We start from the raw sequence: 70,321 nt of genomic DNA, 5'->3' as shown, positions 1-70,321 counted from the left end.
GGGTCTGAGCAGTACGGTCCCTTCCTATACCTGAGTTCCACCCAAAGGACTCGGTGTCTGACCCCTCCATTACATCTCCTCCGGGTGCTGCTGTCCCTGATTACCGGTGCAACTCCGCACCACACCCCCACCTCCTCCCCTAACTCTTCTAAACTCCGAGATCCGGGTGCATTCATCACCCAGACAGGCCCCTTTCTCAAGCATCGCAGCTCCGTGCTCTGAGCTCGTCACCTTCGTCCGTAATACCCCCAGCATTAAAATATGCACACTTCAAACCACCCAGTCCTTCATCCCTTTAATTTCCATTTTGCCCTTAGCTACTTCCCCCCAACATCTGCCTTCCTCGCACCCCTCTCTCTCTCAACCCTGCTCTCTCTCTCTCAACCCTGCTCTCCCTCTCTCTCAACCCCTGCTCTCCCTCTCTCTCAACCCCTGCTCTCCCTCTCTCTCAACCCCTGCTCTCCCTCTCTCTCAACCCCTGCTCTCTCTCTCTCAACCCCTGCTCTCTCTCTCTCTCTCAACCCCTGCTCTCTCTCTCTCTCTCTCAACCCCTGCTCTCTCTCTCTCAACCCCTGCTCTCTCTCTCTCTCTCAACCCCTGCTCTCTCTCTCTCTCTCTCAACCCCTGCTCTCTCTCTCCCTCTCTCAACCCCTGCTCTCTCTCTCTCTCTCTCAACCCCTGCTCTCTCTCTCTCTCTCTCACCCCTGCTCTCTCTCTCTCTCTCTCAACCCCTGCTCTCTCTCTCCCTCTCTCAACCCCTGCTCTCCCTCTCTCTCAACCCTGCTCTCTCTCTCTCTCTCTCAACCCCTGCTCTCTCTCTCTCTCTCTCAACCCCTGCTCTCTCTCTCTCTCTCTCAACCCCTGCTCTCTCTCTCTCTCAACCCCTGCTCTCTCTCTCTCTCTCTCAACCCCCTGCTCTCTCTCTCTCTCTCTCAACCCCTGCTCTCTCTCTCTCTCTCTCAACCCCTGCTCTCCATCTCTCTCTCAACCCCTGCTCTCTCTCTCTCTCTCTCAACCCCTGCTCTCTCTCTCTCTCTCTCAACCCCTGCTCTCCATCTCTCTCTCAACCCCTGCTCTCTCTCTCTCTCTCTCTCAACCCTGCTCTCTCTCTCTCTCAACCCCTGCTCTCCCTCTCTCTCAACCCCTGCTCTCTCTCTCTCTCAACCCCTGCTCTCTCTCTCTCTCTCAGCTTCTCTGTCTGAACCCCTCCCTCACCATCTCTCTGTCTCTCTCTCTCCATCTCTTCTTCTCAACCCCTCCTCTTGCCATCTCTCCACGCTGCCCACCTCTCTTGTGAGCCCCGGCCCGATCTAAATTATTTGTTGATGTACCTCTTTCTTTCCTCCCCGCAAAATAAAAGATGTCCCCTGTGTACCGAGTACCCATCTCCTTTTTTATTTCCTGCATGAAACTTGGCATTCGACGAGCCTTACATGGGGGTGTCCTCGGGATACGAGGGTAGGACACACACCGTGAACAGTGGGGAGTGTCGAGGGACAGAGGGACCTCGGTGTACGAGGGTAGGACACACACCGTGAACAGTGGGGAGTGTCGAGGGACAGGGTGACCTCGGGATACGAGGGTAGGACATGCACCGTGAACAGTGGGGAGTGTCGAGGGACAGGGTGACCTCGGGATACGAGGGTAGGACACGCACCGTGAACAGTGGGGAGTGTCGAGGGACAGGGGGACCTCGCTTTACAAGGGTAGGACACACACCGTGAATGGTGGGGAGTGTCGGGGGACAGGGGGACCTCGGGATACGAGGGTAGGACACGCACCGTGAACAGTGGGGAGTGTCGAGGGACAGGGGGACCTCTGTGTACGAGGGTAGGGGACACACCGTGAACAGTGGAGGGTGTCGAGGGACAGAGGGACCTCGCTTTACAAGGGTAGGACACGCACCGTGAACAGTGGGGAGTGTCGAGGGACAGAGGGACCTCGGTGTACGAGGGTAGGACACACACCGTAAACGGTGGGGAGTGTCGAGGACAGGGGGACCTCGGTGTACGAGGGGTCGGACACACACCATTAACGGTGGGGAGTGTCGAGGGACAGGGTGACCTCGGTGTACGAGGGTAGGACACGCACCGTGAACAGTGGGGAGTGTCGAGGGACAGGGGGACCTCGGTGTACGAGGGTAGGGGACACACCGTGAACAGTGGAGGGTGTCGAGGGACAGAGGGACCTCGCTTTACAAGGGTAGGACACGCACCGTGAACAGTGGGGAGTGTCGAGGGACAGAGGGACCTCGGTGTACGAGGGTAGGACACACACCGTAAACGGTGGGGAGTGTCGAGGGACAGGGGGACCTCGGTGTACGAGGGGTCGGACACACACCATTAACGGTGGGGAGTGTCGAGGGACAGGGTGACCTCGGTGTACGAGGGTAGGACACGCACCGTGAACAGTGGGGAGTGTCGAGGGACAGGGGGACCTCGGTGTACGAGGGTAGGGGACACACCGTGAACAGTGGAGGGTGTCGAGGGACAGAGGGACCTCGCTTTACAAGGGTAGGACACGCACCGTGAACAGTGGGGAGTGTCGAGGCACAGAGGGACCTCGGTGTACGAGGGTAGGGGACACACCGTAAATGATGGGGAGTGTCGAGGGACAGGGGGACCTCGGTGTACGAGGGTCGGACACACACCGTGAACGGTGGGGAGTGTCGAGGGACAGAGGGACCTCGGTGTAAGAGGGTAGGACACACACCGTGAATGGTGGGGAGTGTCGAGGGACAGGGGGACCTCGGTGTATGAAGGTAGGACACACACCGTGATCAGTGGGGAGTGTGGAGGGATGGGGACCTCGGTGTACGAGGGCAGGCACACTGCATGACTGGTGGGGTGTGTGGTAGGATAGAGGGACCCAGGGGTACAGGGACACAGTTCCCTGAAAGTGGAGTCACGTGTAGCCAGGGACCCTGGGGAGTGCTGTAGAACAGAGGGACCCAGGGGTACAGGGACACGGTTCCCTGAAAGTGGAGTCACGGGTAGATGGGGACCCCGGGGAGTGTTGTAGAACAGAGGGACCCAGGGGTACAGGGACACAGTTCCCTGAAAGTGGAGTCACGGGTAGACAGGGACCCTGGGGAGTGTTGTAGAACAGAGGGCCCAGGGGTACAGGGACACAGTTCCCTGAAAGTGGAGTCACGGGTAGACAGGGACCCTGGGGAGTGTTGTAGAACAGAGGGCCCAGGGGTACAGGGACACAGTTCCCTGAAAGTGGAGTCACGGGTAGACAGGGACCCTGGGGAGTGTTGTAGAACAGAGGGACCCAGGGGTACGGGGACACGGTTCCCTGAAAGTGGAGTCACAGGTAGACGGGGACCCCGGGGAGTGTTGTGGAACAGAGGGACCCAGGGGTACAGGGACACGGTTCCCTGAAAGTAGAGTCACAGGTAGACGGGGACCCCGGGGAGTGTTGTGGAACAGAGGGACCCAGGGGTACAGGGACACGGTTCCCTGAAAGTGGAGTCACGGGTAGACGGGGACCCCGGGGAGTGTTGTGGAACAGAGGGACCCAGGGATACAGGGACACGGTTCCCTGAAAGTGGAGTCACGGGTAGACGGGGACCCCGGGGAGTGTTGTGGAACAGAGGGACCCAGGGGTACAGGGACACGGTTCCCTGAAAGTGGAGTCACGGGTAGATGGGGACTCCGGGGAGTGTTGTGGAACAGAGGGACCCAGGGGTACAGGGACACGGTTCCCTGAAAGTGGAGTCACGGGTAGACCGGGACCCCGGGGAGTGTTGTGGAACAGAGGGACCCAGGGGTACAGGGACACGGTTCCCTGAAAGTGGAGTCACGGGTAGACGGGGACCCAGGGGAGTGTTGTGGAACAGAGGGACCCAGGGGTACAGGGACACAGTTCCCTGAAGGTGGAGTCACGGGTAGACGGGGACCCCGGGGAGTGTTGTGGAACAGAGGGACCCAGGGGTACAGGGACACATTCCCTGAAAGTGGAGTCACGGGTAGACGGGGACCCCGGGGAGTGTTGTGGAACAGAGGGACCCAGGGGTACAGGGACACATTCCCTGAAAGTGGAGTCACGGGTAGACGGGGACCCTGGGGAGTGTTGTGGAACAGAGAGACCCAGGGGTACAGGGACACGGTTCCCTGAAAGTGGAGTCACGGGTAGACCGGGACCCCGGGGAGTGTTGTGAAACAGAGGGACCTAGGGGTACAGGGACACGGTTCCCTGAAAGTGGAGTCACGGGTAGACAGGACGGTGAAGTGGGCGTTCGACACGCTGACCTTCGTCAGTCGGGACACTGAGTACGGGAGTCGGGGTGTCACGTCCCAGTTGTACGAGACGTCGGTGAGGCCGCGCTTGGAGTGCGGTGTTCGGTTTCAGTCGCCCTGCTGAGGGAAAGATGCCGCGGAGCTGGAAAGAGTGCGGAGGGAGATTTACGAGGTTGTTTCTAGGACTCAAGGGACTGAGTTACGGAGGGAGGTCGGGACTTTATTCCCTGGAGTGTAGGGGTGAGCTTGCAGAGGGGTATAAAACCATGGGGGGGCACAGATAGGGTGAACGTACACAGTCTTTTTCCACAGGGTCGGGGAATCGAGGACCAGAGGGCACAGGTTTAAGTTGATTGGGGGGGGGGGGAAGAGATTTAGTAGGGACTGGGGGGGCAAAGTTTTCACCCAGAATTCTCCACGATCGCCGCAAGGCTGAGTGCATACCCTCTTCTGATCTACTCGCTTAACACATACCTATTGCCTCTAGGCCGCGCGGTAGCTGAAACACTCCCTCGCTCCAACCCTTTGCAAGACCAAGGAGATGATTGTTGACTGCGGGGAGGAAATCGGAGGTGGAGAGGGTCAGGAGCTTTCAATCCCTCGGTGTCCCACACCGATTCCATATTCCAAAGTACGGACAGTAAGGCTGGGGAGGGCCGGGCTTGGGTAACCAAGGAAATCAAAGATAGCCTCAAATTAAAAGCTGGTGCGTTCAAAGTCGCAGAGAGCAGTGGGAGACCGGAGGATGGGGAAAACTTTAAGAAGCGACGGAGAACTAAACAAGAAATAAGAAAAGGGAAGTATGAAAATAAACTGGCACAAAATATAAAAACAGATAGCAAAAGTTTTTGTAATAGTTTAGAAGCGGAAGCGGGTGGTGACAGTAGGTCCCTTGAAAGATGAGGAGGAGAAATTGACATTGGGCGATAAGGAACTGGCCGAGGCATTGGACGACTATTCTGTGTCGGTCTTCACGGTGACGGAGGCGACCAGTATGCCAGAGAAGGATGTTATGGACGAAGTGGGAGCTGAGGAGCTCGATTAAAAACTCTTGTCGCTAAAGAGACAGTGATGGGCAAACTCAAGGGCCTGAAGGTAGGTAAGTCCCCTGGTCCTGATGGGATGCATCCCAGGGTGCTGAGGGAAATGGCGGAGGTTACAGCAGACATGCTGGTAATCGCTTACCAAAAGGTTCCAGACTCTAGACAGACAGACGTACTTTATTGACCCTGAGGGGAAATTGGGTTTCGTTACAGTCGCACCAACTATGAATAGGGTAGAAATATAGCAATGTAAAACTATAAATAATTAAATGATCATAGGTAAGTTATGCCAAGTGGAAATAAGTCCAGGACCAGCCGATTGGCTCAGGGTGTCTGACACTCCGAGGGAGGAGTTGTAATGTTTGATGGCCACAGGCAGGAATGACTTCCTGTGACGCTCTGTGTTACATCTCGGTGGAATGAGTCTCTGGCTGAATGTACTCCTGTGCCTAACCAGTACATTATGGAGTGGATGGGAGACATTGTCCAAGATGGCGTGCAACTTGGACAGCATCCTCTTTTCAGACACCACCGTCAGAGAGTCCAGTTCCACCCCCACAACATCACTGGCCTCACGAATGAGTTTGTTGATTCTGTGGGTGTCTGCTACCCTCAGCCTGCTGCCCCAGCACACAACAGCAAACATGATAGCACTGGCCACCACAGCATCGTAGAACATCCTCAGCATCGTCCGGCAGATGTTAAAGGACCTCAGTCTCCTCAGGAAATAGAGACGGCTCTGACCCTTCTTGTAGACAGCCTCAGTGTTCTTTGACCAGTCCAGTTTATTGTTCATTCGTATCCCCAGGTATTTGTAATCCTCCACCATGTCCACACTGACCCCTTGGATGGGAACAGGGGTCACCGGTGCCTTAGCCCTCCTCAGTCTTTTTCACATTAAGCTGCAGATGATTCTGCTCACACCATGTGACAAAGTTTCCCACCGTCTTCCTGTCCTCAGCCTCATCTCCCTTGCTGATGCATCCAACTATGGCAGAGTCATCAGAGAACTTCCGAAGATGGGAAGAGGTCCCGGCAGATTAGAAGACAGCAAATGTCATGCCACTTTAAAAAAAAAAATGATGTAGGCAAAAGATGGGCAACTAAAGGCCAGTTAGTTTAACATCTGCAGTCGGGAAAATGCCTGAAGCTGTCATTGAAAAAGAATTAGCGAAACGTTTAGAAAGAAGGGGTTCCATGGATTCAGAAAGGGCAGGTCCTGTTTGGCAAACTTACTGGAGTTCTTTGATGACATAATGAGTGCAGTGGAGAGAGGGGAGCAGGTGGATGTTGTATACTTGGATTTCCAGAAGGCATTCGATAAGGTGCCGCACAAGAGACTTATGATACGGATGCATGGAGTTGGAGGAAGTGTATTGGCATGGCTAGTGGATTGGTTAACCAATAGAAGGCCGGGAGTTGGTATAAATGGGTGTTTCTCCGGTTGGCAGTCAGTGGTGAGTGGGATGCCATCAGGGTTGGTGCTGGGCATGCAGCTGTTTACCATTTACATTGATGATCTGGAAGAGGGGACTGAGTGTAGCGCAGCAACATTTGCTGGTGACACTAGACTGAGTGGAGAAGCAAATTGCACCGAGGTTGTGGAGAGTCTGCAGAGGGATATAGATAGGTTAAAAGCGTGGGTCATGGTCTGGCAGATGGAATACAACGTTGGTAAATATGAGACCATCCAATCTGGAAGGGGAAATGGAAGAGCAGGTTATTATTTAAATTGTGAAAGATTGCAGCTTGCTGGTGTGCAGAGGGACTTGGGAGTGCTTGTGCGTGAATCGCAAAAAGTTGGCTTGCTGGTGCAGCAGGTTATTAAGAAGGCAAGTGGGTTGTCGGCCTTCATTGCTAGAGGGGCTGAATTCAAGAGCAGGGAGGTCACCCTGCAACTGTACAGGGTACTGGAGAGGCCGCACCCGGAGTACTGCGTGCTGTTCTGGTCTTACCTGAGGAAGGATATATTGGCTTTGGAGGTGGTGCAGAGGGGTCACCAGGCTGATTCCAGCGATGAAGGGGTTAACCTACGAGCAGCGATCGAGTCACCTGGGACTATACTCTCTGGAATTCAGAAGAATGAGAGGGAATCTTATAGAAACATACAACATTTTGAAAGAGAAAGATAAGATAGAAGTAGGAAATAAATAAAAACACAGAATGCTGGCAGAATTCAGCAGGCCAGGCAGCATCTGTGGGAGGAGGTAGTGACGACTTTTCGGTCCGAAACCCTCCATCAGGAGTGAAGTTACATGGGATGGTCGAGGGGGGGATAAGAAGTGGGGGAAGGGATAAAGTAGAGAGCTGGGAACTGATGGGCTAGGGGGAAGGTGGAGAATTATGAGAAATAAAAGAGAAAGAAAGGTAGGGGTGGGGGGAGATTGTAGTGAGGGGGGGGGGAAGAGAAACAGAACCGGACTGAAATTATAGATAGGGATGTGGTAGGGGGGGCAGGGGTATCAATGGAGGTCCGTGAGTTGAATGTACATGCCGGCAGGTAGCCTCCTACCTGACGGTCGAGGAGGCCATGGACAGACATGTCGGAGTGGGGGTGGTCTGTGGAATTGAAGTGTGTGGCCACAGGAAGATCCCGCCACTGCTGGAGGACTGAGCCGGTGTTTGGCGAAACGGTCTCCCAGTCTGCGGCGGGTCTCCCCAATGTATAAATGGCCGCATCGGGAGCACCGGAAACAGTATGTCACCCCAGTTGACTCGCAGGTGAAGTGGTGCCTCACCTGACAGGACTGTCTGGGGCCTGGGATGGTGGTGAGGGAAGAAGTGTGGGGGCAGGTGTAGCACTTCTTCTGTTTGCAGGGATGAGTGCCCGGAGGGAGGTCGGTGGGGAGGGATGGGGGGGATGAATGGGCAAGGGAGTCGCGTAGGGAGCGATCCCTGCAGAAAGCCGAGAGTTGGGGGGGAGGGGAAGATGTGGGATCACGTAGGAGGTGGCGGAAGATTATACGTTGGATATGCCTACATAGAAGTAGGAAAGTTGTTGCCATTGGTAAGTGAGACCAGAATGAGGGGACGTTACCTCAAGGTTCGGGGGAGAAGATTTCGGACGGAGATGAGGAGAAACCTTTTCCCAGAGGACATCGGTAGGATGCAGAACTGGGCTGAGAAGTGGCAGATGGAGTTCAACCCAGATAGGTATGGGTTATCTTATAATAATAATAACGGTGCATAGTTCCCTGAAGGTGGAATCTCGTGTGGATAGGGTGGTGAAGAAAGCTTTTGGTATGCTGGCCTTTATAAATCAGAGCATTGAGTATAGGAGTTGGGATGTAATGTTAAAATTGTATAAGGCATTGGTGAGGCCGAATTTGGAGTATTGTGTACAGTTCTGGTCACCGAATTATAGGAAAGATGTCAACAAAATAGAGAGAGTACAGAGGAGATTTACTAGAATCTTACCTGGGTTTCAGCACCTAAGTTACAGAGAAAGGTTGAACAAGTTAGGTCTTTATTCTTTGGAGCGTAGAAGGTTGGGGGGGGGCTTGATAGAGGTATTTAAAATTATGAGGGGGATAGATAGAGTTGACATGGATAGGCTTTTTCCATTGAGAGTCAAACAAGAGGACATGAGTTGAGAGTTGGGGGCAAAAGTTTAGAGGTAACACGAGGGGGAACTCCTTTACTCAGAGAGTGGTAGCTGTGTGGAACGAGCTTCCAGTAGAAGTGGTAGAGGCAGGTTCGGTATTGTCATTTAAAGTAAAATTGGACAGGTATATGGACAGGAAAGGAATGGAGGGTTATGGGCTGAGTGCGGGTAGGTGGGACTAGGTGAGAGTAAGCGTTCGGCACGGACTAGAAGGGCCGAGATGGCCTGTTTCCGTGCTGTAATTGTTATATGGTTATTTAGGACCCTGGTCAGACCACTCTTGGAGTCCTGTGCTCAGTTCTGGTCGCCTCACTACAGGAAGGATGTGGAAGCCATAGAAAGGGTGCAGAGGAGATTTACAAGGATGTTGCCTGGATTGGGGAGCATATCTTCTGAGAATAGGTTGAGTGAACTCGGCCTTTTCTCCTCGGAGCGACGGAGGACGAGAGGTGACCTGACAGAGGTGTACAGGATGATGAGAGGCATTGATCGTGTGGATAGTCAGAGGCTTTGTCCCCGGGGCTGAAATGGTTGCCACAGGTTTAAGGCGCTGGGGAGTAGGAAGAGAGGAGATGTCGGGGGTAAGTCTTTTACTCAGTAGTGAGTGTGTGGAATGGGCTACCGGTGATGGTGGTGGAGGCGGATACGATGGGGTCTTTTCAGAGAGTCTTAAATAGGTACGTGGAGCTCAGAAAAATAGAGGGTTGTGCGGTTGGGAAATTCTAGGCGGTTTCTAGAGTAGGATACATGATCGGCACAACATTGTGGGCCGAAGGGCCTGTGATGTGCTGCAGATCTCCACGTTCCCCATGAGCGTTTCAGAGGATCTGGGCCCAGCTTGCATCCTTCAAAGTTTGCACAGGTTCAGGAAAAACTTGGCCAAACCTCAACTTGTGCAGAGGGGGAGTCTCCTGACTGCTGGCATCTCAGCCTGGCATGGGAGTACCAATGCCCAGGGACGGAAAAGGCCTGCGGAATTGGTGGACGCCAGCCTGCCCCCTCACAGGAAAAGTCACCACAGAAGACACCGACAGGGAGCGCAGTCGCAGGAAAGCAGCATCCATCATCAGGGACCCCCACTGCACAGGCCATGCTCTCCTCTCGCTGCTGGGAAGGAGGTATAGGAGCCTCAGGACCCACACCACCAGGTTCAGGAACAGTTATAACCCCTCAACCATCGGGAAGGAGGTACAGGAGCCTCAGGACCCACACCACCAGGTTCAGGGACAGTTATCACCCCTCAACCATCAGGAAGGAGGTACAGGAGCCTCAGGACCCACACCACCAGGTTCAGAGACAGTTATCACCCCTCAACCATCAGGAAGGAGGTACAGGAGCCTGAGGGCCCACACCACCAAGTTCAGGGACAGTTATCACCCCTCAACCATCAGGAAGGAGGTACGGGAGCCTCAGGACCCACACCACCAGGTTCAGAGACAGTTATCACCCCCTCAACCATCAGGAAGGAGGTACGGGAGCCTCAGGACCCACACCACCAGGTTCAGAGACAGTTATCACCCCCTCAACCATCAGGAAGGAGGTACGGGAGCCTCAGGACCCACACCACCAGGTTCAGGGACAGTTATCACCCCTCAACCATCAGGAAGGAGGTACGGGAGCCTCAGGACTCACACCACCAGGTTCAGGAACAGTTATCACCCCTCAACCATCGGGAAGGAGGTACAGGAGCCTCGGGACCCACACCACCAGGTTCAGGGACAGTTATCACCCCTCAACCATCAGGAAGCAGGTACAGGAGCCTCGGGACCCACACCGCCAGGTTCAGGAACAGTTATCACCCCTCAACCATCAGGAAGGGGGTACAGGACCCACACCACCAGGTTCAGGGACAGTTATCACCCCTCAACCATCAGGAAGGAGGTACGGGAGCCTCAGGACCCACACCACCAGGTTCAGAGACAGTTATCACCCCCTCAACCATCAGGAAGGAGGTACGGGAGCCTCAGGACCCACACCACCAGGTTCAGGAACAGTTATCACCCCTCAACCATCAGGAAGGAGGTACGGGAGCCTCAGGACCCACACCACCAGGTTCAGGAACAGTTATCACCCCTCAACCATCGGGAAGGAGGTACAGGAGCCTCAGGACCCACACCACCAGGTTCAGGGACAGTTATCACCCCTCAACCATCAGGAAGCAGGTACAGGAGCCTCGGGACCCACACCGCCAGGTTCAGGAACAGTTATCAGCCCTCAACCATCAGGAAGGGGGTACAGGACCCACACCACCAGGTTCAGGGACAGTTATCACCCCTCAACCATCAGGAAGGAGGTACGGGAGCCTCAGGACCCACACCACCAGGTTCAGAGACAGTTATCACCCCCTCAACCATCAGGAAGGAGGTACGGGAGCCTCAGGACCCACACCACCAGGTTCAGGAACAGTTATCACCCCTCAACCATCAGGAAGGAGGTACGGGAGCCTCAGGACCCACACCACCAGGTTCAGGGACAGTTATCACCCCTCAACCATCAGGAAGGAGGTACGGGAGCCTCAGGACCCACACCACCAGGTTCAGAGACAGTTATCACCCCTCAACCATCAGGAAGGAGGTACAGGAGCCTCAGGACCCACACCACCAGGTTCAGGGACAGTTATCACCCTCTCAACCATCAGGAAGGAGGTACAGAGGCTCAGGACCCACACCACCAGGTTCAGGGACAGTTATCACCCCTCAACCATCAGCAAGGAGGTACAGGAGCCTCAGGACCCACACCACCAGGTTCAGGGACAGTTATCACCCTCTCAACCATCAGGAAGGAGGTACAGGAGCCTGAGGGCCCACACCACCAAGTTCAGGGACAGTTATCACCCCTCAACCATCAGGAAGGAGGTACGGGAGCCTCAGGACCCACACCACCAGTTTCAGAGACAGTTATCACCCCCTCAACCATCAGGAAGGAGGTACGGGAGCCTCAGGACCCACACCACCAGGTTCAGGGACAGTTATCACCCCTCAACCATCAGGAAGGAGGTACGGGAGCCTCAGGACCCACACCACCAGGTTCAGGGACAGTTATCACCCCTCAACCATCAGGAAGGAGGTACGGGAGCCTCAGGACCCACACCGCCAGGTTCAGGGACAGTTATCACCCCTCAACCATCAGGAAGGAGGTACGGGAGCCTCAGGACCCACACCGCCAGGTTCAGGGACAGTTATCACCCCCTCAACCATCAGGAAGGAGGTACAGGAGCCTCAGGACCCACACCATCAGGTTCAGGGACAGTTATCACCCCTCAACCATCAGGAAGGAGGTACAGGAGCCTGAGGGCCCACACCACCAAGTTCAGGGACAGTTATCACCCCTCAACCATCAGGAAGGAGGTACACGAGCCTCAGGACCCACACCACCAGGTTCAGAGACAGTTAATACCCCTCAACCATCAGGAAGGAGGTACAGGAGCCTCAGGACCCACACCACCAGGTTCAGGGACAGTTATCACCCTCTCAACCATCAGGAAGGAGGTACAGAGGCTCAGGACCCACACCACCAGGTTCAGGGACAGTTATCACCCCTCAACCATCAGGAAGCAGGTACAGGAGCCTCGGGACCCACACCACCAGGTTCAGGAACAGTTATCACCCCTCAACCATCAGGAAGGAGGTACAGGAGCCTCAGGACCCACACCACCAGGTTCAGGGACAGTTATCACCCTCTCAACCATCAGGAAGGAGGTACAGAGGCTCAGGACCCACACCACCAGGTTCAGGGACAGTTATCACCCCTCAACCATCAGGAAGCAGGTACAGGAGCCTCGGGACCCACACCACCAGGTTCAGGAACAGTTATCACCCCTCAACCATCAGGAAGCAGGTACAGGAGCCTCGGGACCCACACCGCCAGGTTCAGGAACAGTTATCACCCCTCAACCATCAGGAAGGAGGTACGGGAGCCTCAGGACCCACACCACCAGGTTCAGAGACAGTTATCACCCCCTCAACCATCAGGAAGGAGGTACGGGAGCCTCAGGACCCACACCACCAGGTTCAGGGACAGTTATCACCCCTCAACCATCAGGAAGGAGGTACAGGAGCCTCAGGACCCACACCACCAGGTTCAGGGACAGTTATCACCCCTCAACCATCAGGAAGGAGGTACAGGAGCCTCAGGACCCACACCGCCAGGTTCAGGGACAGTTATCACCCCTCAACCATCAGGAAGGAGGTACGGGAGCCTCAGGACCCACACCGCCAGGTTCAGGGACAGTTATCACCCCTCAACCATCGGGAAGGAGGTACGGGAGCCTCAGGACCCACACCGCCAGGTTCAGGGACAGTTATCACCCCCTCAACCATCAGGAAGGATGTACAGGAGCCTCAGGACCCACACCACCAGGTTCAGCGACAGTTATCACCCCTCAGCCATCAGGAAGGAGGGACAGGAGCCTCAGGACCCACACCGCCAGGTTCAGGAACAGTTATCACCCCTCAACCATCAGGAAGGAGGTACAGGAGCCTCAGGGACACGGATCTGAAAGGTTTAGAGGGATACTGGTGGCCCGTCTGTGGAAGGAGCTACCGGAGGAAGTGGTCGAGGCAGGTACATTAACGACACTCGGACAGGGACACGGATAGGAAAGGTTTAGGGGGATACGGGTGGTCCGTCTGTGGAAGGAGCTGCCGGAGGAAGTGGTCGAGGCAGGTACATTAACGACACTCGGACAGGGACACGGATAGGAAAGGTTTAGAGGGATACGGGTGGTCCGTCTGTGGAAGGAGCTGCCGGAGGAAGTGGTCGAGGCAGGGACATTAACGACACTCGGACAGGGTCACGGATAGGAAAGGTTTAGAGGGATACGGGTGGTCCGTCTGTGGAAGGAGCTGCCAGAGGAAGTATTCCATCGGCCACTTCCTTACCCATTCTTTTAATCTCTCTAAGCCTCTCTGCTTCCTGTCCCTCCGCCTCTCTCGGTGGCGTCGGCAGGCTTGGCCGCAGAGCTATCAATTCCACCATCCAAACCATTAACATATCCTTGCATATTCTGTGATGTGCCGGTGATTTGAATCTCAAAAAAGACTGGAGAACTGGTAAATGGCGGCGGGAGGTGGGGGTTCCTCAGCGAATTAAATGCACCCTCCCTCGCCCCCTCCAGGGACGGGACGGACCCCCGCAATTTGCAAAGCACGTTGCCAATTAACCTGCACCCTCTCCAGAATTATTTTAAAACTGCTGGAGGGCCTCTGCATTTCGGCAAGGTACGTGCTCGCACCCTTCCTGTCGTGTTCAAACAGCCGGAATTGCCTCTCTATTTTAGTGTGTGTGGTTTGTTTTGCAAAGGAATTAAATGAGCTGTGTTTTGCAAACAAACTGAAACGCGCCCTCCCGCACCCGCTCCAGCAAAGGACAGAGAGCTGGGAACCACGGAATCTTGCAGATTAGTTTAATCGCGCCCTCCCGCACCCACTCGGACGACGGGAGGACGGAGCTGAATTTCGCAAAAGAAATGGAACTCTCCCTCCCGCACGTCCCAGAGCCGGGACACGGGCCCGAGAACCGCTGACGTCCGCAAGATTAAATTTCACGCCTCCGCCCGCGCCGCCGCAGTCAGTCCGAGCGGCGACTCGGCGAGCGCGCCTGCGCAGTGGGTCTGACCCGCCTCCCGATCCCCCGCCCAGCAGGGGGCGGTGTCGGCGGAGGGAGTCTGCGCGGTCTCGGCGGACTTCCGGGTTCCTGGTGCGGGAGGTCCGGGGCCGCGGAGAGGGGTGAGGTGAGGGGAGGAGAGAGAAAACGAAGGAGGCGCATAGGGGGAGCAAAGAGAGAATGAGGGAGAAGAGACAGAAAAGTAGAGGGGAGGAGGGAGAAGAGAAGGGGAGGGGGGCGGGAGAATAGAGAGAATGAGAGAGACGGAGGAAGTAGAGAGAAAGGAGAGGGAGATGAGAGGAAGGGAGATGGGAAAATGTAGGCTGGGGAGGAGAGGGAGAGGGGAAAATAGTCTGGGGGAGGAGAGGGAGAGGGAGAGGGGAAAATAGTCTGGGGGAGGAGAAGGAGAGGGAGAGGGGAAAATAGTCTGGGGGAGGAGAAGGAGTGGGAGAGAGGAAAATAGTCTGGGGAAGGAGAAGGAGAGGGAGAGGGGAAAATAGTCTGGGGGAGGAGAAGGAGAGGGGAAAATAGTCTGGGGGAGGAGAAGGAGTGGGAGAGAGGAAAATAGTCTGGGGAAGGAGAAGGAGAGGGAGAGGGGAAAATAGTCTGGGGAAGGAGAGGGAGAGAGGAAAATAGTCTGGGGGAGGAGAAGGAGAGGGAGAGGGGAAAATAGTCTGGGGGAGGAGAAGGAGAGGGAGAGGGGAAAATAGTCTGGGGGAGGAGAAGGAGAGGGAGAGGGGAAAATAGTCTGGGGGAGGAGAAGGAGTGGGAGAGAGGAAAATAGTCTGGGGAAGGAGAAGGAGAGGGAGAGGGGAAAATAGTCTGGGGAAGGAGAGGGAGAGAGGAAAATAGTCTGGGGGAGGAGAAGGAGAGGGAGAGGGGAAAATAGTCTGGGGGAGGAGAAGGAGAGGGAGAGGGAGAGAGGAAAATAGCCTGGGGGAGGAGAAGGAGAGGGAGAGGGGAAAATAGTCTGGGGGAGGAGAGGGAGAGAGGAAAATAGCCTGGGGGAGGAGAAGGAGAGGGAGAGGGAGAGAGGAAAATAGTCTGGGGAAGGAGAGGGAGAGGGAGAGAGGAAAATAGTCTGGGGGAGGAGAAGGAGAGGGAGAGGGGAAAATAGTCTGGGGGAGGAGAAGGAGAGGGAGAGGGAGAGAGGAAAATAGCCTGGGGGAGGAGAAGGAGAGGGAGAGGGGAAAATAGTCTGGGGGAGGAGAGGGAGAGAGGAAAATAGCCTGGGGGAGGAGAAGGAGAGGGAGAGGGGAAAATAGTCTGGGGGAGGAGAATGAGAGGATAGAGGAAGGGAGAGGGGAAAAAGTAGGCTGGGGGGAGGAGGGTGGGTGGGGTGGAGTGAGAGGGAGAGGGATTGAGAAAACAGAGAGAGGGGAGCGAAGGACCGGGACAAGGGAAAGGGAATGAGAGGATGGGCTGATGGGAAAGGGTTAGGTGAGTGACAACGGGGGAGGGAGAGTCCAGGCGAGGGAGGGGTGCGGAGGGGAGAGGTAGGGTTTGGAGTGAAAGCTGACTCTCCGTCTCCACGCAGGTTCCGGGGATGAATTCCTTTGCTCGTTGGTGTTGGGGGACAGTGAGGCCCCTCTGGCCCCTGCTTAACACAGGATGCCCTGGCTCTGCCGGTGAGTTCCCTGTCCCTTCCCTCTACCCCCCCACCCCCTGTCCCTTCCTGTCTACCCCCAAACCCTCCACAATGGGATTATCGAGGAGGGACCAGGATTCTGGAGTGAGACACACACTGCGAATGGTGGGGAGTGTCGACAGAGACTAATCATTAACATCTCCCTCTCAGGGGCTCCTAGATACATCAGGACACACTCGATCCCGTCTCCGAAAGTCGTTGATCGCTGGAATGAGAAACGGGTTATGTTTGGCATGTACGACAACATTGGAATTCTTGGTAAGACCGGGAGCACCGTGCACAGTTCCCGTCTCCGTATCCCCCCGGGGTCAGACCCACACACAGGGAGCACCGTGCACAGTTCCCGTCTCCATATCCCCCCGGGTCAGACCCACACACACCGGGAGCACCGTGCACAGTTCCCGTCTCCGTATCCCCCCGGGTCAGACCCACACACACCGGGAGCACCGTGCACAGTTCCCATCTCCGTATCCCCCCGGGGTCAGACCCACACACACCGGGAGCACCGTGTACAGTTCCCGTCTCCGTATCCCCCCCGGGTCAGACCCACACACACCGGGAGCACCGTGCACAGTTCCCGTCTCCATATCCCCCCGGGGTCAGACCCACACACACCGGGAGCACCGTGCACAGTTCCCGTCTCCATATCCCCCCGGGGTCAGACCCACACACACCAGGAGCACCGTGCACAGTTCCCGTCTCCGTATCCCCCCGGGGTCAGACCCACACACAGGGAGCACCGTGCACAGTTCCCGTCTCCATATCCCCCCGGGTCAGACCCACACACACCGGGAGCACCGTGCACAGTTCCCGTCTCCGTATCCCCCCGGGTCAGACCCACACACACCGGGAGCACCGTGCACAGTTCCCATCTCCGTATCCCCCCGGGGTCAGACCCACACACAGGGAGCACCGTGCACAGTTCCCGTCTCCATATCCCCCCGGGTCAGACCCACACACAGGGAGCACCGTGCACAGTTCCCGTCTCCGTATCCCCCCGGGTCAGACCCACACACACCGGGAGCACCGTGCACAGTTCCCGTCTCCGTATCCCCCCTGGGTCAGACCCACACACACCGGGAGCACAGTGCACAGTTCACGTCTCCGTATCCCCCCCGGGTCAGACCCACACACACCGGGAGCACCGTGCACAGTTCCCGTCTCCATATCCCCCCGGGGTCAGACCCACACACACCGGGAGCACCGTGCACAGTTCCCGTCTCCATATCCCCCCGGGGTCAGACCCACACACACCGGGAGCACTGTGTACAGTTCCCGTCTCCGTATCCCCCCGGGGTCAGACCCACACACACCGGGAGCACTGTGTACAGTTCCCGTCTCCGTATCCCCCCGGGGTCAGACCCACACACACCGGGAGCATTGTGTACAGTTCCCGTCTCCGTATCCCCCCGGGTCAGACCCACACACACCGGGAGCACCGTGCACAGTTCCCGTCTCCGTATCCCCCCGGGTCAGACCCACACACACCGGGAGCACCGTGCACAGTTCCCGTCTCCGTATCCCCCTGGGTCAGACCCACACACACCGGGAGCAACGTGCACAGTTCCCGTCTCCGTATACCCCCGGGTCAGACCCACACACACCGGGAGCACCGTGCACAGTTCCCGTCTCCGTATCCCCCCGGGTTCAGACCCACACACACCGGGAGCACCGTGCACAGTTCCCGTCTCCATATCCCCCCGGGTCAGACCCACACACACCGGGAGCAACGTGCACAGTTCCCGTCTCCGTATACCCCCGGGTCAGACCCACACACACCGGGAGCACCGTGCACAGTTCCCGTCTCCGTCTCCCCCGGGTTCAGACCCACACACACCGGGAGCACCGTGCACAGTTCCCGTCTCCGTCTCCGCCGGGTTCAGACCCACACACACCGGGAGCACCGTGCACAGTTCCCGTCTCCGTATCCCCCCGGGTCAGACCCACACACACCGGGAGCACCGTGCACAGTTCCCGTCTCCGTATCCCCCCCGGGTCAGACCCACACACACCGGGAGCACCATGCACAGTTCCAGTCTCCGTATCCCCCCGGGTCAGACGCACACACACCGGGAGCACCGTGCACAGTTCCCGTCTCCGTATCCCCCCCCCGGGTCAAACCCACACACACCGGGAGCACCGTGCACAGTTCCTGTCTCCGTATCCCCCAGGGTCAGACCCACACACACCGGGAGCACCGTGCACAGTTCCCGTCTCCGTCTCCCCCGGGTTCAGACCCACACACACCGGGAGCACCGTGCACAGTTCCCGTCTCCGTATCCCCCCGGGTCAGACCCACACACACCGGGAGCACCGTGCACAGTTCCCGTCTCCGTATCCCCCCGGGTCAGACCCACACACACCGGGAGCACCGTGCACAGTTCCCGTCTCCATATCCCCCCCCCCCGGGTCAGACCCACACACACCGGGAGCACCGTGCACAGTTCCCGTCTCCGTATCCCCCCTGGGTCAGACCCACACACACCGGGAGCACCGTGCACAGTTCCCGCATCCGTATCCCCCCCGGGTCAGACCCACACAGACCGGGAGCACCATGCACAGTTCCCATCTCCGTATCCCCCCCGGGTCAGACCCACACACACCGGGAGCACCGTGCACAGTTCCCGTCTCCGTATCCCCCCCCCCCGCCCCCCGGGTCAGATGCACACACACCAGGAGCACCGTGCACAGTTCCCGTCTCTTTATCCCCCCTGGGTCAGACCCACACACACCGGGAGCACCGTGCACAGTTCCCGTCTCCGTATCCCCCCGGGTCAGACCCACACACACCGGGAGCACCGCGCACAGTTCCCGTCTCCGTATCCCCCCCTGGGTCAGACCCACACACATCGGGAACACCGTGCACAGTTCCCGTCTCCGTATCCCCCCCGGGTCAGACCCACACACACCAGGAGCACCGTGCACAGTTCTCGTCTCCGTATCCCCCCCTGGGTCATACCCACACACACCGGGAGCACCGTGCACAGTTCCCGTCTCCGTATCCCCCCTGGGTCAGACCCACACACACCAGGAGCACCGTGCACAGTTCTCGTCTCCGTATCCCCCCCGGGTCAGACCCACACACACCGGGAGCACCGTGCACAGTTCCCGTCTCCGTATCCCCCCCCCGGGTCAAACCCACACACACCGGGAGCACCGTGCACAGTTCCTGTCTCCGTATCCCCCAGGGTCAGACCCACACACACCGGGAGCACCGTGCACAGTTCCCGTCTCCGTCTCCCCCGGGTTCAGACCCACACACACCGGGAGCACCGTGCACAGTTCCCGTCTCCGTATCCCCCCGGGTCAGACCCACACACACCGGGAGCACCGTGCACAGTTCCCGTCTCCATATCCCCCCCCCCGGGTCAGACCCACACACACCGGGAGCACCGTGCACAGTTCCCGTCTCCGTATCCCCCCTGGGTCAGACCCACACACACCGGGAGCACCGTGCACAGTTCCCGCATCCGTATCCCCCCCGGGTCAGACCCACACAGACCGGGAGCACCGTGCACAGTTCCCTTCTCCGTATCCCCCCTGGGTCAGACCCACACACACCGGGAGCACCGTGCACAGTTCCCGTCTCCGTATCCCCCCCCCCCCGCCCCCCGGGTCAGATGCACACCCACCAGGAGCACCGTGCACAGTTCCCGTCTCTTTATCCCCCCTGGGTCAGACCCACACACACCGGGAGCACCGTGCACAGTTCCCGTCTCCGTATCCCCCCGGGTCAGACCCACACACACCGGGAGCACCGTGCACAGTTCCAGTCTCCGTATCCCCCCGGGTCAGACCCACACACACCGGGAGCACCGTGCACAGTTCCCGTCTCCGTATCCCCCCGGGTCAGACCCACACACACCGGGAGCACCGCGCACAGTTCCCGTCTCCGTATCCCCCCCTGGGTCAGACCCACACACATCGGGAACACCGTGCACAGTTCCCGTCTCCGTATCCCCCCCGGGTCAGACCCACACACACCAGGAGCACCGTGCACAGTTCTCGTCTCCTTATCCCCCCCTGGGTCATACCCACACACACCGGGAGCACCGTGCACAGTTCTCGTCTCCGTATCCCCCCCGGGTCAGACCCACACACACCGGGAGCACCGTGCACAGTTCCCGTCTCCGTATCCCCCCGGGTCAGACCCACACACACCGGGAGCACCATGCACAGTTCCAGTCTCCGTATCCCCCCGGGTCAGACGCACACACACCGGGAGCACCGTGCACAGTTCCCGTCTCCGTATCCCCCCCCCGGGTCAAACCCACACACACCGGGAGCACCGTGCACAGTTCCTGTCTCCGTATCCCCCAGGGTCAGACCCACACACACCGGGAGCACCGTGCACAGTTCCCGTCTCCGTCTCCCCCGGGTTCAGACCCACACACACCGGGAGCACCGTGCACAGTTCCCGTCTCCGTATCCCCCCTGGGTCAGACCCACACACACCAGGAGCACCGTGCACAGTTCTCGTCTCCGTATCCCCCCCGGGTCAGACCCACACACACCGGGAGCACCGTGCACAGTTCCCGTCTCCGTATCCCCCCGGGTCAGACCCACACACACCGGGAGCACCGTGCACAGTTCCCGTCTCCGTATCCCCCCGGGTCAGACCCACACACACCGGGAGCACCGTGCACAGTTCCCGTCTCCGTATCCCCCCGGGTCAGACCCACATACACCGGGAGGACCGTGCACAGTTCCCGTCTCCGTCTCCCCCCGGGTCAGACTCACACACACCGGGAGCACCGTGCACAGTTCCCGTCTCCGTATCCCCCCGGGTCAGACCCACACACACCGGGAGCACCGTGCACAGTTCCCGTCTCCGTATCCCCCCGGGTCAGAGCCACACACACCGGGAGCACCGTGCACGGTTCCCATCTCCGTATTCCCCCCGGGTCAGACCCACATACACCGGGAGCACCGTGCACAGTTCCCGTCTCCGTATCTCCCCTGGGTCAGACCCACAGACCGGGAGCACCGTGCACAGTTCCCGTCTCCGTATCCCCCTCCCCCGGGTCAGACCCACACACACCGGGAGCACAGTGCACAGTTCCCGTCTCCGTATCCCCTGGGTCAGACCCACACACACCTGGAGCACCGTGCACAGTTCCCGTCTCCGTATCCCCCCGGATCAGACCCACACACACCGGGAGCACCGTGCACAGTTCCCGTCTCCGTATCCCCCCGGGTCAGACCCACACACACCGGGAGCACCGTGCACAGTTCGCGTCTCCGTATCCCCCCCGGGTCAGACCCACACACACCGGGAGCACCGTGCACAGTTCCCGTCTCCGTATCCCCCCTGGGTCAGACCCACACACACCGGGAGCACCCTGCACAGTTCCCGTCTCCGTATCCCCCCTGGTCAGACCCACACACACCAGGAGCACCGTGCACAGTTCCCGTCTCCGTATCCCCCCGGGTCAGACCCACACACACCGGGAGCACTGTGCACGGTTCCCGTCTCCGTATCCCCCAGGGTCAGACCCACACACACCGGGAGCACCGTGCACGGTTCCCGTCTCCGTATCCCCCAGGGTCAGACCCTCACACACAGGGAACTCCGTGCACAGTTCCCGTCTCCGTATCCCCCCGGGTCAGACCCACACACACCGGGAGCACCGTGCACAGTTCCCGTCTCCGTATCCCCCCGGGTCAGAGCCACACACACCGGGAGCACCGTGCACGGTTCCCATCTCCGTATTCCCCCCGGGTCAGACCCACATACACCGGGAGCACCGTGCACAGTTCCCGTCTCCGTATCTCCCCTGGGTCAGACCCACAGACCGGGAGCACCGTGCACAGTTCCCGTCTCCGTATCCCCCTCCCCCGGGTCAGACCCACACACACCGGGAGCACAGTGCACAGTTCCCGTCTCCGTATCCCCTGGGTCAGACCCACACACACCTGGAGCACCGTGCACAGTTCCCGTCTCCGTATCCCCCCGGATCAGACCCACACACACCGGGAGCACCGTGCACAGTTCCCGTCTCCGTATCCCCCCGGGTCAGACCCACACACACCGGGAGCACCGTGCACAGTTCGCGTCTCCGTATCCCCCCCGGGTCAGACCCACACACACCGGGAGCACCGTGCACAGTTCCCGTCTCCGTATCCCCCCTGGGTCAGACCCACACACACCGGGAGCACCCTGCACAGTTCCCGTCTCCGTATCCCCCCTGGTCAGACCCACACACACCAGGAGCACCGTGCACAGTTCCCGTCTCCGTATCCCCCCGGGTCAGACCCACACACACCGGGAGCACTGTGCACGGTTCCCGTCTCCGTATCCCCCAGGGTCAGACCCACACACACCGGGAGCACCGTGCACGGTTCCCGTCTCCGTATCCCCCAGGGTCAGACCCTCACACACAGGGAACTCCGTGCACAGTTCCCGTCTCCGTATCCCCCCGGGTCAGACCCACACACACCGGGACCACCGTGCACATTTCCCGTCTCCGTATCCCCCTGGGTCAGACCCACACACACCGGGAGCACAGTGCACAGTTCCCGTCTCCGTATCCCCCCGGGTCAGACCCACACACACCGGGAGCACCGTGCACAGTTCCCGTCTCCGTATCCCCCCCGGGTCAGACCCACACACACCGGGAGGACCGTGCACAGTTCCCGTCTCCGTATCCCCCCGGGTCAGACCCACACACACTGGGAGCACCGTGCACAGTTCCCGTCTCCGTATCCCCCCGGGGCAGACCCACACACACCGGGAGCACCGTGCACAGTTCCCGTCTCCGTATCCCCCCCGGGTCAGACCCACACACACCGGGAGCACCGTGCACACTTCCCGTCTCCGTATCCCCCCCCCCGGGTCAGACCCACACACACCGGGAGCACCGTGCACAGTTCCAGTCTCCATATCCCCCCGGGTCAGACCCACACACACCGGGAGCACCGTGCACAGTTCCCGTCTCCGTATCCCCCTGGGTCAGACCCACACACACCGGGAGCACAGTGCACAGTTCCCGTCTCCGTATCCCCCCGGGTCAGACCCACACACACCGGGAGCACCGTGCACAGTTCCCGTCTCCGTATCCCCCCTGGGTCAGACCCACACACACCGGGAGCACCGTGCACAGTTCCCGTCTCCGTATCCCCCCCCCCGGATCAGACCCACACACACCGGGAGCACCGTGCACAGTTCCCGTCTCCGTATCCCCCTGGGTCAGACCCACATACACCGGGAGGACCGTGCACAGTTCCCGTCTCCGTCTCCCCCCGGGTCAGACTCACACACACCGGGAGCACCGTGCACAGTTCCCGTCTCCGTATCCCCCCCCCCGGATCAGACCCACACACACCGGGAGCACCGTGCACAGTTCCCGTCTCCGTATCCCCCCCGGGTCAGACCCACACACACCGGGAGGACCGTGCACAGTTCCCGTCTCCGTATCCCCCCGGGTCAGACCCACACACACCGGGAGCACCGTGCACAGTTCCCGTCTCCGTATCCCCCCCGGGTCAGACCCACACACACCGGGAGGACCGTGCACAGTTCCCGTCTCCGTATCCCCCCGGGTCAGACCCACACACACCGGGAGCACCGTGCACAGTTCCCGTCTCCGTATCCCCCCTGGGTCAGACCCACACACACCGGGAGGACCGTGCACACTTCCCGTCTCCGTATCCCCCCGGGTCAGACCCACACACACCGGGAGCACCGTGCACAGTTCCCGTCTCCGTATCCCCCCGGGTCAGACCCACACACACCGGGAGCACCGTGCACAGTTCCCGTCTCCGTATCCCCCGGGTCAGACCCACACACACCGGGAGCACCGTGCACAGTTCCCATCTCCGTATCCCCCCGGGTCAGACCCACACACACCGGGAGCACCGTGCACAGTTCCCGTCTCCGTATCCCCCCCTGGGTCAGACCCTCACACACTGGGAGGACCGTGTACAGTTCCCATCTCCGTATCCACCCGGGTCAGACCCACACACACCGGGAGCACCGTGCACAGTTCCCGTCTCCGTATCCCCCCGGGTTAGACCCACACACACCGGGAGCACCGTGCACAGTTCCCGTCTCCGTATCCCCCCGGGTCAGACCCACACACACCGGGAGCACCGTGCACAGTTCCCGTCTCCGTATCCCCCCCAGGTCAGACCCACACACACCGGGAGCACCGTGCACAGTTCCCGTCTCCGTATCCCCCCCGGGTCAGACCCACACACACCGGGAGCACCGTGCACAGTTCCCGTCTCCGTATCCCCCCCGGGTCAGACCCACACACACCGGGAGCACCGTGCACAGTTCCCGTCTCCGTATCCCCCCCGGGTCAGACCCACACACACCGGGAGCACCGTGCACAGTTCCCGTCTCCGTATCCCCCCCGGGTCAGACCCACACACACCGGGAGCACCGTGCACAGTTCCCGTCTCCGTATCCCCCCCTGGGTCAGACCCACACACACCAGGAGCACCGTGCACAGTTCCAGTTTCCGTATCCCCCCGGGTCAGACCCACACACACCGGGAGCACCGTGCACAGTTCCCGTCTCCGTATCCCCCCGGGTCAGACCCACACACACCGGGAGCACCATGCACAGTTCCAGTCTCCGTATCCCCCCGGGTCAGACGCACACACACCGGGAGCACCGTGCACAGTTCCCGTCTCCGTATCCCCCCCCCGGGTCAAACCCACACACACCGGGAGCACCGTGCACAGTTCCTGTCTCCGTATCCCCCAGGGTCAGACCCACACACACCGGGAGCACCGTGCACAGTTCCCGTCTCCGTCTCCCCCGGGTTCAGACCCACACACACCGGGAGCACCGTGCACAGTTCCCGTCTCCGTATCCCCCCGGGTCAGACCCACACACACCGGGAGCACCGTGCACAGTTCCCGTCTCCATATCCCCCCCCCCGGGTCAGACCCACACACACCGGGAGCACCGTGCACAGTTCCCGTCTCCGTATCCCCCCTGGGTCAGACCCACACACACCGGGAGCACCGTGCACAGTTCCCGCATCCGTATCCCCCCCGGGTCAGACCCACACAGACCGGGAGCACCGTGCACAGTTCCCTTCTCCGTATCCCCCCTGGGTCAGACCCACACACACCGGGAGCACCGTGCACAGTTCCCGCATCCGTATCCCCCCCGGGTCAGACCCACACAGACCGGGAGCACCGTGCACAGTTCCCTTCTCCGTATCCCCCCTGGGTCAGACCCACACACACCAGGAGCACCGTGCACAGTTCCCGTCTCTTTATCCCCCCGGGTCAGACCCACACACACCGGGAGCACCGTGCACAGTTCCCGTCTCCGTATCCCCCGGGTCAGACCCACACACACCGGGAGCACCGTGCACAGTTCCCATCTCCGTATCCCCCCGGGTCAGACCCACACACACCGGGAGCACCGTGCACAGTTCCCGTCTCCGTATCCCCCCCTGGGTCAGACCCTCACACACTGGGAGGACCGTGTACAGTTCCCATCTCCGTATCCACCCGGGTCAGACCCACACACACCGGGAGCACCGTGCACAGTTCCCGTCTCCGTATCCCCCCCGGGTCAGACCCACACACACCGGGAGCACCGTGCACAGTTCCCGTCTCCGTATCCCCCCCGGGTCAGACCCACACACACCGGGAGCACCGTGCACAGTTCCCGTCTCCGTATCCCCCCCTGGGTCAGACCCACACACACCGGGAGCACCGTGCACAGTTCCCGTCTCCGTATCCCCCCCTGGGTCAGACCCACACACACCGGGAGCACCGTGCACAGTTCCCGTCTCCATATCCCCCCGGGTCAGACCCACACACACCGGGAGCACCGTGCACAGTTCCCGTCTCCGTATCCCCCCGGGTCAGACCCACACACACCGGGAGCACCATGCACAGTTCCAGTCTCCGTATCCCCCCGGGTCAGACCCACACACACCGGGAGCACCGTGCACAGTTCCCGTCTCCGTATCCCCCCGGGTCAGACCCACACACACCGGGAGCACCATGCACAGTTCCAGTCTCCGTATCCCCCCGGGTCAGACCCACACACACCGGGAGCACCGTGCACAGTTCCCGTCTCCGTATCCCCCCCGGGTCAGACACACACACACCGGGAGCACCATGCACAGTTCCAGTCTCCGTATCCCCCCGGGTCAGACGCACACACACCGGGAGCACCGTGCACAGTTCCCGTCTCCGTATCCCCCCCCCGGGTCAAACCCACACACACCGGGAGCACCGTGCACAGTTCCTGTCTCCGTATCCCCCAGGGTCAGACCCACACACACCGGGAGCACCGTGCACAGTTCCCGTCTCCGTCTCCCCCGGGTTCAGACCCACACACACCGGGAGCACCGTGCACAGTTCCCGTCTCCGTATCCCCCCGGGTCAGACCCACACACACCGGGAGCACCGTGCACAGTTCCCGTCTCCATATCCCCCCCCCCGGGTCAGACCCACACACACCGGGAGCACCGTGCACAGTTCCCGTCTCCGTATCCCCCCTGGGTCAGACCCACACACACCGGGAGCACCGTGCACAGTTCCCGCATCCGTATCCCCCCCGGGTCAGACCCACACAGACCGGGAGCACCGTGCACAGTTCCCTTCTCCGTATCCCCCCTGGGTCAGACCCACACACACCGGGAGCACCGTGCACAGTTCCCGTCTCCGTATCCCCCCCCCCCCCGCCCCCCGGGTCAGATGCACACACACCAGGAGCACCGTGCACAGTTCCCGTCTCTTTATCCCCCCTGGGTCAGACCCACACACACCGGGAGCACCGTGCACAGTTCCCGTCTCCGTATCCCCCCGGGTCAGCCCCACACACACCGGGAGCACCGCGCACAGTTCCCGTCTCCGTATCCCCCCCTGGGTCAGACCCACACACATCGGGAACACCGTGCACAGTTCCCGTCTCCGTATCCCCCCCGGGTCAGACCCACACACACCAGGAGCACCGTGCACAGTTCTCGTCTCCGTATCCCCCCCTGGGTCATACCCACACACACCGGGAGCACCGTGCACAGTTCTCGTCTCCGTATCCCCCCCGGGTCAGACCCACACACACCGGGAGCACCGTGCACAGTTCTCGTCTCCGTATCCCCCCCTGGGTCATACCCACACACACCAGGAGCACCGTGCACAGTTCTCGTCTCCGTATCCCCCCCGGGTCAGACCCACACACACCGGGAGCACCGTGCACAGTTCCCGTCTCCGTATACCCCCTGGGTCAGACCCACACACACCGGGAGCACCGTGCACAGTTCCCGTCTCCGTATCCCCCCGGGTCAGACCCACACACACCGGGAGAACCGTGCACAGTTCCCGTCTCCGTATCCCCCGGGTCAGACCCACACACACCGGGAGCACCGTGCACAGTTCCCGTCTCCGTCTCCCCCCGGGTCAGACTCACACACACCGGGAGCACCGTGCACAGTTCCCGTCTCCGTATCCCCCCGGGTCAGACCCACACACACCGGGAGCACCGTGCACAGTTCCCGTCTCCGTATCCCCCCGGGTCAGAGCCACACACACCGGGAGCACCGTGCACGGTTCCCATCTCCGTATTCCCCCCGGGTCAGACCCACATACACCGGGAGCACCGTGCACAGTTCCCGTCTCCGTATCTCCCCTGGGTCAGACCCACAGACCGGGAGCACCGTGCACAGTTCCCGTCTCCGTATCCCCCTCCCCCGGGTCAGACCCACACACACCGGGAGCACAGTGCACAGTTCCCGTCTCCGTATCCCCTGGGTCAGACCCACACACACCTGGAGCACCGTGCACAGTTCCCGTCTCCGTATCCCCCCGGATTAGACCCACACACAACCGGGAGCACCGTGCACAGTTCCCGTCTCCTTATCCCCCCGGGTCAGACCCACACACACCGGGAGCACCGTGCACAGTTCGCGTCTCCGTATCCCCCCCGGGTCAGACCCACACACACCGGGAGCACCGTGCACAGTTCCCGTCTCCGTATCCCCCCCTGGGTCTGACCCACACACACCGGGAGCACCGTGCACAGTTCCCGTCTCCGTATCCACCCTGGGTCAGACCCACACACACCGGGAGCACCGTGCACAGTTCCCGTCTCCGTATCCCCCCGGGTCAGACCCACACACACCAGGAGCACCGTGCACAGTTCCCATCTCCGTATCCCCCCGGGTCAGACCCACACACACAGGGAACACCGTGCACAGTTCCCGTCTCCGTATCCCCCCTGGGTCAGACCCACACACACCGGGAGCACCCTGCACAGTTCCCGTCTCCGTATCCCCCCTGGTCAGACCCACACACACCAGGAGCACCGTGCACAGTTCCCGTCTCCGTATCCCCCAGGGTCAGACCCTCACACACAGGGAACCGTGCACAGTTCCCGTCTCCGTATCCCCCCGGGTCAGACCCACACACACCGGGACCACCGTGCACATTTCCCGTCTCCGTATCCCCCTGGGTCAGACCCACACACACCGGGAGCACCGTGCACAGTTCCCGTCTCCGTATCCCCCCGGGTCAGACCCACACACACCGGGAGCACCGTGCACAGTTCCCGTCTCCGTATCCCCCTGGGTCAGACCCACACACACCGGGAGCACTGTGCACACTTCCCGTCTCCGTATCCCCCCCCCCCGGGTCAGACCCACACACACCGGGAGCACCGTGCACAGTTCCCGTCTCCGTATCCCCCTGGGTCAGACCCACACACACCGGGAGCACAGTGCACAGTTCCCGTCTCCGTATCCCCCCGGGTCAGACCCACACACACCGGGAGCACCGTGCACAGTTCCCGTCTCCGTATCCCCCCTGGGTCAGACCCACACACACCGGGAGCACCGTGCACAGTTCCCGTCTCCGTATCCCCCCCCCCGGATCAGACCCACACACACCGGGAGCACCGTGCACAGTTCCCGTCTCCGTATCCCCCTGGGTCAGACCCACACACACCGGGAGCACCGTGCACATTTCCCGTCTCCGTATCCCCCCGGGTCAGACCCAAACACCGGGAACACCGTGCACAGTTCCCGTCTCCATATCCACCCCCCCGGGTCAGACCCACACACACCGGGAGCACAGTGCACAGTTCCCGTCTCCGTATCCCCCCGGGTCAGACCCACACACCGGGAGCACCGTGCACAGTTCCCGTCTCCGTATCCCCCCGGGTCAGACCCACACACACCGGGAGCACCGTGCACAGTTCCTGTCTCCGTATCCCCCTTGGTCAGACCCACACACACCGGGAGCACCGTGCACAGTTCCCGTCTCCGTATCCCCCCGGGTCAGACCCACACACACCGGGAGCACCGTGCACAGTTCCCGTCTCCGTATCCCCCCGGGTCAGACCCACACACACCGGGAGCACCGTGCACAGTTCCCGTCTCCGTATCCCCCCTGGGTCAGACCCACACACACCGGGAGGACCGTGCACACTTCCCGTCTCCGTATCCCCCCGGGTCAGACCCACACACACCGGGAGCACCGTGCACAGTTCCCGTCTCCGTATCCCCCCGGGTCAGACCCACACACACCGGGAGCACCGTGCACAGTTCCCGTCTCCGTATCCCCCGGGTCAGACCCACACACACCGGGAGCACCGTGCACAGTTCCCATCTCCGTATCCCCCCGGGTCAGACCCACACACACCGGGAGCACCGTGCACAGTTCCCGTCTCCGTATCCCCCCCTGGGTCAGACCCTCACACACTGGGAGGACCGTGTACAGTTCCCATCTCCGTATCCACCCGGGTCAGACCCACACACACCGGGAGCACCGTGCACAGTTCCCGTCTCCGTATCCCCCCGGGTTAGACCCACACACACCGGGAGCACCGTGCACAGTTCCCGTCTCCGTATCCCCCCCAGGTCAGACCCACACAGACCGGGAGCACCGTGCACAGTTCCCGTCTCCGTATCCCCCCCGGGTCAGACCCACACACACCGGGAGCACCGTGCACAGTTCCCGTCTCCGTATCCCCCCCGGGTCAGACCCACACACACCGGGAGCACCGTGCACAGTTCCCGTCTCCGTATCCCCCCCGGGTCAGACCCACACACACCGGGAGCACCGTGCACAGTTCCCGTCTCCGTATCCCCCCCTGGGTCAGACCCACACACACCGGGAGCACCGTGCACAGTTCCCGTCTCCGTATCCCCCCCTGGGTCAGACCCACAGACCGGGAGCACCGTGCACAGTTCCAGTTTCCGTATCCCCCCGGGTCAGACCCACACACACCGGGAGCACCGTGCACAGTTCCCGTCTCCGTATCCCCCCGGGTCAGACCCACACACACCGGGAGCACCGTGCACAGTTCCCGTCTCCGTATCCCCCCGGGTCAGACCCACACACCGGGAGCACCGTGCACAGTTCCCGTCTCCGTATCCCCCCGGGTCAGACCCACACACACCGGGAGCACCGTGCACAGTTCCCGTCTCCGTATCCCCCCCAGGTCAGACCCACACACACCGGGAGCACCGTGCACAGTTCCCGTCTCCGTATCCCCCCCTGGGTCAGACCCACACACACCGGGAGCACCGTGCACAGTTCCCATCTCCGTATCCCCCCGGGTCAGACCCACACACACCGGGAGCACCGTGCACAGTTCCCTTCTCCGTATCCCCCTGGGTCAGACCCACACACACCGGGAGCACCGTGCACAGTTCCCGTCTCCGTATCCCCCTGGGTCAGACTCACACACACCGGGAGCACCGTGCACAGTTCCCGTCTCCGTATCCCCCTGGGTCAGACCGACACACACCGGGAGCACCGTGCACTGTTCCCGTCTCCGTATCCCCCCGGGTCAGACCCACACACCGGGAGCACCGTGCACAGTTCCCGTCTCCGTATCCCCCCGGGTCAGACCCACACACACCGGGAGCACCGTGCACAGTTCCCGTCTCCGTATCCCCCCGGGTCAGACCCACACACACCAGGAGCACCGTGCACAGTTCCCGTCTCCGTATCCCCCTGGGTCAGACCCACACACACCGGGAGCACCGTGCACTGTTCCCGTCTCCGTATCCCCCCGGGTCAGACCCACACACACCAGGAGCACCGTGCACAGTTCCCGTCTCCGTATCCCCCTGGGTCAGACCCACACACACCGGGAGCACCGTGCACAGTTCCCGTCTCCGTATCCCCCCGGGTCAGACCCACACACACCGGGAGCACCGTGCACAGTTCCCGTCTCCGTATCCCCCCGGGTCAGACCCACACACACCAGGAGCACCGTGCACAGTTCCCGTCTCCGTATCCCCCTGGGTCAGACCCACACACACCGGGAGCACCGTGCACTGTTCCCGTCTCCGTATCCCCCCGGGTCAGACCCACACACCGGGAGCACCGTGCACAGTTCCCGTCTCCGTATCCCCCCGGGTCAGACCCACACACACCGGGAGCACCGTGCACAGTTCCCGTCTCCGTATCCCCTGGGTCAGACCCACACACCGGGAGCACCGTGCACAGTTCTCATCTCCGTATCCCCCCGGGTCAGACCCACACACACCGGGAGCACCGTGCACAGTTCTCGTCTCCGTATCCCCCCGGGTCAGACCCACACACACCGGGAGCACCGTGCACAGTTCCCGTCTCCGTATCCCCTGGGTCAGACCCACACACCGGGAGCACCGTGCACAGTTCTCATCTCCGTATCCCCCCGGGTCAGACCCACACACACTGGGAGCACCGTGCACAGTTCCCGTCTCCCGGTTATTTACAGTCGATCTCTTGCCCCCCCACCCCCTTCTCCTCCCTTTCCCACAGGCGATTTCAAGGTGCACCCCCGGGCCCTGATCCGGGGCCCGAGCTGGCTCCGGGGCTGGAAGGGGAACGAACTGCAGCGCTGCCTGCGGAAGCGGACGATGGTGGGACCGCGCATGTTCGAGCACGACAAGCACCTGCTGGACAAGCGCATCAAATACCTGCGGTGGGCGTTCAACCGCATCGGGAAGATGCGGTGAATAAAAGGCGGTCCCCTTTCCATGTGGGTGTGCTTTCGTGCGGGGTGGGGGAGCGGGTGAGAGAGGGAGGGGGGAGGGAGCAGGGAAGGGGCTGAGAGGGAGGAGAGGGAAGAGTGGTAGGGACCGAGAGGGAGGGGGGAGAAGGGGGTCAGGGTTCAGAGAGGGAGCAGAGAGAGGGGTGTCAAGGAACGAGAGGGAGGGGAGAGAGGGGTAGGGACCGAGTGCGTGGGGTGAGAGTGCGTAGGATTGAGAGGGAGAGAGTGGGGTCAAGGAACGAGAGGGAGGGGAGAGAGGGGTAGGGACCGAGTGCGTGGAGTGAGAGTGCGTAGGATTGAGAGGGAGAGAGTGGTGTCAAGGAACGAGAGGGAGGGGAGAGAGGGGTAGGGACCGAGTGCGTGGAGTGAGAGTGCGTAGGATTGAGAGGGAGAGAGTGGTGTCAAGGAACGAGAGGGAGGGGAGAGAGGGGTAGGGACCGAGTGCGTGGGGTGAGAGTGCGTAGGATTGAGAGGGAGAGAGTGGGGTCAAGGAACGAGAGGGAGGGGAGAGAGGGGTAGGGACCGAGTGCGAGGAGTGAGAGTGCATAGGACTGAGAGAGAGGAGGGAGAGAGTGGGGTAGGGACTGAGAGGGAGGAGGGAGAGAGAGGGGTGTGGAGTGAGAGAGAAGGAGCGAGAGGGACCGAGTGGGAGGAGGGAGAGAGAGGGGTGGGGACCGAGAGGGAGGGGGGAGAGAGAGGGGTGCGGACCGAGAGGGAGGAGGGAGAGAGAGGGGTAGGGACTGAGAGGGAGGAGGGAGAGAGAGGGGTGTGGAGAGAGGGGGAGCGAGAGGGACAGAGTGGGAGGGGGGAGAGAGAGGGGTAGGGACCGAGAGGGAGGTGGGAGAGAGAGGGGTAGGGACTGAGAGGGAGGAGGGGGAGAGAGGGGTGGGGACCGAGAGGGAGGAGAGAGAGCAGTTTAGGGACAGAGAGGGAGGTGTAGGAACTGAGTGATAGGAGAGAGAGAGTGATGGGGACCAAGAGGGAGGAGGGAGAGGGGGATAGGGATCGAGAGGGAGGGAGAGCAGTGTAGGGACCGAGAGAGAGGTGTAGGAACTGTGATAGGAGAGAGAGAGGTAGGGACCGAGAGGGAGGAGGAAGAGGGGGATAGGGTTGGAGGGGAGGGAGGAGATTGAGTGGGGGAAAGAGGGGGAGAATGAGAGGGTTGAGGTGCGGCCAGTGAGTCGAGAGGGAAGTCGTGGTGGTGAGATGGATGGGGAGGAGTGGGTTGTGTCGGGGTGTGGTTGAGAGAAAGGGCAGAGAGAGAGAGAGGTGTGGGGTGAGAGAGAGGGACAGAGTGGGAGGGGGGAATAAGGGTGGAGAGAGGTGGGGGAGACACAAATGGGGGTTGGGAGGGATAGAGAGCTGGGCAGATAGGTGCGGAGTCGCGGTGAGGGCGGGTAAAGGGGCATTGAGGCGGGAGAGGGACAGGCAGACGGGAGGGAGAGCGTCTACTATCCAGACCTGTAATGTTACCTCGCGTTTCCTGGCCTCAAACCACCCCTGTCCCCGATTAATGAGCGCCAGCACCTCTGGTCCCAGACTCCCCCACTACAGGAAACATCCTCTCCACATCCACTCTATCTGTGTCCTCTGCTCCTAGACTCCCCCACTACAGGGAACATCCTCTCCTCATCCCCTCTATCTGTGTCCTCTGGTCCTAGACTCCCCCACTACAGGAAACATCCTCTCCACATCCACTCTATCTGTGTCCTCTGATCCTAGACTCCCCCACTATAGGAAACATCCTCTCCACATCCACTCTATCTGTGTCCTCTGGTCCTAGACTCCCCCACTACAGAAAACATCCTCTCCACATCCACTCTATCTGTGTCCTCTGATCCTAGACTCCCCCACTATAGGAAACATCCTCTCCACATCCACTCTATCTGTGTCCTCTGGTCCTGGACTCCCCCACTACAGGAAACATCCTCTCCACATCCACTCTATCTGTGTCCTCTGATCCTAGACTCCCCCACTACAGGGAACATCCTCTCCTCATCCCCTCTATCTGTGTCCTCTGATCCTAGACTCCCCCACTACAGGAAACATCCTCTCCACATCCACTCTATCTGTGTCCTCTGATCCTAGACTCCCCCACTACAGGGAACATCCTCTCCTCATCCCCTCTATCTGTGTCCTCTGGTCCTAGACTCTCCCACTACAGGAAACATCCTCACCACATCCACTCTATCTGTGTCCTCTGGTCCTAGACTACCCCACTATAGGAAACATCCTCACCACATCCACTCTATCTGTGTCCTCCGGTCCTAGACTCCCCCACTATAGGAAACATCCTCTCCACATCCACTCTGTCTGTGTCCTCTGGTCCTAGACACCCCACTACAGCAAACATCCTCTCCACATCCACTCTATCTGTGTCCTCTGGTACTAGACTCCCCCACTATAGGAAACGTCTTCTCCACATCCACTCTATCTGTGTCCTCTGGTCCTAGACTCCCCCACTGCAGGAAACATCCTCTCCACATCCACTCTATCTGTGTCCTCTGGTACTAGACACCCCCACTACAGGAAACATCCTCTCCACATCCACTCTATCTGTGTCCTCTGGTCCTAGACTCCCCCCCCACGACAGGAAACATCCTCTCGACATCCACTCTATCTGTGTCCTCTGGTCCTAGACTCCCCCACTACAGGAAACATCCTCTCCACATCCACTCTATCTGTGTCCTCTGGTCCTAGACTCCCCCACTACAGGGAACATCCTCTCCTCATCCCCTCTATCTGTGTCCCCTGGTCCTAGACTCCCCCACTATAGGAAACATCCTCTCGACATCCACTCTATCTGTGTCCTCTGGTCCTAGACTCCCCCACTACAGGAAACATCCTCTCCATATCCACTCTATCTGTGTCCACTGGTCCTAGACTCCTCCACTAAAGGAACCATCCTCTCCACATCCACTCTATCTGTGTCCTCTGGTCCTAGACTCCTCCACTACAGGAAACATCCTCTCCACATCCACTCTATCTGTGTCCCCTGGTCCTAGACTCCCCCACTACAGGAAACATCTTCTCCACATCCACTCACTCTGTGTCCTCTGGTCCTAGGTTCCCCCACTACAGGAAACGTCCTCTCCACATCCACTCTATCTGTGTCCTCTGGTCCTAGACTCCCCCACTACAGGAAACATCCTCTCCACATCCACTCTATCTGTGCCCTTTTCTGGTCACCTGATAAGTGTGAAGTGGTTCATTTTGGTCGGTCAAATTTGAAGACAGAATATAGTATTAGTGGTAAGACTCTTGGCTGTGTGGAGGATCAGAGGGATCTTGGGGTCCGAGTCCATAGGACACTCAAAGCAGCTGCGCAGGTTGACTGTGTTGTTAAAAGGACGTGCGGTGCATTGGCCTTCATCAACGTTGGGACTGAGTTTAGGAGCCGAGAGGTAATGTTGCAGCTCTATAGGACCCTGGTCAGACCCCACTTGGAGTACTGTGCTCAGTTCTGGTCGCCTCACTACAGGAAGGACGTGGAACCCATAGAAAGGGTGCAGAGGAGATTGACAACTACGTTACCTGGATTGGGGAGCATGCCTTATGAGAATAGGTTGAGTGAACTCGGCCTTTTCTCCTCGGAGCGACGGAGGATGAGAGGTGACCTGATAGAGGTGTACAAGATGATGAGAGGCATTGATCGTGTGGATAGTCAGAGACTTTATCCCCGGGGCTGAAATGGCAAACACGTGGGAGGGTTCTTTGACCAGCGCTGATCGGGTGGACACTCTATTCCCCCATGGGAAACGATGGCGGTGGGGTGAGACGGGGTGAGGTTTAAAGGATGATGAGAGACATTGATCGTGTGGATAGTCAGAGGCTTTTCCCCGGGGCTGAAATAGTTGCCACAAGAGGACACGGGTTTGAGGTGCTGGGGGGTAGGTACAGAGGAGATGTCAGGGGTAAGTTTTTTACTCGGAGAGTGGTGAGTGTGTGGGATGTGCTGCCGGGAACGGTGGTGGAGGCCGATATGCACTTTGGTAGTTGAAATAAGTGTGCGGACTATTTTCTGACGGGGAAAATCCAACAATCTGAGACGCCGAGGGTCTGGGGTGTCGTCGTGCAGAACACCGTGAGGGTGAGTGTGGAGGTCGAGTCGGTGGCGAGGAAGGCAAATGCCACGTTAGCGTTCATTGCGAGAGGCCTAGGGTACGAGAGCGGGGATGTGACGCTGAGGCACTGGTCAGGCCTCACCTCGAGTGTCGTGAACGGTGTTGGCCCCTCGTCTTGGTGTCGGAGAGGGTCCAGAGGAGGTTCACGGGGATGATTCCAGCAATGAAAGGGTTATCATAGGAGGAACGTTTGATAGCTCTGGGTCTGTACTCGCTGGAATTCACAAGGATGGGAGGCACTTTTGAACGTTGAAAGGCCTAGATAGAGCAGGTTAGATGTGGAAAGGATGTTTCCCCTGGTGGGGGAGTCTAGGACGAGAGGGCACGGCCTCAGGATAGCGGGGTGCACCTTTCAAAACAGAGACGCAGAGAAATTTCTTCAGCCAAAGGGTGGCGAATTTGTGGAATCTGTGTCCGTGGAGGCGTGTTTGAGGCAGAGACTGACGGGTTCTCGACTGAACACGGCCTGAGAGGTCACGGGGAGAAGGCCGGGATTCGTGCAGACGTGGAGTCGTGTTTGAGGCAGAGATTGACGGGTTCTCGACTGAACACGGCCTGAAAGGTCACGGGGGAGAAGGCCGGGATTCGTGCAGACGTGGAGTCGTGTTTGAGGCAGAGATTGATGGGTTCTCGACCGGACACGGCCTGAGAGGTCACGGGGGAGAAGGCCGGGATTCGTGCAGACGTGGAGTCGTGTTTGAGGCAGAGATTGACGGGTTCTCGACCGGACACGGCCTGAGAGGTCACGGGGGAGAAGGCCGGGATTCGTGCAGACGTGGAGACGTGTTTGAGGCAGAGACTGACGGGTTCTCGACTGGACACGGCCTGAGAGGTCACGGGGAGAAGGTGGGATTCGTGGAGACGTGTTTGAGGCAGAGACTGACGGGTTCTCGACTGGACACGGCCTGAGAGGTCACGGGGAGAAGGTGGGATTCGTGGAGACGTGTTTGAGGCAGAGATTGACGGGTTCTCGACTGGACACGGCCTGAGAGGTCACGGGGAGAAGGTGGGATTCGTGGAGGCGTGTTTGAGGCAGAGACTGACGGGTTCTCGACTGGACACGGCCTGAGAGGTCACGGGGAGAAGGTGGGATTCGTGGAGTCGTGTTTGAGGCAGAGATTGATGGGTTCTTGACCGGACACGGCCTGAGAGGTCACGGGGAGAAGGTGGGATTCGTGGAGTCGTGTTTGAGGCAGAGATTGATGGGTTCTTGACCGGACACGGCCTGAAAGGTCACGGGGAGAAGGTGGGATTCGTGGAGACGTGTATGAGGCAGAGATTGACGGGTTCTCGACTGGACACGGCCTGAGAGGTCACGGGGAGAAGGTGGGATTCGTGCAGCCGTGGAGGCGTGTTTGAGGCAGAGATTGACGGGTTCTCGACTGGACACGGCCTGAGAGGTCACGGGGAGAAGGTGGGATTCGTGGAGACGTGTTTGAGGCAGAGATTGACGGGTTCTCGACCGGACACGGCCTGAGAGGTCACGGGGAGAAGGCCGGGATTCGTGCAGACGTGGAGACGTGTTTGAGGCAGAGATTGACGGGTTCTCGACTGGACACGGCCTGAGAGGTCACGAGGAGAAGGTGGGATTCGTGCAGCCGTGGAGACGTGTTTGAGGCAGAGATTGACGGGTTCTCGACCGGACACGGCCTGAGAGGTCACGGGGAGAAGTCCGGGATTCGTGGAGACGTGTTTGAGGCAGAGATTGACGGGTTCTCGACTGGACACGGCCTGAGAGGTCACGAGGAGAAGGTGGGATTCGTGCAGCCGTGGAGACGTGTTTGAGGCAGAGATTGATGGGTTCTAGACTGGACACGGCCTGAAAGGTCACGGGGGAGAAGGCCGGGATTCGTGCAGACGTGGAGACGTGTTTGAGGCAGAGATTGACGGGTTCTAGACTGGACACGGCCTGAGAGGTCACGAGGAGAAGGTGGGATTCGTGCAGCCGTGGAGACGTGTTTGAGGCAGAGATTGACGGGTTCTCGACCGGACACGGCCTGAAAGGTCACGGGGGAGAAGGCCGGGATTCGTGCAGACGTGGAGACGTGTTTGAGGCAGAGATTGACGGGTTCTCGACTGGACACGGCCTGAGAGTTCACGAGGAGAAGGTGGGATTCGTGGAGGCGTGGAGTCGTGTTTGAGGCAGAGATTGATGGGTTCTCGACCGGACACGGCCTGAGAAGTCACGAGGAGAAGGTGGGATTCGTGGAGTCGTGTTTGAGGCAGAGATTGACGGGTTCTCGACTGGACGGCCTGAGAGGTCACGAGGAGAAGGTGGGATTCGTGGAGACGTGGAGTCGTGTTTGAGGCAGAGATTGACGGGTTCTCGACCGGACATGGCCTGAGAGGTCACGGGGAGAAGGTGGGATTCGTGCAGCCGTGGGGACGTGTTTGAGGCAGAGATTGACGGGTTCTCGACCGGACATGGCCTGAGAGGTCACGGGGAGAAGGCCGGGATTCGTGGAGACGTGTTTGAGGCAGAGATTGACGGGTTCTCGACCGGACACGGCCTGAGAGGTCACGGGGAGAAGGTGGGATTCGTGCAGCCGTGGGGACGTGTTTGAGGCAGAGACTGACGGGTTCTCGACTGGACACGGCCTGAGAGGTCACGGGGAGAAGGTGGGATTCGTGGAGACGTGTTTGAGGCAGAAATTGACGGGTTCTCGACTGGACACGGCCTGAGAGGTCACGGGGAGAAGGTGGGATTCGTGGAGGCGTGTTTGAGGCAGAGACTGATGGGTTCTTGACCGGACACGGCCTGAGAGGTCACGGGGAGAAGGTGGGATTCGTGGAGACTGTTTGAGGCAGAGATTGACGGGTTCTCGACTGGACACGGCCTGAGAGGTCACGGGGAGAAGGTGGGATTCGTGCAGCCGTGGAGGCGTGTTTGAGGCAGAGATTGACGGGTTCTCGACTGGACACGGCCTGAGAGGTCACGGGGAGAAGGTGGGATTCGTGGAGACGTGTTTGAGGCAGAGATTGACGGGTTCTCGACCGGACACGGCCTGAGAGGTCACGGGGAGAAGGCCGGGATTCGTGCAGACGTGGAGACGTGTTTGAGGCAGAGATTGACGGGTTCTCGACTGGACACGGCCTGAGAGGTCACGAGGAGAAGGTGGGATTCGTGCAGCCGTGGAGACGTGTTTGAGGCAGAGATTGACGGGTTCTCGACCGGACACGGCCTGAGAGGTCACGGGGAGAAGGCCGGGATTCGTGCATACGTGGAGACGTGTTTGAGGCAGAGATTGACGGGTTCTCGACCGGACACGGCCTGAGAGGTCACGAGGAGAAGGTGGGATTCGTGCAGCCGTGGAGACGTGTTTGAGGCAGAGATTGATGGGTTCTCGACTGGACACGGCCTGAAAGGTCACGGGGGAGAAGGCCGGGATTCGTGCAGACGTGGAGACGTGTTTGAGGCAGAGATTGACGGGTTCTCGACTGGACACGGCCTGAGAGGTCACGAGGAGAAGGTGGGATTCGTGCAGCCGTGGAGACGTGTTTGAGGCAGAGATTGACGGGTTCTCGACCGGACACGGCCTGAAAGTTCACGGGGGAGAAGGCCGGGATTCGTGCAGACGTGGAGACGTGTTTGAGGCAGAGATTGACGGGTTCTCGACCCGACACGGCCTGAGAGGTCACGGGGAGAAGGTGGGATTCGTGGAGACGTGTTTGAGGCAGAGATTGGCGGGTTCTCGACTGGACACGGCCTGAGAGGTCACGGGGAGAAGGTGGGATTCGTGCAGCCGTGGGGACGTGTTTGAGGCAGAGATTGACGGGTTCTCGACCGGACATGGCCTGAGAGGTCACGGGGAGAAGGCCGGGTTTCGTGCAGCCGTGGGGACGTGTTTGAGGCAGAGATTGACGGGTTCTCGACCCGACACGGCCTGAGAGGTCACGGGGAGAAGGTGGGATTCGTGCAGACGTGGAGACGTGTTTGAGGCAGAGATTGATGGGTTCTCGACTGGACACGGCCTGAGAGGTCACGGGGAGAAGGTGGGATTCGTGGAGGCGTGTTTGAGGCAGAGACTGACGGGTTCTCGACTGGACACGGCCTGAGAGGTCACGGGGAGAAGGTGCGATTCGTGGACACGTGTTTGAGGCAGAGATTGACGGGTTCTCGACTGGACACGGCCTGAGAGGTCACGGGGAGAAGGTGGGATTCGTGGAGTCGTGTTTGAGGCAGAGATTGACGGGTTCTCGACTGGACACGGCCTGAGAGGTCACGGGGAGAAGGTGGGATTCGTGGAGACGTGTTTGAGGCAGAGATTGACGGGTTCTCGACCGGACACGGCCTGAGAGGTCACGGGGAGAAGGCCGGGATTCGTGCAGTCTTGGAGACGTGTTTGAGGCAGAGATTGACGGGTTCTCGACTGGACACGGCCTGAGAGGTCACGGGGAGAAGGTGGGATTCGTGGAGACGTTTGAGGCAGAGATTGACGGGTTGTCGACCGGACACGGCCTGAGAGGTCACGGGGAGAAGGTGGGATTCGTGGAGTCGTATTTGAGGCAGAGATTGATGGGTTCTCGACCGGACACGGCCCGAGAGGTCACGGGGAGAAGGCCGGGATTCGTGGAGACGTGGAGTCGTGTTTGAGGCAGAGATTGATGGGTTCTCGACCGGTCACGGCCTGAGAGGTCACGGGGAGAAGGTGGGATTCGTGGAGACGTGTTTGAGGCAGAGATTGACGGGTTCTCAACCGGACACAGCCTGAGAGGTCACGGGGAGAAGGCTGGGATTCGTGCAGCCGTGGAGTCGTGTTTGAGGCAGAGATTGACGGGTTCTCGACTGGACACAGCCTGAGAGGTCACGGGGAGAAGGTGGGATTCGTGGAGACGTGTTTGAGGCAGAGATTGACGGGTTCTCGACTGGACACGGCCTGAGAGGTCACGGGGAGAAGGTGGGATTCGTGGAGACGTGTTTGAGGCAGAGATTGACGGGTTCTCGACCGGACACGGCCTGAGAGGTCACGGGGAGAAGGCCGGGATTCGTGCAGTCTTGGAGACGTGTTTGAGGCAGAGATTGACGGGTTCTCGACTGGACACGGCCTGAGAGGTCACGGGGAGAAGGTGGGATTCGTGGAGACGTTTGAGGCAGAGATTGACGGGTTGTCGACCGGACACGGCCTGAGAGGTCACGGGGAGAAGGTGGGATTCGTGGAGACGTGTTTGAGGCAGAGATTGACGGGTTCTCGACTGGACTCGGCCTGAAAGGTCACGGGAAGAAGGCCGGGATTCGTGCAGACGTGGAGACGTGTTTGAGGCAGAGATTGACGGGTTCTCGACCGGACACGGCCTGAGAGGTCACGGGGAGAAGGTGGGATTCGTGGAGGCGTGTTTGAGGCAGAGATTGACGGGTTCTCGACCCGACACGGCCTGAGAGGTCACAGGGAGAAGGTGGGATTCGTGGGGACGTGTTTGAGGCAGAGACTGATGGGTTCTCGACCGGACACGGCCTGAGAGGTCACGGGGAGAAGGTGGGATTCGTGGAGACGTGTTTGAGGCAGAGGTTGACGGGTTCTCGACTGGACACGGCCTGAGAGGTCACGGGGAGAAGGTGGGATTCGTGCAGCCGCGGAGTCGTGTTTGAGGCAGAGATTGACGGGTTCTCGACCGGATACGCCCTGAGAGGTCACGGGGAGAAGGTGGGATTCGTGCAGCCGTGGAGACGTGTTTGAGGCAGAGATTGACGGGTTCTCGACTGGACACGGCCTGAGAGGTCACGGGGAGAAGGTGGGATTCGTGGAGGCGTGTTTGAGGCAGAGATTGACGGGTTCTCGACCGGACACGGCCTGAGAAGTCACGGGGAGAAGGTGGGATTCGTGCAGCCGTGGAGACGTGTTTGAGGCAGAGATTGACGGGTTCTCGACTGGACACGGCCTGAGAGGTCACGGGGAGAAGGTGGGATTCGTGGAGACGTGTTTGAGGCAGAGATTGACGGGTTCTCGACCGGACACGGCCTGAGAGGTCACGGGGAGAAGGTGGGATTCGTGGAGACGTGTTTGAGGCAGAGATTGACGGGTTCTCGACTGGACACTGCCTGAGAGGTCACGGGGAGAAGGCCGGGTTTCGTGCAGCCGTGGAGGCGTGTTTGAGGCAGAGATTGATGGGTTCTCGACTGGACACGGCCTGAGCGGTCACGGGGAGAAGGTGGGATTCGTGCAGCCTTTGAGGCAGAGATTGATGGGTTCTCGACTGGACACGGCCTGAGAGGTCATGGGGAGAAGGTGGGATTCGTGCAGCCGGGGAGTCGTGTTTGAGGCAGAGATTGACGGGTTCTCGACCGGACACGCCCTGAGAGGTCACGGGGAGAAGGTGGGATTCGTGGAGACGTGTTTGAGGCAGAGATTGACGGGTTCTCGACTGGACACGGCCTGAGAGGTCACGGGGAGAAGGTGGGATTCGTGCAGCCGTGGAGACGTGTTTGAGGCAGAGATTGACGGGTTCTCGACCGGACACGGCCTGAGAGGTCACGGGGAGAAGCTGGGGTTCGTGGAGACGTGTTTGAGGCAGAGATTGACGGGTTGTCGACCGGACACGGCCTGAGAGGTCACGGGGAGAAGGTGGGATTCGTGCAGCCGTGGAGACGTGTTTGAGGCAGAGATTGACGGGTTCTCGACTGGACACTGCCTGAGAGGTCACGGGGAGAAGGCCGGGTTTCGTGCAGCCGTGGAGGCGTGTTTGAGGCAGAGATTGATGGGTTCTCGACTGGACACGGCCTGAGAGGTCACGGGGAGAAGGTGGGATTCGTGCAGCCTTTGAGGCAGAGATTGATGGGTTCTCGACTGGACACGGCCTGAGAGGTCATGGGGAGAAGGTGGGATTCGTGCATTCGGGGAGTCGTGTTTGAGGCAGAGATTGACGGGTTCTCGACCGGACACGCCCTGAGAGGTCACGGGGAGAAGGTGGGATTCGTGCAGCCGTGGAGACGTGTTTGAGGCAGAGATTGACGGGTTCTCGACTGGACACGGCCTGAGAGGTCACGGGGAGAAGGTGGGATTCGTGCAGCCGTGGAGACGTGTTTGAGGCAGAGATTGACGGGTTCTCGACCGGACACGGCCTGAGAGGTCACGGGGAGAAGGTGGGATTCGTGGAGACGTGTTTGAGGCAGAGATTGACGGGTTCTCGACTGGACACGGCCTGAGAGGTCACGGGGGGAAGGTGGGATTCGTGGAGACGTGTTTGAGGCAGAGATTGACGGGTTGTCGACTGGACACGGCCTAGTTAGGGGGGCAGAAGTTTAAGGGAAACACGAGGGGATATTTCTTTACTCAGAGAGTGATAGCTGTGTGGAATGAGCTTCCTGTTCAGTTGTGTGCCTCAGAGGTGCCGGGAACTGGCGTTGAGGAGGAGATCGAGGAAAGGGTCTGCCGTGATGGAACGGCGGAGCAGGCTCGACGGGCCAGGTGGCCTAACTCTGCTCCCCATTCCGGACACGGGGAGCTTTCAGAAGCAGGAAGCTCTGCCGCGGGCTTATTCTGGGCAGCCTCTCCCGGCAGGTTACGTGGTCGGCACGGCGTTGTGGGCCGAAGGGCCTGTCTCTTCTTAGACAAGCGTCCCGAAGCTGCTCTCAATACCCCAACGGAGCCCTCACCCAGTTCCTCGTAAAGCCTCAGCATCAGACAAAGGAGCAGAAGTCGGCCAATCGGCCCATCGTGTCTGCCCCACCATTTCATCATGAGCTGATCCAATCTCCCCTTTAGTCCCATTCCCCCCGCCTTCTCACCGTAACCCTTGATGCCCTGACTACTCAGATACCCGTCAAGCTCTGCCTTAAATACACCCAACGACCCTGTCTCCCGTGGCAACAGATTCCACTGATTCACCACCCACCCTCCGGCTAAAGCGAAATTCCTTCGCTGTACTGTTCTATGATCTCATAGAGACATTCTGGGTGTTAAGAGGCCCGAACAGATTAGATACGGCAAAGTTATTTCCCGTGGTGGGGGGAGTCTCGGACGAGAGGGCACGACTTCCAGGGTTGAAAGACGTCCATTCAGAACAGAGATGCGGAGAAATTACTTCAGTCAGAGGGTGGTAACTCTGAGGAATTTGTGGCCGCGGAGGCCAAGTCACTGGGTGCATTATAGGCAGAGATGGGTCGTCTCTTGATGAGCCAGGTCTGGGGAGTGGGGATGACGGGAAGGGTGGGGTCAGCCCGTGGTTGAACGGCAGGGGAGACTCGGTGGGCCGAATGGCCTCCGTCCGCTCTTCTATATCTCGCGGTCCGATGCTCAGAAAGGGGAGGAAGTGGGCGACCTTGAGCTCGGGGTGGCCGGGGTATCTCAGCCCCCGGGGCTTCCACGGAGATGATCCAGCGCGCTGCGGGAGTCCGCAGAGAGGTGGAGACGGGCGAGGCGAGCGGGCAAGGGGCAGGCAGGCGGAGCGCAGTGTCGGTGAATGCGGGGTGGGGTGGGGGGGGGGGACGAAAGGGCAGGCTGTTATTTCGACGGTGAAAGACCGCGCGGAGGGACTTGGGAGTGCTGTTGGGCGTGAAGGTTTGCAAGGGGCAGCGGGCGATCGAGAGGGCAAATGGGACATTGCTGGAGGGGCTGAATTCAAGAGCAGGGAGGTCACGCTGCAACTGTACAGGGGACTGGTGAGGCCGCACCCGGAGTACTGGGTGCAGTTCTGGTCTCTAGACTCGAGGACGGAGATACCGGCTTTGAGGCGGTGCAGGGGGGTCACCAGGCTGATTCCAGATGTGGTGGTGGGGGGGCGGGGATATATCCATATCACATATAGATATGGGAGACTATATGAGGATAGTCTCCTCATCTCTCAGACTATGAGGAGAGATCGAGTCGCCTGGGACTGCACTGGCTGGAATTCGGAAGGATGAGAGGAGATCTAACAGAATTATCAGAGGGACAGATGAGGTCGAGGCAGGGAAGTCGATTCCACCGGTCGGCGAGACTAGGGGACAGAGCCTCAAGATTCGGGGGAGTAGGTTTAGGACTGGGAAGAGGAAACATTAAAACCCTACAGCCCAATGCAGGCCCTTCGGCCCACAAAGCTGTGCCGAACACGTCCCTACCTCAGAAATCACCAGGGTTACCCACAGCCCTCTATTTTTCTGAGCTCCGTGTACCATCCAAAAGTCTCCGAAAATACCCCATCATATCCGCCTCCACCACCGTCGCCGGCAGCCCGTTCCACACACTCACCACTCTCTGAGTGAAAAACTCACCCCTGACATCTCCTCTGTACCTACTTCCCAGCACCTTAAACCTGTGACCTCTCGTAGCAACTATTTCAGCCCCGGGGAGAAAGCCTCTGACTATCCACACGATCAATGCCTCTCATCATCCTGTACACCTCTATCGGGTCACCTCTCGTCCTCCGTCGCTCCGAGGAGAAAAGGCCGAGTTCACTCAACCTATTCTCATAAGGCATGCTCCCCAATCCAGACAACATCCTTGTCAATCTCCTCTGCACCCTTTCTATGGCTTCCACATCCTTCCTGTAGTGAGGCGACCAGAACTGAGCACAGTACTCCAAGTGGGGTCTGACCAGGGTCCAGGAGGGACTGTTTTCCCCAGAGGGGTGAATCTGTGGAATTCTCTGCCCCGTGAAGCAATGGGGGGGGGGGGGTCCCTCGGTGAATATACCTGAGACAAGGTCGGGGAGATTTTTTTTGGCAGAGGAGGGGAATTAAGGGTCGCTGGGGAAAAGGCAGGTCGGCGGAGATGTCCGTGGCCAGATCAGCCGTGATCTTAGAGAACGGCGGGGCAGTATCGACGGGCCGGACGGCCTCCTGTTGTTAATGGGAGAGGCCAGAGGAGAACGGCCAGACCGGTTCGGAGCTGATAGGACGGCGGCAGTAACTCGAATAACCGCCCGTTAATAGTGGCAGGAGATGGCACCGCCCGGATGTGTGTGCGGGGTTATCTTTAATGGCGGGCGTTGCCTCCTGTGGACGATGAACCGGGCCGCCACTCGCTGGAGCTCCTCGTGTCTCTGAGCGCCGGGCCAGCCCGCGACGGACCGTCAGGACTTCGCCTCCAAGCGGACCGACTGTTCGCGGACACGCCAGAAGCCCAGAACGCAATAAAGAGCGGACAAACTCACCCGCTCTTGCCTCCCCTCCACCCAGTGCCACCCCGTTCCTCTCACAGCACCCCCATCACCCCCACCCATTATGCCCATCCCTCTCCCCCCACTTTCTATCTCCACCTGTACCCCCACCCACCCCAGTCTCCATCCCACTGGCTGTCGTGTGATCCGTTGTTCTACGCATAAGGTGGCACCCCTGTGATAGATACCAGCCTGTAACCCACCCCCGGGGATCTGTTATTCTATATATAAACCCCCCAAACCCCTGGATTAGATCCCAGTCTGTAAGCCACTCCAGGGGATCTGTTATTCTATATATAAACCCCCCGAACCCCTGGATTAGATCCCAGCCTGTAACCTACCCCCGGGGATCTGTTATTCTCTATATAAACGCCCCGAACCCCTGGATTAGATCCCAGTCTGTAACCCACCCCCGGGGATCTGTTATTCTCTATATAAACGCCCCGAACCCCTGGATTAGATCCCAGTCTGTAACCCACCCCCGGGGATCTGTTATTCTCTATATAACCACCCGAACCCCTGGATTAGATCCCAGTCTGTAACCCACTCCCGGGGATCTGTTATTCTATATATAAACGCCCTGAACCCCTGTGTTAGATCCCAGTCCGTAACCCACTCCCGGGGATCTGTTATTCCTTATATAAACCCCCCGAACCCCTGTGTTAGATCCCAGCCTGTAACCCACCCCCGGGGATCTGTTATTCTCTATATAAACGCCCCGAACCCCTGTGTTAGATCCCAGTCTGTAACCCACTCCCGGGGATCTGTTATTCCATATATAAACCCCCCGAACCCCTGGATTAGATCCCAGCCTGTAACACGTTCCCGGGGATCTGTTATTCTATATATAAACGCCCCGAACACCTGGGTTAGATCCCAGTCTGTAACCCACTACCGGGGATCTGTTATATATATATAAACCCCCCGAACTCCTGGATTAGATCCCAGCCTGTAACACGTTCCCGGGGATCTGTTATTCTATATATAAACGCCCCGAACCCCTGGATTAGATCCCAGTCTGTAATCCACTCCCGGGGATCTGTTATTCTATATATAAACCCCCCGAACCCCTGGATTAGATCCCAGTCTGTAACACGTTCCCGGGGATCTGTTATTCTGTATATAAACGCCACGAACCCCTGGATTAAATCCCAGCCTGTAACACGTTCCCGGGGATCTGTTATTCTATATATAACCCCCCCCCGAATCCCTGGATTAGATCCCAGTCTGTAACACGTTCCCGGGGATCTGTTATTCTGTATATAAACGCCCCGAACCCCTGGATTAGATCCCAGTCTGTAACACGTTCCCGGGGATCTGTTATTCTGTATATAAACGCCCCGAACCCCTGGATTAGATCCCAGCCTGTAACACGTTCCCGGGGATCTGTTATTCTATATATAAACGCCCCGAACCTCTGGATTAGATCCCAGCCTATAACACGTTCCCGAGGATCTGTTATTCTATATATAAACACCCCGCGAACCCCTGGATTAGATCCCAGTCTGTAACACGTTCCCGGGGATCTGTTATTCTATATATAAACCCCCCGAACCCCTGGATTAGATCCCAGTCAGAAACCCGCTCCCGGGGATCTGTTATTCTATATATAAACCCACCGAATCCCTGGATTAGATCCCAGTCTTTAACACGTTCCCAGGGATCTGTTATTCTATATATAAACGCCCCGAACCCCTGGATTAGATCCCAGCCTGTAACACGTTCCGGGGATTTGTTATTCTATATATAAACGCCCCGAACCCCTGGATTAGATCCCAGCCTGTAACACGTTCCCGGGGATCTGTTATTCTATATATAAACCCCCCGAACCCCTGGATTAGATCCCAGCCTGTAACCCACTCCCGGGGATTGTTATTCGATATAAACACCCCCCGAACCCCTGGGTTAGATCCCAGCCTGTAACACGTTCCCGGGGATCTGTTATTCTATATATAACCCCCCCGAATCCCTGGATTAGATCCCAGTCTGTAACACGTTCCCGGGGATCTGTTATTCTGTATATAAACGCCCCGAACCCCTGGATTAGATCCCAGTCTGTAACACGTTCCCGGGGATCTGTTATTCTGTATATAAACGCCCCGAACCCCTGGATTAGATCCCAGCCTGTAACACGTTCCCGGGGATCTGTTATTCTATATATAAACGCCCCGAACCTCTGGATTAGATCCCAGTCTGTAACCCACCCCCGGGGATCTGTTATTCTCTATATAAACGCCCCGAACCCCTGGATTAGATCCCAGTCTGTAACCCACCCCCGGGGATCTGTTATTCTCTATATAACCACCCGAACCCCTGGATTAGATCCCAGTCTGTAACCCACTCCCGGGGATCTGTTATTCTATATATAAACGCCCTGAACCCCTGTGTTAGATCCCAGTCCGTAACCCACTCCCGGGGATCTGTTATTCCTTATATAAACCCCCCGAACCCCTGTGTTAGATCCCAGCCTGTAACCCACCCCCGGGGATCTGTTATTCTCTATATAAACGCCCCGAACCCCTGTGTTAGATCCCAGTCTGTAACCCACTCCCGGGGATCTGTTATTCCATATATAAACCCCCCGAACCCCTGGATTAGATCCCAGCCTGTAACACGTTCCCGGGGATCTGTTATTCTATATATAAACGCCCCGAACACCTGGGTTAGATCCCAGTCTGTAACCCACTACCGGGGATCTGTTATATATATATAAACCCCCCGAACTCCTGGATTAGATCCCAGCCTGTAACACGTTCCCGGGGATCTGTTATTCTATATATAAACGCCCCGAACCCCTGGATTAGATCCCAGTCTGTAATCCACTCCCGGGGATCTGTTATTCTATATATAAACCCCCCGAACCCCTGGATTAGATCCCAGTCTGTAACACGTTCCCGGGGATCTGTTATTCTGTATATAAACGCCACGAACCCCTGGATTAAATCCCAGCCTGTAACACGTTCCCGGGGATCTGTTATTCTATATATAACCCCCCCCCGAATCCCTGGATTAGATCCCAGTCTGTAACACGTTCCCGGGGATCTGTTATTCTGTATATAAACGCCCCGAACCCCTGGATTAGATCCCAGTCTGTAACACGTTCCCGGGGATCTGTTATTCTGTATATAAACGCCCCGAACCCCTGGATTAGATCCCAGCCTGTAACACGTTCCCGGGGATCTGTTATTCTATATATAAACGCCCCGAACCTCTGGATTAGATCCCAGCCTATAACACGTTCCCGAGGATCTGTTATTCTATATATAAACACCCCGCGAACCCCTGGATTAGATCCCAGTCTGTAACACGTTCCCGGGGATCTGTTATTCTATATATAAACCCCCCGAACCCCTGGATTAGATCCCAGTCAGAAACCCGCTCCCGGGGATCTGTTATTCTATATATAAACCCACCGAATCCCTGGATTAGATCCCAGTCTTTAACACGTTCCCAGGGATCTGTTATTCTATATATAAACGCCCCGAACCCCTGGATTAGATCCCAGCCTGTAACACGTTCCGGGGATTTGTTATTCTATATATAAACGCCCCGAACCCCTGGATTAGATCCCAGCCTGTAACACGTTCCCGGGGATCTGTTATTCTATATATAAACCCCCCGAACCCCTGGATTAGATCCCAGCCTGTAACCCACTCCCGGGGATTGTTATTCGATATAAACACCCCCCGAACCCCTGGGTTAGATCCCAGCCTGTAACACGTTCCCGGGGATCTGTTATTCTATATATAAACCCCCGAACCCATGGATTAGATCCCAGCCTGTAACCCACTCCCGGAGATCTGTTATTCTATATATAAACCCACCGAATCCCTGGATTAGATCCCAGTCTGTAACACGTTCCCGGGGATCTGTTATTCTGTATATAAACGCCCCGAACCCCTGGATTAGATCCCAGTCTGTAACCCACACCCGGGGATCTGTTATTCTGTATATAAATCCCCGAACCCCTGGATTTGATCCCAGCCTGTAACACGTTCCGGGGATTTGTTATTCTATATATAAACGCCCCGAACCCCTGGATTAGATCCCAGCCTGTAACACGTTCCCGGGGATCTGTTATTCTATATATAAACCCCCCGAACCCCTGGATTAGATCCCAGCCTGTAACCCACTCCCGGGGACTGTTATTCGATATAAAAACCCCCCGAACCCCTGGCTTAGATCCCAGCCTGTAACACGTTCCCGGGGATCTGTTATTCTATATATAAACCCCCGAACCCATGGATTAGATCCCAGCCTGTAACCCACTCCCGGAGATCTGTTATTCTATATATAAACCCACCGAATCCCTGGATTAGATCCCAGTCTGTAACACGTTCCCGGGGATCTGTTATTCTGTATATAAACGCCCCGAACCCCTGGATTAGATCCCAGTCTGTAACCCACTCCCGGGGATCTGGTATTCTATATATAAACCCCCGAACCCCTGGGTTAGATCCCAGTCTGTATCCCACCCCCGGGGATCTGTTATTCTATATATAAACCCCCCGAACCCCTGGATTAGATCCCAGTCTGTAACCCACTCCCGGGGATCTGTTATTCTATATATAAACCCACCGAATCCCTGGATTAGATCCCAGTCTGTAACACGTACCCGGGGATCTGTTATTCTGTATATAAACGCCCCGAACCCCTGGATTAGATCCCAGCCTGTAACACGTTCCCGGGGATCTGTTATTCTATATATAAACGCCCCGAACCCCTGGATTAGATCCCAGTCTGTAATCCACTCCCGGGGATCTGTTATTCTATATATAAACCCCCCGAACCCCTGGATTAGATCCCAGTCTGTAACACGTTCCCGGGGATCTGTTATTCTGTATATAAACGCCCCGAACCCCTGGATTAGATCCCAGCCTGTAACACGTTCCCGGGGATCTGTTATTCTATATATAACCCCCCCGAATCCCTGGATTAGATCCCAGTCTGTAACACGTTCCCGGGGATCTGTTATTCTGTATATAAACGCCCCGAACCCCTGGATTAGATCCCAGTCTGTAACACGTTCCCTGGGATCTGTTATTCTGTATATAAACGCCCCGAACCCCTGGATTAGATCCCAGCCTGTAACACGTTCCCGGGGATCTGTTATTCTGTATATAAATGCCCCGAACCTCTGGATTAGATCCCAGCCTATAACACGTTCCCGGGGATCTGTTATTCTATATATAAACACCCCCCGAACCCCTGGATTAGATCCCAGTCTGTAACACGTTCCCGGGGATCTGTTATTCTATATATAAACCCCCCGAACCCCTGGATTAGATCCCAGTCAGAAACCCGCTCCCGGGGATCTGTTATTCTATATATAAACCCCTGAACCCCTGGATTAGATCCCAGTCTTTAACACGTTCCCGGGGATCTGTTATTCTATATATAAACGCCCCGAACCCCTGGATTAGATCCCAGTCTGTAACCCACTCCCGGGGATCTGTTATTCTATATATAAACCCACCGAATCCCTGGATTAGATCCCAGTCTTTAACACGTTCCCAGGGATCTGTTATTCTATATATAAACGCCCCGAACCCCTGGATTAGATCCCAGTCTGTAACCCACTCCCGGGGATCTGTTATTCTATATATAAACCCACCGAACCCCTGGATTAGATCCCAGTCTGTAACACGTTCCCGGGGATCTGTTATTCTATATATAAACGCCCCGAACCCCTGGATTAGATCCCAGTCTGTAACCCACTCCCGGGGATCTGTTATTCTGTATATAAATCCCCGAACCCCTGGATTTGATCCCAGCCTGTAACACGTTCCGGGGATTTGTTATTCTATATATAAACGCCCCGAACCCCTGGATTAGATCCCAGCCTGTAACACGTTCCCGGGGATCTGTTATTCTATATATAAACCCCCCGAACCCCTGGATTAGATCCCAGCCTGTAACCCACTCCCGGGGATTGTTATTCGATATAAACACCCCCCGAACCCCTGGGTTAGATCCCAGCCTGTAACACGTTCCCGGGGATCTGTTATTCTATATATAAACCCCCGAACCCATGGATTAGATCCCAGCCTGTAACCCACTCCCGGAGATCTGTTATTCTATATATAAACCCACCGAATCCCTGGATTAGATCCCAGTCTGTAACACGTTCCCGGGGATCTGTTATTCTGTATATAAACGCCCCGAACCCCTGGATTAGATCCCAGTCTGTAACCCACTCCCGGGGATCTGGTATTCTATATATAAACCCCCGAACCCCTGGGTTAGATCCCAGTCTGCATCCCACCCCCGGGGATCTGTTATTCTATATATAAACCCCCCGAACCCCTGGATTAGATCCCAGTCTGTAACCCACTCCCGGGGATCTGTTATTCTATATATAAACCCACCGAATCCCTGGATTAGATCCCAGTCTGTAACACGTACCCGGGGATCTGTTATTCTGTATATAAACGCCCCGAACCCCTGGATTAGATCGCAGCCTGTAACACGTTCCCGGGGATCTGTTATTCTATATATAACCCCCCCGAATCCCTGGATTAGATCCCAGTCTGTAACACGTTCCCGGGGATCTGTTATTCTGTATATAAACGCCCCGAACACCTGGGTTAGATCCCAGTCTGTAACCCACTACCGGGGATCTGTTATATATATATAAACCCCCCGAACTCCTGGATTAGATCCCAGTCTGTAACACGTTCCCGGGGATCTGTTATTCTATATATAAACGCCCCGAACCCCTGGATTAGATCCCAGTCTGTAATCCACTCCCGGGGATCTGTTATTCTATATATAAACCCCCCGAACCCCTGGATTAGATCCTAGTCTGTAACACGTTCCCGGGGATCTGTTATTCTGTATATAAACGCCACGAACCCCTGGATTAAATCCCAGCCTGTAACACGTTCCCGGGGATCTGTTATTCTATATATAACCCCCCCCGAATCCCTGGATTAGATCCCAGTCTGTAACACGTTCCCGGGGATCTGTTATTCTGTATATAAACGCCCCGAACCCCTGGATTAGATCCCAGTCTGTAACACGTTCCCGGGGATCTGTTATTCTGTATATAAACGCCCCGAACCCCTGGATTAGATCCCAGCCTGTAACACGTTCCCGGGGATCTGTTATTCTATATATAAACGCCCCGAACCTCTGGATTAGATCCCAGCCTATAACACGTTCCCGAGGATCTGTTATTCTATATATAAACACCCCGCGAACCCCTGGATTAGATCCCAGTCTGTAACACGTTCCCGGGGATCTGTTATTCTATATATAAACCCCCCGAACCCCTGGATTAGATCCCAGTCAGAAACCCGCTCCCGGGGATCTGTTATTCTATATATAAACCCACCGAATCCCTGGATTAGATCCCAGTCTTTAACACGTTCCCAGGGATCTGTTATTCTATATATAAACGCCCCGAACCCCTGGATTAGATCCCAGCCTGTAACACGTTCCGGGGATTTGTTATTCTATATATAAACGCCCCGAACCCCTGGATTAGATCCCAGCCTGTAACACGTTCCCGGGGATCTGTTATTCTATATATAAACCCCCCGAACCCCTGGATTAGATCCCAGCCTGTAACCCACTCCCGGGGATTGTTATTCGATATAAACACCCCCCGAACCCCTGGGTTAGATCCCAGCCTGTAACACGTTCCCGGGGATCTGTTATTCTATATATAAACCCCCGAACCCATGGATTAGATCCCAGCCTGTAACCCACTCCCGGAGATCTGTTATTCTATATATAAACCCACCGAATCCCTGGATTAGATCCCAGTCTGTAACACGTTCCCGGGGATCTGTTATTCTGTATATAAACGCCCCGAACCCCTGGATTAGATCCCAGTCTGTAACCCACACCCGGGGATCTGTTATTCTGTATATAAATCCCCGAACCCCTGGATTTGATCCCAGCCTGTAACACGTTCCGGGGATTTGTTATTCTATATATAAACGCCCCGAACCCCTGGATTAGATCCCAGCCTGTAACACGTTCCCGGGGATCTGTTATTCTATATATAAACCCCCCGAACCCCTGGATTAGATCCCAGCCTGTAACCCACTCCCGGGGACTGTTATTCGATATAAAAACCCCCCGAACCCCTGGCTTAGATCCCAGCCTGTAACACGTTCCCGGGGATCTGTTATTCTATATATAAACCCCCGAACCCATGGATTAGATCCCAGCCTGTAACCCACTCCCGGAGATCTGTTATTCTATATATAAACCCACCGAATCCCTGGATTAGATCCCAGTCTGTAACACGTTCCCGGGGATCTGTTATTCTGTATATAAACGCCCCGAACCCCTGGATTAGATCCCAGTCTGTAACCCACTCCCGGGGATCTGGTATTCTATATATAAACCCCCGAACCCCTGGGTTAGATCCCAGTCTGTATCCCACCCCCGGGGATCTGTTATTCTATATATAAACCCCCCGAACCCCTGGATTAGATCCCAGTCTGTAACCCACTCCCGGGGATCTGTTATTCTATATATAAACCCACCGAATCCCTGGATTAGATCCCAGTCTGTAACACGTACCCGGGGATCTGTTATTCTGTATATAAACGCCCCGAACCCCTGGATTAGATCCCAGCCTGTAACACGTTCCCGGGGATCTGTTATTCTATATATAAACGCCCCGAACCCCTGGATTAGATCCCAGTCTGTAATCCACTCCCGGGGATCTGTTATTCTATATATAAACCCCCCGAACCCCTGGATTAGATCCCAGTCTGTAACACGTTCCCGGGGATCTGTTATTCTGTATATAAACGCCCCGAACCCCTGGATTAGATCCCAGCCTGTAACACGTTCCCGGGGATCTGTTATTCTATATATAACCCCCCCGAATCCCTGGATTAGATCCCAGTCTGTAACACGTTCCCGGGGATCTGTTATTCTGTATATAAACGCCCCGAACCCCTGGATTAGATCCCAGTCTGTAACACGTTCCCTGGGATCTGTTATTCTGTATATAAACGCCCCGAACCCCTGGATTAGATCCCAGCCTGTAACACGTTCCCGGGGATCTGTTATTCTGTATATAAACGCCCCGAACCTCTGGATTAGATCCCAGCCTATAACACGTTCCCGGGGATCTGTTATTCTATATATAAACACCCCCCGAACCCCTGGATTAGATCCCAGTCTGTAACACGTTCCCGGGGATCTGTTATTCTATATATAAACCCCCCGAACCCCTGGATTAGATCCCAGTCAGAAACCCGCTCCCGGGGATCTGTTATTCTATATATAAACCCCTGAACCCCTGGATTAGATCCCAGTCTTTAACACGTTCCCGGGGATCTGTTATTCTATATATAAACGCCCCGAACCCCTGGATTAGATCCCAGTCTGTAACCCACTCCCGGGGATCTGTTATTCTATATATAAACCCACCGAATCCCTGGATTAGATCCCAGTCTTTAACACGTTCCCAGGGATCTGTTATTCTATATATAAACGCCCCGAACCCCTGGATTAGATCCCAGTCTGTAACCCACTCCCGGGGATCTGTTATTCTATATATAAACCCACCGAACCCCTGGATTAGATCCCAGTCTGTAACACGTTCCCGGGGATCTGTTATTCTATATATAAACGCCCCGAACCCCTGGATTAGATCCCAGTCTGTAACCCACTCCCGGGGATCTGTTATTCTGTATATAAATCCCCGAACCCCTGGATTTGATCCCAGCCTGTAACACGTTCCGGGGATTTGTTATTCTATATATAAACGCCCCGAACCCCTGGATTAGATCCCAGCCTGTAACACGTTCCCGGGGATCTGTTATTCTATATATAAACCCCCCGAACCCCTGGATTAGATCCCAGCCTGTAACCCACTCCCGGGGATTGTTATTCGATATAAACACCCCCCGAACCCCTGGGTTAGATCCCAGCCTGTAACACGTTCCCGGGGATCTGTTATTCTATATATAAACCCCCGAACCCATGGATTAGATCCCAGCCTGTAACCCACTCCCGGAGATCTGTTATTCTATATATAAACCCACCGAATCCCTGGATTAGATCCCAGTCTGTAACACGTTCCCGGGGATCTGTTATTCTGTATATAAACGCCCCGAACCCCTGGATTAGATCCCAGTCTGTAACCCACTCCCGGGGATCTGGTATTCTATATATAAACCCCCGAACCCCTGGGTTAGATCCCAGTCTGCATCCCACCCCCGGGGATCTGTTATTCTATATATAAACCCCCCGAACCCCTGGATTAGATCCCAGTCTGTAACCCACTCCCGGGGATCTGTTATTCTATATATAAACCCACCGAATCCCTGGATTAGATCCCAGTCTGTAACACGTACCCGGGGATCTGTTATTCTGTATATAAACGCCCCGAACCCCTGGATTAGATCGCAGCCTGTAACACGTTCCCGGGGATCTGTTATTCTATATATAACCCCCCCGAATCCCTGGATTAGATCCCAGTCTGTAACACGTTCCCGGGGATCTGTTATTCTGTATATAAACGCCCCGAACCCCTGGATTAGATCCCAGTCTGTAACACGTTCCCGGGGATCTGTTATTCTGTATATAAACGCCCCGAACCCCTGGATTAGATCCCAGCCTGTAACACGTTCCCGGGGATCTGTTATTCTATATATAAACGCCCCGAACCTCTGGATTAGATCCCAGCCTATAACACGTTCCCGGGGATCTGTTATTCTATATATAAACACCCCCCGAACCCCTGGATTAGATCCCAGTCTGTAACACGTTCCCGGGGATCTGTTATTCTATATATAAACCCCCCGAACCCCTGGATTAGATCCCAGTCAGAAACCCGCTCCCGGGGATCTGTTATTCTATATATAAACCCCTGAACCCCTGGATTAGATCGCAGCCTGTAACACGTTCCGGGGGATCAGTTATTCTATATATAAACCCCCGAACCCATGGATTAGATCCCAGCCTGTAACCCACTCCCGGGGATCTGTTATTCTATATATAAACCCCTGAACCCCTGGATTAGATCGCAGCCTGTAACACGTTCCCGGGGATCTGTTATTCTATATATAAACCCCCCAAACCCCTGGATTAGATCCCAGTCTGTAAACCACTCCCGGGGATCTTTTATTCTATATATAAACGCCCAGAACCCCTGGATTAGATCCCAGCCTGTAACACGCTCCCGGGGATCTGTTATTCTATATATAAACGCCCCGAAACCCTGGATTAGATTCCAGCCTGTAACACGTTCCCGGGGATCTGTTATTCTATATATAAACCCCCCGAATCCCTGGATTAGATCCCAGTCTGTAACACGTTCCCGGGGATCTGTTATTCTATATATAAACGCCCCGAAACCCTGGATTTGATCCCAGTCTGTAACCCACTCCCGGGGATCTGTTATTCTATATATAAACCCACCGAACCCCTGGATTAGATCCCAGTCTGTAACACGTTCCCGGGGATCTGTTATTCTATATATAATCGCACCGAACCCCTGGATTAGATCCCAGTCTGTAACCCACTCCCGGGGATCTGTTATTCTGTATATAAATCCCCGAACCCCTGGATTAGATCCCAGCCTGTAACACGTTCCCGGGGATCTGTTATTCTATATATAAACGCCCCGAACCCCTGGATTAGATCCCAGCCTGTAACACGTTCCCGGGGATCTGTTATTCTATATATAAACCCCCCGAACCCCTGGATTAGATCCCAGCCTGTAAACCACTCCCGGGGATCTTTTATTCGATATAAACACCCCCCGAACCCCTGGGTTAGATCCCAGCCTGTAACACGTTCCCGGGGATCTGTTATTCTATATATAAACCCCCGAACCCATGGATTAGATCCCAGCCTGTAACCCACTCCCGGGGATCTGTTATTCTATATATAAACCCCCCGAACCCCTGGATTAGATCCCAGCCTGGAACACGTTCCCGGGGATCTGTTATTCTATATATAAACCCCCCGAACCCCTGGATTAGATCCCAGTCTGTAACACGTTCCCGGGGATCTGTTATTCTATATATAAACGCCCCGAACCCCTGGATTAGATCCCAGTCTGTAACACGTTCCCGGGGATCTGTTATTCTATATATAAACGCCCCGAACCCCTGGATTAGATCCCAGTTTGTAACCCTCTCCCGGGGATCTGTTATTCTGTATATAAACCCACCGAATCCCTGGATTAGATCCCAGTCTTTAACACGTTCCCGGGGATCTGTTATTCTATATATAAACGCCCCGAACCCCTGGATTAGATCCCAGTCTGTAACCCACTCCCGGGGATCTGTTATTCTATATATAAATCCCCCGAACCCCTGGATTAGATCCCAGCCTGTAACACGTTCCCGGGGATCTGTTATTCTATATATAAACGCCCCGAACATCTGGAGTAGATCCCAGCCTGTAACACCTTCCCGGGGATCTGTTATTCTATATATAAACACCCCCCGAACCCCTGGATTAGATCCCAGTCTGTAACACGTTCCCGGGGATCTGTTATTCTATATATAAACGCCCCGAACCCCTGGATTAGATCCCAGCCTGTAACACGTTCCCGGGGATCTGTTATTCTCTATATAAACCCCCCGAACCCCTGGATTAGATCCCAGCCTGTAAACCACTCCCGGGGATCTTTTATTCGATATAAACAACCCCCGAACCCCTGGGTTAGATCCCAGCCTGTAACCCACTCCCGGGGATCTGTTATTCTATATATAATCCACTGAACCCCTGGATTAGATCGCAGCCTGTAACACGTTCCCGGGGATCTGTTATTCTATATATAAACCCCCCAAAACCCTGGATTAGATCCCAGTCTGTAACCCCCTCCCGGGGATCTGTTATTCTATATATAAACCCCCGAACCCCTGGGTTAGATCCCAGTCTGTATCCCACCCCCGGGGATCTGTTATTCTATATATAAACCCCCCGAACCCCTGGATTAGATCCCAGCCTGTAACCCATACCAGGGGATCTGTTATTCTATATATAAACGCCCCGAAACCCTGGATTAGATCCCAGCCTGGAACACGTTCCCGGGGATCTGTTTTTCTATATATAAACCCCCCGAACCCCTGGATTAGATCCCAGTCTGTAACACGTTCCCGGGGATCTGTTATTCTATATATAAACGCCCCGAACCCCTGGATTAGATCCCAGTTTGTAACCCTCTCCCGGGGATCTGTTATTCTATATATAAACCCACCGAATCCCTGGATTAGATCCCAGTTTTTAACACGTTCCCGGGGATCTGTTATTCTACATATAAACGCCCCGAACTCCTGGATTAGATCCCAGTCTGTAACCCACTCCCGGGGATCTGTTATTCTATATATAAATCCCCCGAACCCCTGGATTAGATCCCAGCCTGTAACACGTTCCCGGGGATCTGTTATTCTATATATAAACGCCCCGAACATCTGGAGTAGATCCCAGCCTGTAACACGTTCCCGGGGATCTGTTATTCTATATATAAACACCCCCCGAACCCCTGGATTAGATCCCAGTCTGTAACACGTTCAAGGGGATCTGTTATTCTGTATATAAACGCCCCGAACCCCTGGATTAGATCCCAGTCTGTAACACGTTCCCGGGGATCTGTTATTCTATATATAAACGCCCCGAACCCCTGGATTAGATCCCAGTCTGTAACCCACTCCCGGGGATCTGTTATTCTATATATAAACCCACCGAATCCCTGGATTAGATCCCAGTCTTTAACACGTTCCCGGGGATCTGTTATTCTATATATAAACGCCCCGAACCCCTGGATTAGATCCCAGTCTGTAACCCACTCCCGGGGATCTGTTATTCTATATATAAATCCCCCGAACCCCTGGATTAGATCCCAGCCTGTAACACGTTCCCGGGGATCTGTTATTCTATGTATAAACGCCCCGAACCACTGGATTAGATCCCAGTCTGTAACACGTTCCCGGGGATCTGTTATTCTATATATAAACGCCTTGAACCCCTCGATTAGATCCCAGTCTGTAACCCACTCCCGGGGATCTGTTATTCTATATATAAACCCACCGAATCCCTGGATTAGATCCCAGTCTTTAACACGTTCCCAGGGATCTGTTATTCTATATATAAACGCCCCGAACCCCTGGATTAGATCCCAGTCTGTAACCCACTCCCGGGGATCTGTTATTCTATATATAAACCCACCGAACCCCTGGATTAGATCCCAGTCTGTAACACGTTCCCGGGGATCTGTTATTCTATATATAAACGCCCCGAACCCCTGGATTAGATCCCAGTCTGTAACCTACTCCCGGGGAACTGTTATTCTGTATATAAATCCCCGAACCCCTGGATTAGATCCCAGCCTGTAACACGTTCCGGGGATCTGTTATTCTATATATAAACGCCCCGAACCCCTGGATTAGATCCCAGTCTGTAACCCACTCCCGGGGATCTGTTATTCTATATATAAACCCACCGAATCCCTGGATTAGATCCCAGTCTTTAACACGTTCCCGGGGATCTGTTATTCTATATATAAAGGCACCGAACCCCTGGATTAGATCCCAGTCTGTAACCCACTCCCGGGGATCTGTTATTCTGTATATAAATCCCCGAACCCCTGGATTAGATCCCAGCCTGTAACACGTTCCCGGGGATCTGTTATTCTATATATAAACGCCCCGAACCCCTGGGTTAGATACCAGCCTGTAACACGTTCCCGGGGATCTGTTATTCTATATATAAACCCCCCGAACCCCTGGATTAGATCCCAGCCTGTAAACCACTCCCGGGGATCTTTTATTCGATATAAACACCCCCCGAACCCCTGGGTTAGATCCCAGCCTGTAACACGTTCCCGGGGATCTGTTATTCTATATATAAACCCCCGAACCCATGGATTAGATCCCAGCCTGTAACCCACTCCCGGGGATCTGTTATTCTATATATAAACCCCTGAACCCCTGGATTAGATCGCAGCCTGTAACACGTTCCCGGGGATCTGTTATTCTATATATAAACCCCCCAAACCCCTGGATTAGATCCCAGTCTGTAACCCACTCCCGGGGATCTGTTATTCTATATATAAACCCCCGAACCCCTGGGTTAGATCCCAGTCTGTATCCCACCCCCGGGGATCTGTTATTCTATATATAAACCCCCCGAACCCCTGGATTAGATCCCAGCCTGTAACCCATACCAGGGGATCTGTTATTCTATATATAAACGCCCCGAAACCCTGGATTAGATCCCAGCCTGGAACACGTTCCCGGGGATCTGTTATTCTATATATAAACCCCCCGAACCCCTGGATTAGATCCCAGTCTGTAACACGTTCCCGGGGATCTGTTTTTCTATATATAAACGCCCCGAACCCCTGGATTAGATCCCAGTTTGTAACCCTCTCCCGGGGATCTGTTATTCTATATATAAACCCACCGAATCCCTGGATTAGATCCCAGTCTTTAACACGTTCCCGGGGATCTGTTATTCTACATATAAACGCCCCGAACCCCTGGATTAGATCCCAGTCTGTAACCCACTCCCGGGGATCTGTTATTCTATATATAAATCCCCCGAACCCCTGGATTAGATCCCAGCCTGTAACACGTTCCCGGGGATCTGTTATTCTATATATAAACGCCCCGAACATCTGGAGTAGATCCCAGCCTGTAACACGTTCCCGGGGATCTGTTATTCTATATATAAACACCCCCCGAACCCCTGGATTAGATCCCAGTCTGTAACACGTTCAAGGGGATCTGTTATTCTGTATATAAACGCCCCGAACCCCTGGATTAGATCCCAGTCTGTAACACGTTCCCGGGGATCTGTAATTCTATATATAAACGCCCCGAACCCCTGGATTAGATCCCAGTCTGTAACCCACTCCCGGGGATCTGTTATTCTATATATAAACCCACCGAATCCCTGGATTAGATCCCAGTCTTTAACACGTTCCCGGGGATCTGTTATTCTATATATAAACGCCCCGAACCCCTGGATTAGATCCCAGTCTGTAACCCACTCCCGGGGATCTGTTATTCCATATATAAATCCCCCGAACCCCTGGATTAGATCCCAGCCTGTAACACGTTCCCGGGGATCTGTTATTCTATGTATAAACGCCCCGAACCACTGGATTAGATCCCAGTCTGTAACACGTTCCCGGGGATCTGTTATTCTATATATAAACGCCTTGAACCCCTCGATTAGATCCCAGTCTGTAACCCACTCCCGGGGATCTGTTATTCTATATATAAACCCACCGAATCCCTGGATTAGATCCCAGTCTTTAACACGTTCCCAGGGATCTGTTATTCTATATATAAACGCCCCGAACCCCTGGATTAGATCCCAGTCTGTAACCCACTCCCGGGCATCTGTTATTCTATATATAAACCCACCGAACCCCTGGATTAGATCCCAGTCTGTAACACGTTCCCGGGGATCTGTTATTCTATATATAAACGCCCCGAACCCCTGGATTAGATCCCAGTCTGTAACCTACTCCCGGGGAACTGTTATTCTGTATATAAATCCCCGAACCCCTGGATTAGATCCCAGCCTGTAACACGTTCCGGGGATCTGTTATTCTATATATAAACGCCCCGAACCCCTGGATCAGATCCCAGCCTGTAACACGTTCCCGGGGATCTGTTATTCTATATATAAACGCCCCGAACCCCTGGATTAGATCCCAGTCTGTAACCCACTCCCGGGTATCTGTTATTCTATATATAAACCCACCGAATCCCTGGATTAGATCCCAGTCTTTAACACGTTCCCGGGGATCTGTTATTCTATATATAAAGGCACCGAACCCCTGGATTAGATCCCAGTCTGTAACCCACTCCCGGGGATCTGTTATTCTGTATATAAATCCCCGAACCCCTGGATTAGATCCCAGCCTGTAACACGTTCCCGGGGATCTGTTATTCTATATATAAACGCCCCGAACCCCTGGATTAGATCCCAGCCTGTAACACGTTCCCGGGGATCTGTTATTCTATATATAAACCCCCCGAACCCCTGGATTAGATCCCAGCCTGTAAACCACTCCCGGGGATCTTTTATTCGATATAAACACCCCCCGAACCCCTGGGTTAGATCCCAGCCTGTAACACGTTCCCGGGGATCTGTTATTCTATATATAAACCCCCCAAACCCCTGGATTAGATCCCAGTCTGTAACCCACTCCCGGGGATCTGTTATTCTATATATAAACCCCCGAACCCCTGGGTTAGATCCCAGTCTGTATCCCACCCCCGGGGATCTGTTATTCTATATATAAACCCCCCGAACCCCTGGATTAGATCCCAGCCTGTAACACGGTCCCGGGGATCTGTTATACTATATATAAACCCCCCGAACCCCTGGGTTAGATTCCAGTCTGTATCCCACTCCCGGGGATCTGTTATTCTATATATAAACCCCCCAAACCGCTGGATTAGATCCCAGCCTGTAACCCATACCAGGGGATCTGTTATTCTATATATAAACGCCCCGAAACCCTGGATTAGATCCCAGCCTGGAACACGTTCCCGGGGATCTGTTATACTATATATAAACCCCCCGAACCCCTGGGTTAGATTCCAGTCTGTATCCCACTCCCGGGGATCTGTTATTCTATATATAAACACCTCCCGAACCCCTGGATTAGATCCCAGTCTGTAACACGTTCCTGGGGATCTGTTATTCTATATATAAGCCCCCCGAACCCCTGGATTAGATCCCAGTCTGTAACACGTTCCCGGGGATCTGTTATACTATATATAAACAACCCGAACCACTGGATTAGATCCCAGTCTGTAACACGTTCCCGGGGATCTGTTATTCTATATATAAACGCACCGACCCCTGGATTAGATCCCAGTCTGTAATCCACTCGCGGGGATCTGTTATTCTATATATAAACCCCCCGAACCCCTGGATTGGATCCCAGTCTGTAACCCACTCCGGGGGATCTGTTATTCTATATATAAACCCCCCGAACCCCTGGATCAGATCCCAGTCTGTAACACGTTCCCGGGGATCTGTTATTCTGTATATAAACCCCCCGAACCCCTGGGTGAGATCCCAGCATGTAACACGTTCCCGGGGATCTGTTATTCTATATATAACCCCCCCGAATCCTTGGATTAGATCCCAGTCTGTAACACGTTCCCGGGGATCTGTTATTCTGTATGTAAACGCCCCGAACCCCTGGATTAGATCCCAGCCTGTAACACGTCCCCGGGGATCTGTTATTCTATAAATAAACGCCCCGAACCTCTGCATTAGATCCCAGCCTGTAACCCACTCCCAGGGATCTGTTATTCTATATATAAACCCCCCGAACCCCTGGGTTAGATCCCAGTCTGTAACCCACTGCCGGGGATCTGTTCTTCTTTATATTAACACCCCTGAACCCCTGGATTAGATCCCAGTCTACCACAAACTCCAGGTGATCTGTAATTCTGTACATAAGTCCCCGTGTCCCGGATCCCAGCCTATAACTCACTCCCGGGGATCTGTTATTCTCTATATAACCACCCCCTCACGAACCCCTGGGTTAGATCCCAGTCTGTAACCACTCCCGGGGTTCTGCTATTCTATATATAAACCCCCGAACACCTGGATTAGATCCCAGCCTGTAACCCACTCCCGGGGATCTGTTATTCTATATATAAACCCCCCGAACCCCTGGGTTAGATCCCAGTCTGTATCCCACTCCCGGGGTTCTGCTATTCTATATATAAACCCCCCGAACCCCTGGGTTAGATCCCAGTCTGTATCCCACTCCCGGGGATCTGTTATTCTATATCTAAACACCCGAACACCTGGATTAGATCCCAGCCTGTAATCTACCCCTGGGGATCTGTTCTTCTATATATTAACAGCCCTGAACCCCTGGATTAGATCCCAGTCTGTCTCAAACTCCCAGTGATCTGTAATTCTGTATATAAATCCCCGTGCCCCCGGATCCCAGCCTGTAACCCACTCCCGGGGATCTGTCGTTCTACATATAAACCCCCAAACCCCTGGGTTAGGTCCCAGTCTGTAACCCACTCCCGGGGATCTGTTATTCTCTATATAACCCCCCCCCCCACGAACCCCTGGGTTAGATCCCAGTCTATAACTCACTCCCGGGGATCTGTTATTGTATATATAAACCCCCCCCCCCCACGAACCCCTGGGTTAGATCCCAGTCTGTAACCACTCCCGGGGATCTGATATTCTATAGATAAACCCCCGAACACCTGGATTAGATCCCAGCTTGTAATCTGCCCCTGGGGATCTGTTCTTCTATATATTAACACCCCCGAACCCCTGGATTAGATCCCAGCTTGCAACAGGTTTCTGGCGATCTGTTATTCTATATATAAACGCCCCGAACCCCTGGATTAGATCCCAGCCTGTAACACGTTCCCGGGGATCTGTTTTTCTATATATAAACGCCCCGAAACCCTGGATTAGATCCCAGCCTGTAACACGTTCCCGGGGATCTGTTATTCTATATATAAACACCCCCCGAACCCCTGGATTAGATCCCAGTCTGTAACACGTTCCCGGTTATCTGTTATTCAATATATCAACTCCCCGAACCCCTGGATTAGATCCCAGCCTGTAACACGTTCTCGGGGATCTGTTATTCTATATATAAACACCCCGAACCCCTGGATTAGATCCCAGCCTGTAACCCACTCCCGGGGATCCGTTATTCTATATATAAAGACCCCCCGAACCCTTGGATTAGATCCCAGCCTGTAACCCACTCCCGGGGATCTGTTATTCTATATATAAACCCCACGAACACCTGGGTTAGATCCCAGTCTGTAACCCACTCCCGGGGATCTGTTATTCTCTATATAAACCCCCGAACCCCTGGATTGGATCCCAGTCTGTAACCCACTCCCGGGAATCTGTTATTCTATATATAAACCCCCCGAACCCCTGGATTAGATCCCAGTCTATAACCCACTCCCGGGGATCTGTTATTCTCTATATAAACCCCCCGAACCCCTGGTTTAGATCCCAGTCTGTAACCCACTACCGGGGATCTGTTATTCTGTATATAAACACCCCGAACCCCTGGATTAGATCCCAGTCTGTAACCCACTCCCGGGGATCTGTTAATCTATCTATAAACACCCCGAACCCCTGGATTAGATCCCAGTCTGTAACCACTTCCGGGGATCTGTTATTCTATATATTAACACCCCAGAACCCCTGGATTAGATGTCAAAAAGTAATCCGCCCCTGGGGATCTGTTATTCTATACATTACAAACCCTTTACCCGTGGTTTCGATCCCAGTCTCTCTCAAACTCCCAGTGATCTGTAATTCTGTATATAAATCCCCTTGCCCCCGGATCCCAGCCTAACACGGTCCCGGAGATCTGTTGTTATATATATAACCCCCCGAACCCCTGGGTTAGATCCCAGTCTGTAATCCACTCCCGGGGATCTGCTATTCTCTATATAACCCCCCCCCCACGAACCCTTGGGTTAGATCCCAGTCTGTAACCACTCCCGGGGATCTGCTATTCTATATATAAACCCCCGAACACCTGGATTAGATCCCAGCCTGTAATCTGCGCCTGGGGATCTGTTCTTCTATACATTAACACCCCTGAACCCCTGGATTAGATCCTAGTCTACCACAAACTCCAGGTGATCTGTAATTCTGTATATAAATCCTCGTGCCCCCGGATCCCAGCCTGTAACCCACTCCTGGGGATCTGTCGTTCTATATATAAACCCCCAAACCCCTGGGTTAGATCCCAGTCTGTAACCCACTCCCGGGGATCTGTTATTCTATATATAAACCCCCCGAGCCCCTGGGTTAGATCCCAGTATGTAACCCACTCACGGGGATCTGTTATTCTATATATACACCACCAGAACCCTTGGATTAGATCCCAGCCTGTAATCTGCCCCTGGGGATCTGTTATTCTATATATAAACCCCGAACCCCTGGGTTAGATCCCAGCCTGTAACACGTTCCCAGGGATCTGTTATTCTATATATAAACCCCCGAACCCCTGGATCAGATCCCAGCCTGTAACCACTCCCGGGGTTCTGCTATTCTATATATAAACCCCCGAACACCTGGATTAGATCCCAGTCTGTAACCCACTCCCGGGGATCTGTTATTCTATATATAAACCCCCCGAACCCCTGGATTAGATCCCAGTCTATAACCCACTCCCGGGGATCTGTTATTCTCTATATAAACCCCCCGAACCCCTGGTTTAGATCCCAGTCTGTAACCCACTACCGGGGATCTGTTATTCTGTATATAAACACCCCGAACCCCTGGATTAGATCCCAGTCTGTAACCCACTCCCGGGGATCTGTTAATCTATCTATAAACACCCCGAACCCCTGGATTAGATCCCAGTCTGTAACCACTTCCGGGGATCTGTTATTCTATATATTAACACCCCAGAACCCCTGGATTAGATGTCAAAAAGTAATCCGCCCCTGGGGATCTGTTATTCTATACATTACAAACCCTTTACCCGTGGTTTCGATCCCAGTCTCTCTCAAACTCCCAGTGATCTGTAATTCTGTATATAAATCCCCTTGCCCCCGGATCCCAGCCTAACACGGTCCCGGAGATCTGTTGTTATATATATAACCCCCCGAACCCCTGGGTTAGATCCCAGTCTGTAACCCACTCCCGGGGATCTGCTATTCTCTATATAACCCCCCCCCCCACGAACCCTTGGGTTAGATCACAGTCTGTAACCACTCCCGGGGATCTGCTATTCTATATATAAACTCCCGAACACCTGGATTACATCCCAGCCTGTAATCTGCGCCTGGGGATCTGTTCTTCTATACATTAACACCCCTGAACCCCTGGATTAGATCCTAGTCTACCACAAACTCCAGGTGATCTGTAATTCTGTATATAAATCCTCGTGCCCCCGGATCCCAGCCTGTAACCCACTCCTGGGGATCTGTCGTTCTATATATAAACCCCCAAACCCCTGGGTTAGATCCCAGTCTGTAACCCACTCCCGGGGATCTGTTATTCTATATATAAACCCCCCGAGCCCCTGGGTTAGATCCCAGTCTGTAACCCACTCACGGGGATCTGTTATTCTATATATACACCCCCAGAACCCCTGGATTAGATCCCAGCCTGTAATCTGCCCCTGGGGATCTGTTATTCTATATATAAACCCCGAACCCCTGGGTTAGATCCCAGCCTGTAACACGTTCCCAGGGATCTGTTATTCTATATATAAACCCCCGAACCCCTGGATCAGATCCCAGCCTGTAACCACTCCCGGGGTTCTGCTATTCTATATATAAACCCCCGAACACCTGGATTAGATCCCAGTCTGTAACCCACTCCCGGGGATCTGTTATTCTCTATATAACGCCCCCACCCCCCCGATCCCCCGTGTTAGATCCCAGTCTGTAACCACTCTCGGGGTTCTGTTATTCTATATATAAACCCCCCGAACCCCTGGATTAGATCCCAGCCTGTAATCTGCCCCTGGGGATCTGTTATTCTATATATAAACCCCGAACCCCTGGGTTAGATCCCAGTCTGTAACCCACTCCCGGGGATCTGTTATTCTCTATATAACGCCCCCACCCCCCCGATCCCCCGTGTTAGATCCCAGTCTGTAACCACTCTCGGGGTTCTGTTATTCTATATATAAACCCCCCGAACCCCTGGATTAGATCCCAGCCTGTAATCTGCCCCTGGGGATCTGTTATTCTATATATAAACAGCCCTGAACCGCTGGATTAGATCCCAGTCTACCACAAACTCCAGGTGATCTGTTATTCTATATATAAACACTCCGAAGCCCTGGATTAGATCCCAGCATGTAATCCACTCCAGGGGATCTGTTATTCTATATCTAAACCCCCGAAACCCTGGATTAGATCCCAGCCTGTAACCCACTCCCGGGGATCTGTTATCCTATATATAAAGCCCCCGAACCTATAGATTAGATCCCAGAATGTAACCCCCTACCGGGGATCTGTTATTCTCTATATAACACCCCCCCCCCGAACCCCTGGGTTAGATCCCAGTCGAAAACTCACTCCCGGGGATCTGTTCTTCTTTATATTAACACCCCTGAACCCTTGGATTAGATCCCAGTCTACCACAAACTCCAGGTGATCTGTAATTCTGTACATAAGTCCCCGTGTCCCGGATCCCAGCCTATAACTCACTCCCGGGGATCTGTTATTCTCTATATAACCACCCCCTCACGAACCCCTGGGTTAGATCCCAGTCTGTAACCACTCCCGGGGTTCTGCTATTCTATATATAAACCCCCGAACACCTGGATTAGATCCCAGCCTGTAACCCACTCCCGGGGATTTGTTATTCTATATATAAACCCCCCGAACCCCTGGGTTAGATCCCAGTCTGTATCCCACTCCCGGGGTTCTGCTATTCTATATATAAACCCCCCGAACCCCTGGGTTAGATCCCAGTCTGTATCCCACTCCCGGGGATCTGTTATTCTATATCTAAACACCCGAACACCTGGATTAGATCCCAGCCTGTAATCTACCCCTGGGGATCTGTTCTTCTATATATTAACAGCCCTGAACCCCTGGATTAGATCCCAGTCTGTCTCAAACTCCCAGTGATCTGTAATTCTGTATATAAATCCCCGTGCCCCCGGATCCCAGCCTGTAACCCACTCCCGGGGATCTGTCGTTCTACATATAAACCCCCAAACCCCTGGGTTAGGTCCCAGTCTGTAACCCACTCCCGGGGATCTGTTATTCTCTATATAACCCCCCCCCACGAACCCCTGGGTTAGATCCCAGTCTATAACTCACTCCCGGGGATCTGTTATTGTATATATAAACCCCCCCCCACGAACCCCTGGGTTAGATCCCAGTCTGTAACCACTCCCGGGGATCTGATATTCTATAGATAAACCCCCGAACACCTGGATTAGATCCCAGCTTGTAATCTGCCCCTGGGGATCTGTTCTTCTATATATTAACACCCCCGAACCCCTGGATTAGATCCCAGCTTGCAACAGGTTTCTGGCGATCTGTTATTCTATATATAAACGCCCCGAACCCCTGGATTA

General features: G+C 56.0%; 1 protein-coding gene across 1 annotated transcript; it reads left to right on the top strand.

Moving 5' to 3' along the window:
- The first annotated feature begins 14,537 nt into the window (after positions 1-14,537).
- Positions 14,538-32,089, top strand: mrpl51 (mitochondrial ribosomal protein L51). The gene is made up of 4 exons (XM_059958494.1): positions 14,538-14,622; positions 16,033-16,123; positions 16,294-16,401; positions 31,873-32,089. The coding sequence occupies exons 2-4, from the start codon at positions 16,042-16,044 to the stop codon at positions 32,067-32,069; spliced, it is 387 nt and encodes a 128-aa protein (XP_059814477.1). The 5' UTR covers positions 14,538-14,622; positions 16,033-16,041; the 3' UTR covers positions 32,070-32,089.
- Positions 32,090-70,321: the final 38,232 nt, after the last annotated feature.

This window comes from Hypanus sabinus, unplaced genomic scaffold (assembly GCF_030144855.1).
Source record: "Hypanus sabinus isolate sHypSab1 unplaced genomic scaffold, sHypSab1.hap1 scaffold_1064, whole genome shotgun sequence".
Classification (NCBI taxonomy): Eukaryota; Metazoa; Chordata; class Chondrichthyes; order Myliobatiformes; family Dasyatidae; genus Hypanus; species Hypanus sabinus.
Note: the sequence above shows the minus strand (reverse complement) of the source record. Positions and strands in the feature narration are given on the sequence as shown.

Excerpts from the sequence above, each read along its gene's own strand:
- mrpl51 (XM_059958494.1), top strand. The coding sequence starts at position 16,042 with ATGAATTCCTTTGCTCGTTGGTGTTGGGGGACAGTGAGGCCCCTCTGG. Across the intron at positions 16,124-16,293 it reads AGGATGCCCTGGCTCTGCCG|GGGCTCCTAGATACATCAGG; the intron begins GTGAGTTCCCTG and ends TCTCCCTCTCAG. Across the intron at positions 16,402-31,872 it reads CGACAACATTGGAATTCTTG|GCGATTTCAAGGTGCACCCC; the intron begins GTAAGACCGGGA and ends CCTTTCCCACAG.